This window comes from Molothrus ater, chromosome 27 (assembly GCF_012460135.2).
Source record: "Molothrus ater isolate BHLD 08-10-18 breed brown headed cowbird chromosome 27, BPBGC_Mater_1.1, whole genome shotgun sequence".
NCBI lineage: Eukaryota > Metazoa > Chordata > Aves > Passeriformes > Icteridae > Molothrus > Molothrus ater.
In genome coordinates this window covers 5915182-5983319 of record NC_050504.2, presented here as the reverse complement: position 1 = coordinate 5983319, position 68138 = coordinate 5915182, and the positions used below count along the sequence as shown (strand labels likewise).

The following is a 68138-nucleotide window of genomic DNA, read 5'->3' as shown; positions in this document are numbered from 1 at the left end:
CCTAACCCTAACCCTAACCCTAACCCTAACCCTAACCCTAACCCTAACCCTAACCCTAACCTAACCCTAACCCTAACCCCTAACCCTAACCCTAACCCAACCTAACCCTAACCCTAACCCTAACCCTAACCCTAACCCTAACCCTAACCCTAACCCTAACCCTAACCCTAACCCTAACCCTAACCCTAACCCTAACCCTAACCCTAACCCTAACCCTAACCCTAACCCTAACCCTAACCCTAACCCTAACCCTAACCCTAACCCTAACCCTAACCCTAACCCTAACCCTAACCCTAACCCTAACCCTAACCCTAACCCTAACCCTAACCCTAACCCTAACCCTAACCCTAACCCTAACCCTAACCCTAACCCTAACCCTAACCCTAACCCTAACCCTAACCCTAACCCTAACCCTAACCCTAACCCTAACCCTAACCCTAACCCTAACCCTAACCCTAACCCTAACCCTAACCCTAACCCTAACCCTAACCCTAACCCTAACCCTAACCCTAACCCTAACCCTAACCCTAACCCTAACCCTAACCCTAACCCTAACCCTAACCCTAACCCTAACCCTAACCCTAACCCTAACCCTAACCCTAACCCTAACCCTAACCCTAACCCTAACCCTAACCCTAACCCTAACCCTAACCCTAACCCTAACCCTAACCCTAACCCTAACCCTAACCCTAACCCTAACCCTAACCCTAACCCTAACCCTAACCCTAACCCTAACCCTAACCCTAACCCTAACCCTAACCCTAACCCTAACCCTAACCCTAACCCTAACCCTAACCCTAACCCTAACCCTAACCCTAACCCTAACCCTAACCCTAACCCTAACCCTAACCCTAACCCTAACCCTAACCCTAACCCTAACCCTAACCCTAACCCTAACCCTAACCCTAACCCTAACCCTAACCCTAACCCTAACCCTAACCCTAACCCTAACCCTAACCCTAACCCTAACCCTAACCCTAACCCTAACCCTAACCCTAACCCTAACCCTAACCCTAACCCTAACCCTAACCCTAACCCTAACCCTAACCCTAACCCTAACCCTAACCCTAACCCTAACCCTAACCCTAACCCTAACCCTAACCCTAACCCTAACCCTAACCCTAACCCTAACCCTAACCCTAACCCTAACCCTAACCCTAACCCTAACCCTAACCCTAACCCTAACCCTAACCCTAACCCTAACCCTAACCCTAACCCTAACCCTAACCCTAACCCTAACCCTAACCCTAACCCTAACCCTAACCCTAACCCTAACCCTAACCCTAACCCTAACCCTAACCCTAACCCTAACCCTAACCCTAACCCTAACCCTAACCCTAACCCTAACCCTAACCCTAACCCTAACCCTAACCCTAACCCTAACCCTAACCCTAACCCTAACCCTAACCCTAACCCTAACCCTAACCCTAACCCTAACCCTAACCCTAACCCTAACCCTAACCCTAACCCTAACCCTAACCCTAACCCTAACCCTAACCCTAACCCTAACCCTAACCCTAACCCTAACCCTAACCCTAACCCTAACCCTAACCCTAACCCTAACCCTAACCCTAACCCTAACCCTAACCCTAACCCTAACCCTAACCCTAACCCTAACCCTAACCCTAACCCTAACCCTAACCCTAACCCTAACCCTAACCCTAACCCTAACCCTAACCCTAACCCTAACCCTAACCCTAACCCTAACCCTAACCCTAACCCTAACCCTAACCCTAACCCTAACCCTAACCCTAACCCTAACCCTAACCCTAACCCTAACCCTAACCCTAACCCTAACCCTAACCCTAACCCTAACCCTAACCCTAACCCTAACCCTAACCCTAACCCTAACCCTAACCCTAACCCTAACCCTAACCCTAACCCTAACCCTAACCCTAACCCTAACCCTAACCCTAACCCTAACCCTAACCCTAACCCTAACCCTAACCCTAACCCTAACCCTAACCCTAACCCTAACCCTAACCCTAACCCTAACCCTAACCCTAACCCTAACCCTAACCCTAACCCTAACCCTAACCCTAACCCTAACCCTAACCCTAACCCTAACCCTAACCCTAACCCTAACCCTAACCCTAACCCTAACCCTAACCCTAACCCTAACCCTAACCCTAACCCTAACCCTAACCCTAACCCTAACCCTAACCCTAACCCTAACCCTAACCCTAACCCTAACCCTAACCCTAACCCTAACCCTAACCCTAACCCTAACCCTAACCCTAACCCTAACCCTAACCCTAACCCTAACCCTAACCCTAACCCTAACCCTAACCCTAACCCTAACCCTAACCCTAACCCTAACCCTAACCCTAACCCTAACCCTAACCCTAACCCTAACCCTAACCCTAACCCTAACCCTAACCCTAACCCTAACCCTAACCCTAACCCTAACCCTAACCCTAACCCTAACCCTAACCCTAACCCTAACCCTAACCCTAACCCTAACCCTAACCCTAACCCTAACCCTAACCCTAACCCTAACCCTAACCCTAACCCTAACCCTAACCCTAACCCTAACCCTAACCCTAACCCTAACCCTAACCCTAACCCTAACCCTAACCCTAACCCTAACCCTAACCCTAACCCTAACCCTAACCCTAACCCTAACCCTAACCCTAACCCTAACCCTAACCCTAACCCTAACCCTAACCCTAACCCTAACCCTAACCCTAACCCTAACCCTAACCCTAACCCTAACCCTAACCCTAACCCTAACCCTAACCCTAACCCTAACCCTAACCCTAACCCTAACCCTAACCCTAACCCTAACCCTAACCCTAACCCTAACCCTAACCCTAACCCTAACCCTAACCCTAACCCTAACCCTAACCCTAACCCTAACCCTAACCCTAACCCTAACCCTAACCCTAACCCTAACCCTAACCCTAACCCTAACCCTAACCCTAACCCTAACCCTAACCCTAACCCTAACCCTAACCCTAACCCTAACCCTAACCCTAACCCTAACCCTAACCCTAACCCTAACCCTAACCCTAACCCTAACCCTAACCCTAACCCTAACCCTAACCCTAACCCTAACCCTAACCCTAACCCTAACCCTAACCCTAACCCTAACCCTAACCCTAACCCTAACCCTAACCCTAACCCTAACCCTAACCCTAACCCTAACCCTAACCCTAACCCTAACCCTAACCCTAACCCTAACCCTAACCCTAACCCTAACCCTAACCCTAACCCTAACCCTAACCCTAACCCTAACCCTAACCCTAACCCTAACCCTAACCCTAACCCTAACCCTAACCCTAACCCTAACCCTAACCCTAACCCTAACCCTAACCCTAACCCTAACCCTAACCCTAACCCTAACCCTAACCCTAACCCTAACCCTAACCCTAACCCTAACCCTAACCCTAACCCTAACCCTAACCCTAACCCTAACCCTAACCCTAACCCTAACCCTAACCCTAACCCTAACCCTAACCCTAACCCTAACCCTAACCCTAACCCTAACCCTAACCCTAACCCTAACCCTAACCCTAACCCTAACCCTAACCCTAACCCTAACCCTAACCCTAACCCTAACCCTAACCCTAACCCTAACCCTAACCCTAACCCTAACCCTAACCCTAACCCTAACCCTAACCCTAACCCTAACCCTAACCCTAACCCTAACCCTAACCCTAACCCTAACCCTAACCCTAACCCTAACCCTAACCCTAACCCTAACCCTAACCCTAACCCTAACCCTAACCCTAACCCTAACCCTAACCCTAACCCTAACCCTAACCCTAACCCTAACCCTAACCCAAACCCTAACCCTAACCCTAACCCTAACCCTAACCCTAACCCTAACCCTAACCCTAACCCTAACCCTAACCCTAACCCTAACCCTAACCCTAACCCTAACCCTAACCCTAACCCTAACCCTAACCCTAACCCTAACCCTAACCCTAACCCTAACCCTAACCCTAACCCTAACCCTAACCCTAACCCTAACCCTAACCCTAACCCTAACCCTAACCCTAACCCTAACCCTAACCCTAACCCTAACCCTAACCCTAACCCTAACCCTAACCCTAACCCTAACCCTAACCCTAACCCTAACCCTAACCCTAACCCTAACCCTAACCCTAACCCTAACCCTAACCCTAACCCTAACCCTAACCCTAACCCTAACCCTAACCCTAACCCTAACCCTAACCCTAACCCTAACCCTAACCCTAACCCTAACCCTAACCCTAACCCTAACCCTAAACCCTAACCCTAACCCTAACCCTAACCCTAACCCTAACCCTAACCCTAACCCTAACCCTAACCCTAACCCTAACCCTAACCCTAACCCTAACCCTAACCCTAACCCTAACCCTAACCCTAACCCTAACCCTAACCCTAACCCTAACCCTAACCCTAACCCTAACCCTAAAACCCTAACCCTAACCCTAACCCTAACCCTAACCCTAACCCTAACCCTAACCCTAACCCTAACCCTAACCCTAACCCTAACCCTAACCCTAACCCTAACCCTAACCCTAACCCTAACCCTAACCCTAACCCTAACCCTAACCCTAACCCTAACCCTAACCCTAACCCTAACCCTAACCCTAACCCTAACCCTAACCCTAACCCTAACCCTAACCCTAACCCTAACCCTAACCCTAACCCTAACCCTAACCCTAACCCTAACCCTAACCCTAACCCTAACCCTAACCCTAACCCTAACCCTAACCCTAACCCTAACCCTAACCCTAACCCTAACCCTAACCCTAACCCTAACCCTAACCCTAACCCTAACCCTAACCCTAACCCTAACCCTAACCCTAACCCTAACCCTAACCCTAACCCTAACCCTAACCCTAACCCTAACCCTAACCCTAACCCTAACCCTAACCCTAACCCTAACCCTAACCCTAACCCTAACCCTAACCCTAACCCTAACCCTAACCCTAACCCTAACCCTAACCCTAACCCTAACCCTAACCCTAACCCTAACCCTAACCCTAACCCTAACCCTAACCCTAACCCTAACCCTAACCCTAACCCTAACCCTAACCCTAACCCTAACCCTAACCCTAACCCTAACCCTAACCCTAACCCTAACCCTAACCCTAACCCTAACCCTAACCCTAACCCTAACCCTAACCCTAACCCTAACCCTAACCCTAACCCTAACCCTAACCCTAACCCTAACCCTAACCCTAACCCTAACCCTAACCCTAACCCTAACCCTAACCCTAACCCTAACCCTAACCCTAACCCTAACCCTAACCCTAACCCTAACCCTAACCCTAACCCTAACCCTAACCCTAACCCTAACCCTAACCCTAACCCTAACCCTAACCCTAACCCTAACCCTAACCCTAACCCTAACCCTAACCCTAACCCTAACCCTAACCCTAACCCTAACCCTAACCCTAACCCTAACCCTAACCCTAACCCTAACCCTAACCCTAACCCTAACCCTAACCCTAACCCTAACCCTAACCCTAACCCTAACCCTAACCCTAACCCTAACCCTAACCCTAACCCTAACCCTAACCCTAACCCTAACCCTAACCCTAACCCTAACCCTAACCCTAACCCTAACCCTAACCCTAACCCTAACCCTAACCCTAACCCTAACCCTAACCCTAACCCTAACCCTAACCCTAACCCTAACCCTAACCCTAACCCTAACCCTAACCCTAACCCTAACCCTAACCCTAACCCTAACCCTAACCCTAACCCTAACCCTAACCCTAACCCTAACCCTAACCCTAACCCTAACCCTAACCCTAACCCTAACCCTAACCCTAACCCTAACCCTAACCCTAACCCTAACCCTAACCCTAACCCTAACCCTAACCCTAACCCTAACCCTAACCCTAACCCTAACCCTAACCCTAACCCTAACCCTAACCCTAACCCTAACCCTAACCCTAACCCTAACCCTAACCCTAACCCTAACCCTAACCCTAACCCTAACCCTAACCCTAACCCTAACCCTAACCCTAACCCTAACCCTAACCCTAACCCTAACCCTAACCCTAACCCTAACCCTAACCCTAACCCTAACCCTAACCCTAACCCTAACCCTAACCCTAACCCTAACCCTAACCCTAACCCTAACCCTAACCCTAACCCTAACCCTAACCCTAACCCTAACCCTAACCCTAACCCTAACCCTAACCCTAACCCTAACCCTAACCCTAACCCTAACCCTAACCCTAACCCTAACCCTAACCCTAACCCTAACCCTAACCCTAACCCTAACCCTAACCCTAACCCTAACCCTAACCCTAACCCTAACCCTAACCCTAACCCTAACCCTAACCCTAACCCTAACCCTAACCCTAACCCTAACCCTAACCCTAACCCTAACCCTAACCCTAACCCTAACCCTAACCCTAACCCTAACCCTAACCCTAACCCTAACCCTAACCCTAACCCTAACCCTAACCCTAACCCTAACCCTAACCCTAACCCTAACCCTAACCCTAACCCTAACCCTAACCCTAACCCTAACCCTAACCCTAACCCTAACCCTAACCCTAACCCTAACCCTAACCCTAACCCTAACCCTAACCCTAACCCTAACCCTAACCCTAACCCTAACCCTAACCCTAACCCTAACCCTAACCCTAACCCTAACCCTAACCCTAACCCTAACCCTAACCCTAACCCTAACCCTAACCCTAACCCTAACCCTAACCCTAACCCTAACCCTAACCCTAACCCTAACCCTAACCCTAACCCTAACCCTAACCCTAACCCTAACCCTAACCCTAACCCTAACCCTAACCCTAACCCTAACCCTAACCCTAACCCTAACCCTAACCCTAACCCTAACCCTAACCCTAACCCTAACCCTAACCCTAACCCTAACCCTAACCCTAACCCTAACCCTAACCCTAACCCTAACCCTAACCCTAACCCTAACCCTAACCCTAACCCTAACCCTAACCCTAACCCTAACCCTAACCCTAACCCTAACCCTAACCCTAACCCTAACCCTAACCCTAACCCTAACCCTAACCCTAACCCTAACCCTAACCCTAACCCTAACCCTAACCCTAACCCTAACCCTAACCCTAACCCTAACCCTAACCCTAACCCTAACCCTAACCCTAACCCTAACCCTAACCCTAACCCTAACCCTAACCCTAACCCTAACCCTAACCCTAACCCTAACCCTAACCCTAACCCTAACCCTAACCCTAACCCTAACCCTAACCCTAACCCTAACCCTAACCCTAACCCTAACCCTAACCCTAACCCTAACCCTAACCCTAACCCTAACCCTAACCCTAACCCTAACCCTAACCCTAACCCTAACCCTAACCCTAACCCTAACCCTAACCCTAACCCTAACCCTAACCCTAACCCTAACCCTAACCCTAACCCTAACCCTAACCCTAACCCTAACCCTAACCCTAACCCTAACCCTAACCCTAACCCTAACCCTAACCCTAACCCTAACCCTAACCCTAACCCTAACCCTAACCCTAACCCTAACCCTAACCCTAACCCTAACCCTAACCCTAACCCTAACCCTAACCCTAACCCTAACCCTAACCCTAACCCTAACCCTAACCCTAACCCTAACCCTAACCCTAACCCTAACCCTAACCCTAACCCTAACCCTAACCCTAACCCTAACCCTAACCCTAACCCTAACCCTAACCCTAACCCTAACCCTAACCCTAACCCTAACCCTAACCCTAACCCTAACCCTAACCCTAACCCTAACCCTAACCCTAACCCTAACCCTAACCCTAACCCTAACCCTAACCCTAACCCTAACCCTAACCCTAACCCTAACCCTAACCCTAACCCTAACCCTAACCCTAACCCTAACCCTAACCCTAACCCTAACCCTAACCCTAACCCTAACCCTAACCCTAACCCTAACCCTAACCCTAACCCTAACCCTAACCCTAACCCTAACCCTAACCCTAACCCTAACCCTAACCCTAACCCTAACCCTAACCCTAACCCTAACCCTAACCCTAACCCTAACCCTAACCCTAACCCTAACCCTAACCCTAACCCTAACCCTAACCCTAACCCTAACCCTAACCCTAACCCTAACCCTAACCCTAACCCTAACCCTAACCCTAACCCTAACCCTAACCCTAACCCTAACCCTAACCCTAACCCTAACCCTAACCCTAACCCTAACCCTAACCCTAACCCTAACCCTAACCCTAACCCTAACCCTAACCCTAACCCTAACCCTAACCCTAACCCTAACCCTAACCCTAACCCTAACCCTAACCCTAACCCTAACCCTAACCCTAACCCTAACCCTAACCCTAACCCTAACCCTAACCCTAACCCTAACCCTAACCCTAACCCTAACCCTAACCCTAACCCTAACCCTAACCCTAACCCTAACCCTAACCCTAACCCTAACCCTAACCCTAACCCTAACCCTAACCCTAACCCTAACCCTAACCCTAACCCTAACCCTAACCCTAACCCTAACCCTAACCCTAACCCTAACCCTAACCCTAACCCTAACCCTAACCCTAACCCTAACCCTAACCCTAACCCTAACCCTAACCCTAACCCTAACCCTAACCCTAACCCTAACCCTAACCCTAACCCTAACCCTAACCCTAACCCTAACCCTAACCCTAACCCTAACCCTAACCCTAACCCTAACCCTAACCCTAACCCTAACCCTAACCCTAACCCTAACCCTAACCCTAACCCTAACCCTAACCCTAACCCTAACCCTAACCCTAACCCTAACCCTAACCCTAACCCTAACCCTAACCCTAACCCTAACCCTAACCCTAACCCTAACCCTAACCCTAACCCTAACCCTAACCCTAACCCTAACCCTAACCCTAACCCTAACCCTAACCCTAACCCTAACCCTAACCCTAACCCTAACCCTAACCCTAACCCTAACCCTAACCCTAACCCTAACCCTAACCCTAACCCTAACCCTAACCCTAACCCTAACCCTAACCCTAACCCTAACCCTAACCCTAACCCTAACCCTAACCCTAACCCTAACCCTAACCCTAACCCTAACCCTAACCCTAACCCTAACCCTAACCCTAACCCTAACCCTAACCCTAACCCTAACCCTAACCCTAACCCTAACCCTAACCCTAACCCTAACCCTAACCCTAACCCTAACCCTAACCCTAACCCTAACCCTAACCCTAACCCTAACCCTAACCCTAACCCTAACCCTAACCCTAACCCTAACCCTAACCCTAACCCTAACCCTAACCCTAACCCTAACCCTAACCCTAACCCTAACCCTAACCCTAACCCTAACCCTAACCCTAACCCTAACCCTAACCCTAACCCTAACCCTAACCCTAACCCTAACCCTAACCCTAACCCTAACCCTAACCCTAACCCTAACCCTAACCCTAACCCTAACCCTAACCCTAACCCTAACCCTAACCCTAACCCTAACCCTAACCCTAACCCTAACCCTAACCCTAACCCTAACCCTAACCCTAACCCTAACCCTAACCCTAACCCTAACCCTAACCCTAACCCTAACCCTAACCCTAACCCTAACCCTAACCCTAACCCTAACCCTAACCCTAACCCTAACCCTAACCCTAACCCTAACCCTAACCCTAACCCTAACCCTAACCCTAACCCTAACCCTAACCCTAACCCTAACCCTAACCCTAACCCTAACCCTAACCCTAACCCTAACCCTAACCCTAACCCTAACCCTAACCCTAACCCTAACCCTAACCCTAACCCTAACCCTAACCCTAACCCTAACCCTAACCCTAACCCTAACCCTAACCCTAACCCTAACCCTAACCCTAACCCTAACCCTAACCCTAACCCTAACCCTAACCCTAACCCTAACCCTAACCCTAACCCTAACCCTAACCCTAACCCTAACCCTAACCCTAACCCTAACCCTAACCCTAACCCTAACCCTAACCCTAACCCTAACCCTAACCCTAACCCTAACCCTAACCCTAACCCTAACCCTAACCCTAACCCTAACCCTAACCCTAACCCTAACCCTAACCCTAACCCTAACCCTAACCCTAACCCTAACCCTAACCCTAACCCTAACCCTAACCCTAACCCTAACCCTAACCCTAACCCTAACCCTAACCCTAACCCTAACCCTAACCCTAACCCTAACCCTAACCCTAACCCTAACCCTAACCCTAACCCTAACCCTAACCCTAACCCTAACCCTAACCCTAACCCTAACCCTAACCCTAACCCTAACCCTAACCCTAACCCTAACCCTAACCCTAACCCTAACCCTAACCCTAACCCTAACCCTAACCCTAACCCTAACCCTAACCCTAACCCTAACCCTAACCCTAACCCTAACCCTAACCCTAACCCTAACCCTAACCCTAACCCTAACCCTAACCCTAACCCTAACCCTAACCCTAACCCTAACCCTAACCCTAACCCTAACCCTAACCCTAACCCTAACCCTAACCCTAACCCTAACCCTAACCCTAACCCTAACCCTAACCCTAACCCTAACCCTAACCCTAACCCTAACCCTAACCCTAACCCTAACCCTAACCCTAACCCTAACCCTAACCCTAACCCTAACCCTAACCCTAACCCTAACCCTAACCCTAACCCTAACCCTAACCCTAACCCTAACCCTAACCCTAACCCTAACCCTAACCCTAACCCTAACCCTAACCCTAACCCTAACCCTAACCCTAACCCTAACCCTAACCCTAACCCTAACCCTAACCCTAACCCTAACCCTAACCCTAACCCTAACCCTAACCCTAACCCTAACCCTAACCCTAACCCTAACCCTAACCCTAACCCTAACCCTAACCCTAACCCTAACCCTAACCCTAACCCTAACCCTAACCCTAACCCTAACCCTAACCCTAACCCTAACCCTAACCCTAACCCTAACCCTAACCCTAACCCTAACCCTAACCCTAACCCTAACCCTAACCCTAACCCTAACCCTAACCCTAACCCTAACCCTAACCCTAACCCTAACCCTAACCCTAACCCTAACCCTAACCCTAACCCTAACCCTAACCCTAACCCTAACCCTAACCCTAACCCTAGAAAATGGCGGCTGCCGTGACGTTGTGATGGCTCATCAAGATGGCGGCGCCCATACGGTCACGTGGTACAGAACCAAGATGGCCGCGCCCATAGAGTCATGTGACCCTCGATCCAAGATGGCTGCCCCCATGGTGTCATGTGACTCAGGTCCAAGATGGCCGCCCTTGTGATGTCATCCAAGATGGCGGCCCCCATAGTGTCACGTGGTATGGCACCAAGATGGCGGCGCCCATGCGGTCATGTGACCGGGAACCAAGATGGCGGCACCCACTAGGTCACGTGACCATGGAACCAAGATGGCGGCACCCATGGAGTCATGTGATCTGTGGCCAAGATGGCGGCGGTCACGTGATCGGAGAGACCAAGATGGCGGACTTTGTGATGTCATTCAAGATGGTGGCCTCCTAGTGGTCACGTGGTGCCGTACAAGATGGCGGCGCCCAGGGGGTCACGTGGTGCGGGAAGCAAGATGGCGGTGTGTGCTCTGTGATGTCATTTACGGCAAAATGGCGGCCGCGGGGGTGACGTCATTTACGGCAACAAGATGGCGGCCGCGAGGGGGGGGTCACGTGGTGTGGGGGACAAGATGGCGGCCGCGAGGGGGGTCACGTGGTACCGGAAGCAAGATGGCGGCCATGCCGGGTGACGTCATTTGGGACAAAATGGCGGCTGCCCGGACCGGGATTTTTTTCTCGGTTTTGGGGGGGTTTTGCGGGGTTTTTGTGGGTCGCCCGGGGTCGGAATGGCGTTCCGGTTCGCGGAGGGCCGGCGGCGGCGCGCGCGGGGGTCTGGGGGGTGTGGGGTGGGTGGTGCTGTTTCGATCGGGCGTCTGGTGTGGACGCCTGTGCATTGGGGTCCTTTTTAGGGCGGGTCGCGCTGATGACGTCATCGGGGGCGTGCCGGGGGTGCAGTGTGGCGCTGGAAACGGCAGGGGGCGCTGTGCATGCAGTACCGATAAGCAGACGGCAGGTGGCGCTGTGAGTGCAGTACCGGTCAGCAAGCACCAGGTGGCGCTGTGCATGCAGTACCGGCCGGCAAACACCAGGTGGCGCTGTGAGTGCAGTACTCGCGAGCAAACGGCAGGGGGGGCTGTGAGTGCACTGTCTGTGGGTGGGTGGGTGGCTGGCATGGGGTGGGGACTAGTGATTAGTATTGATGGCTGACAGGTGGGATCCCTATATAGTGTATATAGTAAAAAGAAGAAAAACTATATGTCCGGTGCAGCAGTAGGAAATTTCAGGCTCCCGGGGAGTAAATGGTTTTTTTAATTTTTTTTTTTTCCTTTTACTCCCCGGGAGCCTGAAAGTTTCTACTGCTGCTTTTTTAAACTAAAGCTAGAAAGGAAAACAGAGTTAGAAAGAGAAGGAGAGAGAAAAGAGAGAGGAGCAGAGAGAAAAAAGAGAGGGAGAGAGAAAACAGAGAGAAGCAGAGAGAAAAGAGAGAAAGTGAGACAGAAAAGAGAGAGAAGCAGAGAGAAAAAAGAGAGGGAGAGAGAGAAGCAGAGAGAAAAGAGAGAGAAAAGAGAGAGGAGCAGAGAGAAAAAAGAGAGGGAGAGAGAAAACAGAGAAGCAGAGAGAAAAGAGAGAAAGGGAGAGAGAAAACAGAGAGAAGCAGAGAGAAAAAAGAGAGGGAGAGAGAAAAAAGAGAGGGAGAGAGAAAAGAAAGAGAAGCAGAGAGAAAAGAGAGACAAGGAGAGAGAAAAAAGAGAAGAAAGGCAGAGAAGCAGAGAGAAAAGAGAGAAAGCAAGAGAGAAAAGAGAGAAAGCAGAGGGAAAAGAGATAGAGGCACAAAAGAGAGAGAGAGAAGCAAGGAGAAAAGACAGAAACAAAGAAAAAAGGGAGAGAGAAAAGAGTTGGAAAACAGAGGGACAGAAGAAAAGACCGAGAGAGAAGAGGACAGAACAAGGACAAAGACAGAAAGAAGAGAAGAGGAGAGAACAGAGACAGAGCAGACAGCGTGAGACAGAGAGAGGGAGAAGAGACAGGAAAAGACAGAAGAAAATAAAACAGGAGGACAGAGTGAGACAGGAAAAGGAGGGTGGGAGAACTGAAGAAGGACAGGAGTTAAAGGGAAAAGTGGTTAGGATTAGGGTGAAAGTGAAAACTGAGGAGTGGGGTGAAAAAGGAAAAGACTGAGAGCAAAAAACACAAACCGAGGAAAAGGAGAACACGGAGAGAAAGAGAAGTGAGAAGACTGAGATTGACAGTTACAAACAAAACAGAAACAAATGGTTAGAGATAGATGGAGGTTAAGTTAGAAATAGAACAGTAAAGTGAGGAGCAAAAGGAAGAAAGACAGTGGAAAGAAATGACAAAACCATACCAAAAAAAAAGACAGGAGCCACAGTGGGGGAAGGAAGGGCAGGGGGTATCTTTATTAAGGGTGACTCAACTTTATTAAAGGAATGTTTTTATTCATACATCAGCAAAATACATGGAAACAGTGTATACAAATGCAAGTGCAGATACAATCCAAAGACGAACTGGTAAAAGTCTAGTTTACATACAGAGCAATACAGGGCAATGCAGCAGCTAAAGCAAATGCAATACAGCAAAATAATACAGCAGTTAATGCAAATGCAATACAGAGCAATACAAGACATATTAACACAAGATGATAACCTTGCTCTATTTTCATTACAGGCTGATTTATTGTTACAGGACACCAAAGCAACAAAAGCACACAGAAAACAACACTCAGCTACCATTAACACCCCCTTCACATTACACACAAACTCACCATCGCTGCCATCACAACTGCTAAATTACACCCCAGCAATCATTGCTCCCCGGGAACGTGGTTCCCGGAAGCCTCAAAAAATATCCTCCTGCCTGACGAAAACCCCGGTCCGTGGATGGTCCGCGGCCAAACTTTGGCGATGAACGTCGCCTCGCTGACCAACCGGGACCGGGGAAAAAAAAACCCAGCCGGGGGGAAAAAAAAAAAAACCCCCCGGCTGGGGATTTTTTATTCTAAATTTAAAAATGAGTTGAAAAACCTGAAAAGCAAAAGTCATACAAGGTTACAACTCTAGAACCCTTCAACACACACACACACTTCCTTCAGCTTACACACAAACCCACGCTAAATCACACCTCGACTGCTCTGCTAACCCTCGGCACGCGCTCACGCCCCTCCTCGGGAACGTGGTTCCCGGGAGCCTCCAAAAAATCCTCCTGCCTGACGAAAACCCCGGTCCCTGGAGGGTCCGCGCCCAAACTTTGGCGATGAACGTCGCCTCGCTGACCAACCGGGACCGGGGAAAAAAAACCCAGCCGGGGGGAAAAAAAAAAAAAACCCCCGGCTGGGGATTTTTTATTCTAAATTTAAAAATGAGTTGAAAAACCTGAAAAGCAAAAGTCATACAAGGTTACAACCCTAGAACCCTTCAACACACACACACACTTCCTTCAGCTTACACACAAACCCACGCTAAATCTCACCTCGACTGCTCTGCTAACCCTCGGCACGCGCTCACGCCCCTCCTCGGGAACGTGGTTCCCGGGAGCCTCCAAAAAATCCTCCTGCCTGACGAAAACCCCGGTCCCTGGAGGGTCCGCGCCCAAACTTTGGCGATGAACGTCGCCTCGCTGACCGACCGGGACCGGGGAAAAAAAAACCCAGCCGGGGGGGAAAAAAAAAAACCCCCCGGCTGGGGATTTTTTATTCTAAATTTAAAAATGAGTTGAAAAACCTGAAAAGCAAAAGTCACACACACAAGGTTAAATCCAGTCACCATGCGCTCACACACACAGACAGACACGTGCTGTCACTCACGCTCTTCCCGCTTACGGGCTTGGTGTGGCCCTTACTCGAGACGCTGAAGAACGCGGTTCCACGCTTCTTCTGGCTGCCGCTCCTTGACGTCAAATGGTAGATTCGGGGGAAATCGGTAGCCTCGGGGACCTGTGAGACGACAGGAAGTGGTCAATAACTGGCTATCTGACAGCTAGGACTTGTCCCTGCTCTGACCAATAAATTTTCTACCCAAAACCCCATTAAAGACAAATGAACAGTAAAGTTTTTATAACTCTTCTACCTAACTGTGACTACATGCCAGGGCAGGGCACCTCCAAGCATAAGTGGTACAGTGTAAGTACATACAGTATAAGCCAACATAGGTACACGCAGCGTAAGTACATACAGTACAAGTACATACAGTATAAACCAGCATAGGCACACACAATATAAGTACATACAGTATAAGCCAACATAGGTACACACAGCGTAAGTACATACAGTACAAGTACATACAGTATAAACCAGCATAGGCACACACAATATAAGTACATACAGTATATGCCAACGTAGGTACATGCAATGTAAGCCAGGACTTGAGATAGCTCTCTGGAAGATTAATTCTTGAGACCTATACCCCTTGGGAGGATGGAACCTATAAACTCCTGCAGTCACGTGAGGAGGGTGTAAGACGCTCCCTCGGGAAGTCCAAGAGAATGGCGTGGAAAAAAAGGCACTACCAAAGCCGGTAGTGAGAAGGAAGACGGATGAGAACATCTTGTCCCTTTGAGACATTCCTGTCTCAAAGAGTAAAAATGTAAAGATGCTGGAATAAGGGATATCCGGAAAGGAACGTGACTAGAATATGGCCTACGTGGCACGGAATAGTGCCGATAAAGCGTCGAGACGTAACAAGGGCCTATAACATGGAAGACGACACACACGGACTACATAACACGGACACGGACAACATAACATAGACACAGATGACATAACACAGAGATGAGTGGCAACTGCCTGGCACTGTCCCCTTAGGGACCAGAGATTCCTAGTGCAAGGTGAGCCAGAGGCGGATGATGCCAAAGGAAAGGAAGCCCTAGGACGAGAGCACGTGATGATGAAACGGAACTCGACAAAAGAAGTTACTGCCACAGCAGTTAAGAGGATGCTCGAGAGGCTCGGCGAGCCTAGAGAAGGAAGCCGACTGCCGGGTGATCGTGGCCGTAGCTCCGGACGTGAAGGCGAGCTCCTCGGGGGAAAGATCCCTGACGATGTCGAGTCGAGGGAGGCAGACGACGCAAAGTACGCGAAGATGTGGAGACGGGTCGGAACTGCCCTGCCCGGCAAAGGCTCTGGCGAGGCTGAGGGGAAACCCTCTCCCTTTACTTCCAGAGAGCCCACCCCGCTACAGACCTCTCCGCTAAGCTGACATCAAATTGCCTCCTGTGATAGTAAAGGCTATTCCCCTTCTCCCAACCACTGGCCCCGACACTTAGCTTTTGGAAGAGGAGTGGACAAAATCCATCCTCGGTCGGACGTGGACGTTGAGATGGTCTCCGTGTGTGCCTCGGTGCTGCCGTTTCCAAGCTTGGGCTACGAGCCTCCTCAGGGTACCTAAGGCAAAACAGAAAACCTGACTATTGCCCTCAAAAACAGTAATCCCCGGGACTCCTCTGCACCGCTGCCCCGGCTCACCTCAAATCTTGATTTGACTCCAAAGGGTGCCCGGAAGATACCTGCAAAGAGAAAAGGGACACGCTTAGCATGCTGCTGTATAACGCTCACCTATGGGTCAGCCTGCCTAAACTCCGACTCACCTGCCCTCCTCTGTTCCTTGGCGTGCCTAGGGCAGCAACAGCACCTGCAAAGAAACAAAGCAGAAAAGCATGCTGACATACTGTGAAAACACAACCTCCCAAATCTGACAAGGATGCCACACTGATACCTTAAGCTCTCACCCACCTGGCATAGGCATGCTCGGCCAGGAGAGATGGCAAGAGGACAACCTAAAATAAAAAAAACAAGAGGAGATGCTTAGAGCTGCACCAAAACTGAGACCTCAGCCATAACAACTGCTTCTGAACGCTATTCAATGCTCACCTCGCCCACTCGGCCTTGACTGCTGCTCTCGGCCTTGACTTCCTAAAAAGAGAGACAACGAACAATGCTGTAACGGCCACCATTTATGCTTCCTCTGCAGAGAAAAACAGTGACTGACCTGCTCGGGGCAATCCCCTCACCCGGGATGGGGGCTCTGCCCTGGATTTTGTCCTTCTGCAGCTAAAAGAAAGTTAGGACAAAAGTCAAAGGGCTGCAGGATAACTTAAGAGCTCCAGATATCTTGTGTCCATCTACAAATCCCACCTAGAGTCCAACTACACCCCACATTACAAACTTCAAGTCCACAGGACTTCTCCTATTGCACCAGGCTATGCGGCAGGGCAGAGCAGCTCCGGCACAAATGTGTGCAGACACCCGTGACACGGGACAGACGGGACGTGACAGACAACGGGGACACAACACGGACAGAAATCCCCTGGCAAGGAAAATGGCTGCGAGGACTGAGAGAATGCAAAAGGAGATGACCGAGGAGAGACTGATGGTGAGCTGATGAGGCTCAGAGAAACCTGGAGGAAGAAGATGCTAACCGAATGATTTATTCCAAGAACTGCAAAGATGGATGCCCAAGAATCCTACGGCCAGAAGCCTCTACCTGCCCTCACGTTCTTTCAAGTCCTAGTCCGCCATAATGGATCCTGGCGGGGCACAGCTGTCCATACAGCTCAGAACAAGACCTGAAAAGACATCCGACCGGATGCTTCTAAAGAGACAAGAGAGTCTGATGCCTGTCTGAGCTCCTGAGGCAAAAGTTCTATGGCCTGGCTGCCAGGCCGAGGAATGCAGAGATCGCAGATGCTAACAATGATGCCAGGGTTTCTGACAGGCCCCTCCAAGACCTAAGGTAAAGGACATGACATATGCAAACAACACATAAAACACAAAAGACAAGTGACACGATACACACCGGGACTGCTCTGCCCTGCGCACCTCAGCACTGTGATCAAAAGTCAGGCTTTGCTTTTATGGGGCCTAAGGGGCCGCTTCATGGACACCCCCATCTCCAAAGGAGACTCAAAAATCCCTCCTGGTGGGTCCCTACCCTGCGCCCCGCTTTCATCCCCTCTGTGGGCTGTAGCCCTCTACTTATCTCTTGGACATCTGGGAATGCAGGTCCGTGTCAGGTGCAAAAGAAGGCAGCCTCAACATCTGGGAAGTTCCTGCTGGCACTGTTGTTCAACAACTCCCTCTTGTTTCTTAGTCAGCTACATGAAAGAAATGCAAATATTAATGCATGATCAATGCAGCACACTGGCCAAAACCCAACAATTCTGCCACTCACCGTTCTCCTAAGAATGCCCGGCTCCTGGGGCCGCACTCCGAGGCTGATGAAAAAACAGGAACGGATGCTTAGAGTTGCAGCGGAAAGTGAGACTTGAGCAATAACAACTGCTTCTGTACCCTACTCAATGCTCACCTTGCCCACCTCACCTTGACTGCTGATATCCAGCTTTACTTCCTAAAAAGAAAAAGAACAGAGCTGTAACAGAGTCACACTTTACACTCCCCCTGCAGAGACAAATGGTGACTGACCTGCTCGGGGGAACCTCCTCACCCGGCATGGGTGGATGGATTTTGCCCTGGATTTTATCCTTCTGCGTCTGAAAGAAAGTGAGCACAAAAGTCAAAGGGCTGCGGGATAACTTCACAGCTCCAAACATCCTCTGTCTATTTAGGAATATCATCTAGAGTCTGGCAGCACCCCACAAACTGCAAGTCCCTGGGACTTGTCCTGTTGCAGCAGGCTATGCGGCAGGGCAGGGCAGAGCGGCTCCGGCACAAATATGTGCGGACACCCGTGACACGGAACGTGACAAACAGGGGGACAAACAACACAACACATCAGGCTTGTGGTGAGGGTCTCGAGGGGAAAAGGCAAAAGGGACCCCAAAGACACACTAGGTAACACAGTACACCGGACAACACTATGTGGACCGGAACTGTTCTGCGCTGCCCGCCTGAAAGCTGCCATCAAAAGTAGAGCCTCTCCCTCTAGCTGTCCTAAGAGGCCCCTTGGAGAAGATTACTTTTCCCTCTGCTAATTTTTAAATCTGTCCCAGGAACTCCCAACCCAGTACTCTCCCATCATCCCATCTCCAGGCCGTGGCCCTGACTTATCTTTCGGATGATCGGTGATGTGGATCCACATGGCACCTGAAATGAGTCTGCCTTGGAGGGCCCCGTGATGGCCTGTTAGCCTCTCGGTCAGCTACAATAAAGAAAACCAAAACCAAAGTATGAGTACAGAGTTATGTGGGCCAAATCCCAGCGAGTCAGCTACTTGCCCTCTCCTGAGTGTGCCTGGCTCCTTCAGGCTCCAGCTTCATCCTGATTCTAAGGCTGTGCCCGTTATTATGAGTGGCACCTGGGTAAGAGAAAGGCAAAGTTAAATGGCATTCCTGTGAGTGCAGTGGATGACCTTGTGTGCTGCAAGACGTGTGAATGCCTCTGCTCGGCTTCTAAAAGGCCTGGGGTGGGGGGCTCAAATAAACCCCCTTTCTCACCCTGCTGCCTTCAAAACCACCCCCCCAACAATAACTCCTAACCGGATACCCGCTCACCCTCCCTCTCCTAGTCACAATCCTCAACTCACCTGAAGCCTCAATCTCAAACATCATCTTGGATACTGGGCAGATTCCCAGATTCCTCTTGTGACATGATGAATCTGCTGAAAAAAGCATTGTAGTTGACACAACCTGGAGCCTCTGGAAGCTGTGCTCTTCCTAAAAAAAATACAAAACAAAATAAGAACAAAACAGGAAATTACAAATGCACTTTACCACCCCTAAACACAAAACCCAAAACTGTGAACTTAAATACTCCCTGTATTCTATGCTGTTTTCTTCACAGTATCTTCAAAGCCTCTGTTGCTTTAGATGCCCGGAAACACCTACTGAAAACAAGCTGAGATAAGCTGAAAGAGCCTCTTACCTGAAATGAGAAGGGAGCTCTTATCCTAGGACATCCCAGAGAGGGAATGAACCCCCTCAGCAAAAGCTGGGGTTAATATACCCCTGATGGTGCCCGCCTCTCGTTCCCATGGCACCCAGGAAAAGGGAGGGGGCTGATCCCACTGGGCATAAAAGCCCTCAGAGAAGCTACAGCTGTTTGGCTCCTCTGACTCAAATTCAAGGGGAGCAAAGGGCTTGTTATAGAAGAAAACTCTTCTGAAAAATAACAGCGCTTTGTTTTTTGCAACAACTACTCGGAGTAAAAGGGCAGAAAACTGGTAAGAAATATAACTTTCTGTTTAGGCAGCATAACTAGATAAATTGGCTAATTTGCTGTGACCTTACATAATTATTCCTTAGTGGCTATTAAGTACTACTTCATGTGTGACTGAGCCCGGTGGAGAAGAATGCTTATGATATGAATCGTCTAAGTCTCCTTGGGACCTCTAATTAGGCCTATCTACATTATAAGTAAAAATAAGAAAAATAAAAGCTTCCCAGGCAGTGTAAGGGTTAAGTGCATGCCAGGCTCACCCTGCTCTGAGATACTTGGTCCTATGGCACAGAAAGAAGGGCCCTGAAATGTAGTTTTAAACCCTTAAAATGCTGAAAAAGGCAGAACTTCCTTCCATTGCACCCCTTAAACAGAGGAAATGGGGCAGCTACCTCTACTGAAACTAATACAATGGCAAATAAATAGCTTCTGCCCTTTAATTTACTCTCCTTAAGTACTGGGAAAAGAAGGGTTTTTCTCACTTTAAATCTCTCCAGTGATGAAAAAAAGAGGGATTTTTCCCTCAGTTCAAATTCTTATGGAGGGATAGCTGGGCTTCTCCCTCAATTTAGGCCTCAGGACAACAAAAAGGGGGCGGCTACCCTTAATTCAAACCCATAAGAAACATTGTCAAGGTTTTCCCCTTCTACTTAAACTGGAAAATAATCGAAAATGAGGACTCCCTGTCAATTAAAACCCCTAACAGCATAGAAAAGGCAGGGATTCTTTCAACTGAGACCATTAAAATTGCAGGGGAAGCAGAGTCCCTCCCAGTTTGAACACAAAAAAATAAAGGAAAAGGAAGCTTTTTCCCTTTTTTCTAAAACCTTTTTCTCCTAATAACTCCTCTCCTTTCTGGGAGTGCTGTGGAGGGTCTGGGGGCTCTGGGGAGGGACTGGCACAGTAAAAGGGGAAAGTTGAAAGCTCTCTCCTGGAACCCCAAATGCTGCCTGGCCTGCTCAGATGCTGCCCCTTGGCAAAAGGGCTCTTCCCTTGGCATTTTCTCAAAGTGATGCTCCGTGCCCAGGTGGGTCTGGCTGCTCCCTAGTCCATGCTGGATGCTCCGACCGTAGTTCCTGGAGGGACCCTTGGGATGCCCCTATTAGCCCCTCTGGAGTAGCAGCTCCCTGTGCGGGTGTGCCTGGGTAACCCTCTGAAAGCAGCTGGGCACACGGGGGGCTGCTAGACCTTGGAGTGGGCTTGAGGTGAAGAAAGGTCCTGTGAGGAGTTCCTTCCCCTGCACAGACCTTCGTCTGCCCCTTAAACCATGGGGTGCCAGACTTTCCTTTCTAAGGAAATTAACGGTCTTTCCTCTCTGTGTGCCCGTGGCCGAAACTGCGATTCGGCCTCCAAAACCGCAGAGAACGATTTCTCACGGACCGCGGCTGCCGACGCCAAGAACTCTTGCCGCCCTTGGAGTGCCGCGTGCCTCCTGCGAACGGACGTCGACGCGCAGCGGGGGTGAGTTTGGCTTTACGGGGAAGAGGGCCGGCGCAGGATTTCTCCGGGAGCAAAGCTGCCCCCGCCGAGAACTCGGGCTGCCTGGCAGCGCCGAGCTCCTCCTGCAAACTGGCATCGGGAGACGCAGGGGGTGAGATTTCTGTGCAGAAGTTCTCCCAGACCAAAGCTGACAGCATCTAACCCTAACCACAACAACTTAGCTGGGTCTAAAACTTACAACCTTCGGACTGGCAGCGTGGGACCCGACCTGCTGTGCCGCCGCTGGCCCCTTGCTAAAGCATTCCACTGCAGTCCTAAAACTCTGCCTTTTCTGAGGGTGTTTTCTCTGACCCTGACCATAATCCTCCAAATATGCTAAAGACTCATAAAATGGCTTTGAAAAAGCCCCAACAATACCCTAAGTAGTCCGAGAAAAGTCCCTTCCAAAATCTCCCAAATACCTTTAAAAGTCCTGGAAAAAAAGCCTCACAAAGACATGCTCAGTCTCTGAACTCTACCTCTCGCTGTCTAGCCCACAGATGTCGTCCCTACCTTTTTGCAGTGGGTCTGTTGTCCTCTGAGGGTTCTGTCATTGTCCTGCTGTGTGAGGGTTGCGGTCTGGTCTCGCTGTTAGGGTTGCTGTGTTGTGCTGCTGTTGGGGGAAAAGGCTGTTTTCAGGGGGGCTGCTTCGGCTGAGGTTAGGGCTGGGGTGAGGGGTGGTACAGCTGTACCGTGCACCCCTGATCTCCAGTGGACTGTCCAGCCCTCAAGCCCTGTCCCTTTACCCCTCAACTGGTCCCTCTGCCCCCCAGCCCTCAGCTCCTGTGTGTCACCCTTGACCCCTCTCCTTTGCCCCTCAGCCCCCAGCTTCTCTGTGTCACCCTACAGCTGCCCCTGCCACCCTCAGCATCTCTGTGTGTCACCCGCTGTCCCCTCTCCCTCTTCCTCCCTCAGCTCCCAGCCTCTGTCACCCTCAAGCCCCCACAGTGCCCCTCAAGCTGCCCCTCAGCCTCCATGTGTTGTGCCATGAAAAGACCCTAAAAAAACCTAAAAATTCCCTGAAAACCTCCTGATCTTCAAAATGTCCTAAAAACTCCATGAAAACCTAAAAACAGCCTCAGAATGCTGTTAGAATACACTGGAAATATCTTACTTTTAAAAAACCCCTAAAAATCCCCAAAGAACCTTTAGAAATTCCTAAATATACCCCTAATAGTCCAAAAAGAGCTCAAAAAATACCCCAAAAATCCTTAAAATGCCCTGATAAGACCCTAAAAAAGCCTAAAAATTTCCTCAAAAACCCTAAAAATACCCTAGCCCTAAAAAGTTCTCCACATACCCTCAATAGTCCTAAAAAACCCCCAAGAACACCCAAATCCCCCCCCAAACAATTCTTAAAAGTACTAAGAAAGCCCTTAAAATACCCTAACAAAATCTTTTAAAAGCCCTGAAAAAGCCCTAAAAGTATCCTAAACATTACCAGAAAATTCCTGGAAAACTCCTCCAAAAAAGCCCTAAAACATCCTTTTAAAGCCATGAGAAAAACCCTTAAAAAAACCCTAAAAAACTGCTCAGCCCCCAACTCCTATCTGTCACTCTCTAGACCACAAACATCATTGCTACCTTTTCATTACGGTTGCTGCCTGCAGCTGCTGGGAGAGTTCTGGGGCTGTCCCAGCGTTGGGGTTACTGCCTTGTGCTGCTGTTGGGGAAAACTGGGGTCCTAGGGGTGCTCTTTAGGGTGACCTTGGGGTTGGGTTGAGGGCTGCTGCACCTGTACCCTGACCCTACCTGGTACCCTGTGTCCTTTGTACCCCTAACCCTCGGTGTGAGCTCTCCATCTGTCAAGCCTCCCCCTCCTTGCCCCTCAGCCCGCAATGTCTGCGTGCCACCCCGAGACCTCTGACATTGTCCCTTGGCCCCCTGGCCTCCACCGTGCACTCTCCACCTGGTTAGGGGTGGTGTGAGGGCTGGTTCACCTGTCACGCTCAAGCAGCCCCCACTTTGCCCCTCAAGGCATCTGCTCCCTCTCACCCTTTTCTTGTCACCCTCAAGCTCCCCGCTCTCAGCCTCTCAGCATCTCTGTGCCACCCTGGAGCCCCCCAGTTGCTCCTAAAGCCCCCTTCTGCCTCTCAGCTCCCCCCATCCTCTGTGTCACCCTCCAGCCCCCTCCCCTCAGCCCGCAGCCCCTTGTGACACCCTGCAGCCCACAGACGTTGTCCCTGCCTGTCTCGCCTGGGTGTTGTCCTGCTGCGAGAGCTGCGCCGTCCTCCAAGGGTTCGGGCTTCTGCGTGCTGCTGGAGGGGACTCACGGGTGGGCGGTGGGTGAAGTAACGGATGGAGCGGGAAGTGTGGTGAGACGGGTTAAGGGCGGAGTGAGGGATGGAGCAAGGGCGGGCTGGAAAATAGAGTAGGGTTAGGAGCGGAGAAGGGGACGCAGCAGTAGGGGGCTGAGGTGAGGAGGTGAGTGTTAGGAGGAGGCGTAACTCCGTAACTCCAAGACCGAGTCTGCAGCCAACAAGAACTCTGAGTGACCTGGGAGCAGTGAACGTCTTTGGCAAACTGATGTAAGGAAACTGGGGTGATGAGTTTTGTTTCCCGTGGAAAAGGGGTGGCATTTGTGTCCGTGGGCCTGCACCCTGCCCAGGACCTTTGATCTCGAGTGGGCTGCCACCTCCTAAAATTCCAAACATCGCACGTGAGACAGGGGGTTGCAAATTTTACTTGGGGTAGAAACTGGATTTAGCTGAAGTCTGCTGGTGAAACTTGTGTAGTCTGTTAATCGGTGTGCTTACAAAAAGGCCTGCAGAGAGAAAAAAGGAAGTTCAAGGATTCTGTGGGAAAAAGAGAATCTGGGTTACGACCGAGTGCGCAGCCTCGTCCCTGTGTGAGTAAAAGTTTGAGGTTTTGCCGGCAGCATCGCCGAGTGCTGAGGGGTCCCCTGGTCAATAGGGCAACTCGGGAGGGTTTGCTTCAGGCTTTGCTTGTGAAAGGTGTGAGAAAAGCAAGCAGCTCTGAAGCAGATGAGCCCCCTCTTGCCTGTTGAAGTGTTGGATAAATCAAAGATAAACCTCAAGGTCCCTTCCCACCCAAACCATTCCGTGATTCTTTGCCCTGGAGGCAAGGGTGCACCTGTCACCGCATTTCTCTTCACAGAGAAAAGCAAGGCACAATTCTTCCCAAGAATATTTCTGGGATTCACGTTCTCTGAACCTCAGAGGAAGTAAAATCAATTCTTATCTCATTTACTGTGCCTGTGTTTGTGCCGAAGTAGAATGCAGCGTGGAGATTGTTTACCCAAAGTGATGGTGTTTTGTTTCCTTGGCCTGTCAGGGCCAAGTGTGTGTGCGTGTCGGGTCTGTTGGGTGACGGTCATGAGTTGTGTGCAGGGTTGAGTACTTGGCAGATTCGGTTTAGTTGTAATGTAATATAGTATAATAAAGCAATTAATTAGCCTTCTGATAAGGCAGAATGCAGATTGGAAATATTTGCACATATGATATTAAAGGACATGTGAACCACCTTTCTGTGAGACAAAGACACAAGACTCGGCCCATCCCTAACTTAGGACACAGCTAAAAAATAATAGATAAAATAATTTTTAACCTATTTTTGAAGAACTCTCTAAAACTAATGGCAGATGATATAGCTATTTTATCTGGCAAGCTTCCGTGCAAAATTTCCTGCTGATGCTGCCTCGGACGGATGGAGATTTGGGAGGAGGGGGAAGAACAAAGTGCCACGGGGCTTTATTGGATGAGCCTTGAAAGGTTTCTGCAAGCTTCTATTGCAAGGTTGATGAACTTTGTGTTTGTTAACGGCAGTTTTGCTCAGTGTTTTAACCCTGCTTTATCTCCTGTGGTCCAGATGACACATTCGCACATCTTTAGAAAATTCAGTGGGATGCTCTTCAAACAACATGTGACTTTGCACCAGTGAGGGCAGAAACTTGATGGTTTTACCTCAATCTATAGTTTTTCAATATTGCTATAGAAAGTGCTTTTCTGTGAAATGTCTACTTTGGTTAGATCATGCAAATTTAGTGCTGGCTGCTACTTCCATAAGATGAAGAGTAAGAATAACTCAGGAATGTTTCATCATTTGTCTCTGCACTGGTCAGAAATGGTAATTTGAGCTCAAATCTGTAGAAATTTAGCAAAAGAAGTTGGACACTCAGAGGATAAAAATAGAAAAAAATGCATTGGAAGGATTTTTCCTGCTAGTGAGTGAGTTTCTACCTGTAGGAGCATCGGGGGGTAGCACGGTCGGGACGGATGGAGATGAGAAGTCATATTGCTATAAGCTGGGTGATATGGGGTAACCTTTAAATGAGGGCCATCTTCTCCTAAGAAATGAAAGAAGTAACAGGTATCCATAGTTAATGAGCCTAGGATTTCTAGCTCTTGAAGGTCAGATTTATCAGCTTTAGAATTATCAATATAAGTTTGGTGTTTCCGGCTGGGAGTTGGAGATACGTGATGATCATCATATGGCCAACATTTATCAGGAGTAACATTATCAAGACCCTTTGGGAAAGGTACTCCAACTAGACAGGTTGAAAAAGGTTTGTCAGGGCTTGTGTCAGATAGACGGATGGTATCGGAGCCTGCAGACCTGGCTAAAGCAACCCAGACATTAGTCTTTGGTTGATTTACAGGTAAAGCTTCTGTTTGTGCTGCCTGTGCGACTGCTTGCGCTGTTTGAGCTGTAAGAGCCCTTTCAATTTTTTCTCCTAGAGTTTTTCCAAGTTCATTTGCCTGGATAATTGCCACTTGCTGTGGACTCCCAATTTTGTTACAGGCATCTATCATTTCAGGCACTGTGGGTTTTTCTTTTCCTAGGGCTTTGATAACTCTTTTACATTGTGCATTGCCATTATTTTCAATAATGTCCCGTATCATTATTGGGCGAGCTATATCATCGCCGCATTGTCTTTCTGCTCCTTGCGTTACCCGCCCCACAAATGTGGTAAATGGTTCAGACAAGTCTTGCCTAATCATATTATAGGCTTTTTCAAAACTTCTTGCAGGCTGAATTTGCAAAAAGACTCTGCGAGCCATCTTTTTAATGTCATCTAACGCTGTTTTGGGTAAATTCACTCGATTATCACTCTGATCATCAGGAGGGTCACCAGTCAGCTTAGACATGACAAGGGTACGAAGGTCTGCATCGGTACTTTGTCTATAAGTGGCTAGTACCCCTGTAAGCAGTCTTTTCCATTTGAGTTCCCATAGCATATATTGTGAGTCTGTGAGAATTATACTAGCAAGATTTTTACAGTCATTTGGGGTGAGTGTACGTCCTTCCAGGACTATCCTTTTCAGCAGTTGCTTAAAATATGGGGAGCAGATACAACCGTCCCTTATTGCTTTTCGCAATTCTTTTATCTAATGAGGTGGGATAGCCACCCATGTTCTAGGACAAGCGGCTTGCTCGCTGAATGGCACAGGCATAGCTAGAGGATTTAGACTTTCTTCTTTGCAAATCTGGCCTCTGACTTCATCCTAGTCTGTTAGTTGAAAATTATGAAAAGATTTTTGTGAGTTTTCTAATTTGGGATTAATGCTGATGAATTTTCAGCGTTTAGTGTCTCTTTTTGGGTCAGAAATCTGTCCCAAACACTGGGGGGACTCTGGAGCTGTTTGGGAACAGTTCTTTTTCGAAATTCTTTTGTATTGGATCAAAGGGTTGGCATTTGCAGGGTAAAGACCCTGGAAATAATTTGGCAGATCAGGAAGCTAAGGATGCAGCAGAAAATGGAGCTGAAAGAGTTAATATTAACTCCAAATGAGGAAAAATTGGAAATTCCAAAGTTTAGGGAAGAAAAAAAAAAAAAAAGGCGAATTAAAACAAGATAGGTGGCGAAAAAGATAAATGGGGGAAATAGAAACATCTTGATGGAAGACAGATAATAAAATGCTTACTAGGGAATAGCAGAGGACATGTATCAAAACGCCCAGTGGGATACTCAGGCTTTGTGTGATCATTTTTTTAAAGGAACTATGGATGCATTGCGATTTTTGGAGTAGAAAAACAAGTAACTGAAAGATGTATAATTTGCCAAAGGATAAATAAAAGGGTGGTGAGAAAAACAACATGAGAAGGTCGTGAGTTAACTCGTCGACCATTTCAAAGTATCCAAGCAGAAGTTTGCTTTGGTAAACTCTGGATTTATTTGTAAAAACCGTTTAATCCAGGAAAAAAAAAAGGATATACCACATGCTGGGCAGGAGGGAGATTGTAAGAAAATAACATTTTTAAAGGCAATAAAAGAAAAACGGTGAAAGTATAAGGCTGGGAACGAAATATTACCTCATCCATTCCTGTTTGTTCCTCCACTCGTTCGCGGCTGCCCCAGCCCCTGTGCCGGCTCCGGCACAGTCCGTCTGTCCCGGTCCGTCTGTCCCGGTCCGTCTGTCCCGGTCCGTCTGTCCCGGTCCGTCTGTCCCGGTCCCGGCCGCCTGGCCCGTGGCCGCTCCGCTGGCCGTGCCGGCGGAAGGGGCGGGGGGTCCGTCCTGCCGTGTGCACCGTGGGTACCGCGCTGACCGCACCGAGGGGGGGTCCCGTCTGTCCCATCCCCGGCTGCCCTGACTCTGCTCGGCTCCCGCCGCTGCAGCCGGGGTCAGTCCCGGCTTTGTCTCTGCCGGATCAGCTGCCGTGAGCCACGTGGGGCCGATCCACGCTGCAGCTCGGTCTGCACCGGAACAGCCCCTGGGGCGGTCCCGGCTGCAGACCCCGCCTTTGGAGGACCGAGACCCTGAGCTGTGCCGAGTTCCGCCGTCCCGCCCTGAGCTCCGTTCCCTTGGTAACCACAGCTACAGGCTGCTCGGGGGAGCTCTCTAAAGGAATCACCTTATCAAAACACTAAAAGTTCAGGTAAAAGAAAGCCCTCTCCTGATTCTTCCTAAAAATACGGGAGAAAAGCTATAGAAGATAAAAATCCAAAAAGAATGGGATAAAGGGATTAGTCTATTTCCATTAAAAGAGGCTCCCATAGGAGGGGGCGGACCAGGGTTTGTAAATGCTCCTTTGACTTCGTCTGAGGTCTGAAATTTTAAGAAATAAATAAAAGGGATATTTGGAGGATCCCGTAGGCATAGCTGAACAATTAGACCAATTTTTAGGTTCAAACATTTATACTTCAGAAGAGATGTGGTCTGTAATGAAAATAATATTTTTCTCAGGAAGAAAGGCAATTAATCAGAGCAGCTGAAATAAAAGCTTAGGAAAAAAGATAATCTACGGGGACCCCCAGAGAAGACAAAATGCCAACTGTACCTCCTGAGTGGGGTAAAAATAACGAGGAGGGGAGTAAACACATGAATAATTATTGTAATTACATAATCAAAGGAATAAATGCGACAGCATATCAAAGGCGAAATGCAGGGAAAAAAAAAAAGGGTTTTTAAGGGACAGCTTTTCGAGGGGAAAGAAGAAACTGCAACTAAATGGATAAACAAACTTAAGAGAAATAGGAAAATGGTCCTAAGTAAGCAGAAGATCTGAAAATCTTTAAAGAGATGGGCACAGAGGAGGAATAGGGAGGTCATAAGCTCTAATTTTCTGGGGGGAACAAATACCATCTGGAGCCTGTGATAACTTTAAAAGTGGGTCCCCAAGAAGAAGAATTGGAATTTGTAATAGACACAGGGGCAGAGAGAACCTGCCTGTTAAATATTCCAAAAAGTTATAGTGTGAGCAAACATATAGTGAAAGTAACAGGGGCAAAGAGAGAAAGTTTTATATTTCTGGTCATTAAAGATGTAGTAATTGAGGGAAGAAACTAGAATTTGGATGGGAGATGTCTTATTGGTCCCAGGGGCAGGTAGCAATTTATTGGGAAGAGTCTTACAAGTGCAATTAAGAATAGGAGTTATATCAGAAAATGGGAAAATGACAGCTAGAGTTTTAAAATTATTTAAAAGAGGATGAATTAAAAAAAAACAACAAAGAAGTTTGAGGTGGGGAAGGAAATAGGGGAAGATTAAATATCGACCCCATAAGGGTTACAATTGAGAGAGAAGATTGTCCCGTACATGTACGTCAGTATCCTGGATCTTTAGAAGGACGGGAAGGTTTGAAGCCGGTAATAGAAGGACTAATAAAAGATGGGGCATTAGAACCTTGTATGTCTCCTCATAATATCCCTATTCCCCCAATAAAGTCTGATGGGAGTTATAGACTAGTACAAGATTTAAGGGAGGTTAGTAAAAGAACTCAGACTCACTACCCAGTGGTAAAATATCTTAGACACTTAATAAATAGAAGTAGCTAGAAAACCAACCATGAGAAAATTGCTAGAATTTTATTCATTCTCCCTCCCTCTTCAAAGAGAGAGATCAGAAAATTACCTAGATTATTGAAATATTATAGATTGAGGGGTACACACAAGTAGCAAAATTTGTGTATGAAAAAAACGGACAGAAGGAGATTATATAAAACAGACCAAAGAAGATATTGTTAAATTAAAAGAGTTAAGCTAAAACTAGCCTAAGTACCAGCTTTAAGCTTACCTTTGTTAGAAAAGTCATTTATCATTTATACATAAATACAGAAAATGGAGTACCTCATAAAATTTTAATTCAAGGCTAAGGAAGAATAAAAAAATATCTATTAGCTCATATATCAAAGATGTTGGACTCAGTAAGCCACAGCTAGCCAGTAGGTATTTAACAGCTACTGCAATCCTAGTAAAAGAAAGTTGTAAGCTTACTTTTGGAAGTAATTTAGTTAGGTTCAGTTCATACTGTCTGAAGTGTGTTGAATCAAAAAAAACAGGTAAGAAGAGAAGAAAGAGAGAAGTTGAAGTAGGGAGGTGGTTAGCAAACTCTGAGATGTTAGAATGTGAAGTGATGACATCTTGGTGCTAGAAGAGAGCAGAAGTGTGAATGCAGGGTTTTTGCATGAAAAGCAGGGAAGTGTCTTAACACACGGTTGTTAGGAGGTTATTCAATGCCGAACTGAGGTCCAGAAAGGGTTTAGCAGAACGGGCCCTCCTTGAAGGGAAAAGAGGAGAAGTTGACTAGAGAAAGGAAAAGAATGTCAGGAGCACCTGGGGACGCCAGGTTTGGGGTTGTCAAGGTTGGGAGGTGTCTGGCTGCTCCCTACGAGCGGCGGGGTCTCGGAGGCTGCGGCAGGGACCGATCCATGGAGGTGACCCGGCGGCGGTGCTGGCAGCAGAGGACACGGGTTTGCCGGCCAGGAGCAGGCTGGCGCCGTGGTGGAACTGCCGGGGGGGCTCCCAGGCTGCCGGGGTCCCGAGTCGAGGATGGCAGTGTCAGCCCCGGTAAGTAGGCCGAGAGAGAGAAGGAAAGAGAAAGAGAAGAAGAGAGAGAGAGGGCAAAAGGGACCCAAGACTGCCCCCAGGGTCCCCATGCCCCTGGCTGCTCTCCCCTGCTCCGGCCCTGCAGCGAAGTGGCAGCACAGCATTGACAGCAAGGCCGTGAAAAGAGCGGGAGGGGGGCTAGCACTAAAAGATAAAATCAAAGCAGAGATTGCTGACTCTCCAAACCTCACAAAGTGGTTTGTTTTTCTTAAGTAAAAAGGTTTTTGGTTTTTTCTTTTGTGTGTTTTGTTTGCTGTTAAAAAGAAGTTTGTTGTTTTTTTTTTTCCTGAAGAATGGGTTTGTAAGGCTAAAACAATTAAATGCTGCCCAAAAAGTAAAAAGCAATAGATGTGATACATCTCATGTTAAAATTGGTCTAGCTTTTCTTATTTAACTAACTGTAACTCACAAAAAGAAGAATTTGCCTCTGCAGCTATTAGCACAGCTGGATAGAAGAAGAAGAAGATGCTGCTGTGGAAAAAGCTTTTAGCTAAACCCAGAAAGTTTGGAAGAAGAGTGAATGGTAAAAGTTAATGCAGTATTATCTTTCTTTTATTACTATGCTATTAAGAAGTCCTTTCCAGGTACTACTGAAGCAACAATCAGAATCACAGAAAGAGGGTGAATTCATGCCAGCAGAATCAAAGGACTTGTGAAGAAACCTGAGGAATGGACTATCACATTTAAACCAGGTGATACCGACCTGACTTTCCAATGGGGACTGAGTGGTAATAGTTTCAAAAAAGGCAAATGATCCAAGAAATGTACAAAGAACAACACAGAATTAAGAATTAAGACAACGCTTATACCACTGGTTTCAAGCACTGCCTGGTTTTATTCTGGTCTTGCCTGAATAAAACATCTCCTTAGGGGAGGAATACTCCAGATAGAAGGATCAAGACTGTTTTTGTGTTCTGACCTTAGCCTGAGAATTGTACAGGGGAGAAGGGGAATTACCATTTCCATCAGTAAACTTTATTTGATTCATTCCAAGACTGGACATGCTAGCTGGGTTATAAGTAAATGCTTGAATTGTGAGAATAATTAGTATTGTAGTTCACAACATTTATGCTCTTATTGCAAAAAGTGTTAAAGTAATAGCTTTGTGGATGGGAATTACTAGTGCCTGGTGAATGAGAGATACCTGAAGAACGGTAAGAGTCCACAGTTAAAGGGTGTCCAAACCAATTTGCCTGGAAATTATTTAAGAGAAAGTGAGAAGGAAATAGAGGGCACGACCAGATTGGCCTCTGTTTTTTGCCACCGAGAAGATCAAATACACCTGCTGTGGGTTGCAACCTCACAGGCCTGGGAGGTGGGAGTATAAGGCATACTGGACCTCTGTTATTCCTGTTTCTGGCACTCATTTGTTCTCTTTTCCCTTTCGGGATACCAGCAAGATCGTGTCACAAATGCTGCAGAAAGCATCACGTGGAAAGAAACCAAAGTTCCTCTTTAATTACACACACCTATGTCAACAGCCACTGTTATAACCCATCCAAATTAAGAACCTGTAGGCAAAATGGAGTAAATTATTGGATTACAAGAAACTTAGGAAAAAGTGGTAATAGATTTGGAATTGAATGTCCAAATGGAGAGAGAGGGATTTGTTTTACATTTAATCTTGACGGTTCGAGATTTGGTAAAAAAACAAATAATAAACAAAAAGGTAAAACCAGCACAGCAACTTAACTCTGTATTGACCCCAAATTATCTATTGAGTCGTATTACAAGACTCCAAGCAGTTATAGAAATGATAGCAAATGGAGCTGCCCAGGCATTGGAGTTAATATAAAGTCAGCTAAGCCAAACAAAAACTGTAGGTTATCAGAATAGGTTGGCTTTACACTATTTATTGGCCAAAGAAGGGGGTGTTTGTGGAAAGTTTAATATATCAAATTGTTGAAAATTGATGAGCACAGAAAAGTCATTCTAGAAAAAGCAAAAGAAATCAAAGAAGAAAAAAATATATATGCATATAATAACCAAGGTACCGGTCCAAAAATTAGAAAACAATGTTAAAACCTAGCTGGTAGGGTAATGTATTAGAAGAAATTAAGATCTTTCATTTTATGTGTTGCAACTATTTTTATATTTCTTCCTTGTGTAATCCCCTGTTTTATTTTGCCCGCATAGTCCAGAAGATGCAAGTAGATAAGAAATATTGCTCAAGCCAAAGGATTTACAAAGAATAAGAGTGGGGATTGTGGCAAATGCAGGTATTTTATGATTGGCTTTTTTGAAATATTAAAATGAATATTATATGTGTTGTGTTAGAAAGTAATGCTGTATTAATTCTCTTAAGTAGTGTGTTAAATATAGTTTTAGGTTATAAAAACTGTTAAAATAGAAACGATGCTATGTAAGATACTTTTTTTAAAGAAAGGACTTGCAGCGAGATAGCGGCCACAGGACACCTGGATCTTTCAGAGAAAAAGAATTTATATATATTGCCCTCTTATCAGAAGAAACAAACTTCTTCCTGCCTCCAAGGCGCTGTTAGGATTAGAAGGAAGAAGTGGATGATGAGCAGACAGAATCCTGTGTTTGAATGGAATTTATGCACCATGTATGAAGTGTATGACTCTGCAACAGGCTATTGCTTTTAAGGGTTAATCCTTTGTTAACAGGGGTCCTTTTTCGGGCTCCTGCTGCCCAGAAAAAGGTACCCGGACATCCGTAACTCTTTGTTTTTGTTGTCTCATATTGTCCTAATTCAAATTGTCCAAATTATTATTACTCTAATTGTATGACTATTTTTATAACCATTTTATTACTATTAAACTTTCAAAAATTTTAAAAGCAAGTGATTGAGGTTTTTCACACCAGTCTGTTAGTTGAAAATTATCAAAAGATTTTTGTGAGTTTTCTAATTTTGGCATTAATGCTGGCGAATTTTCAGGGTTTACTGTCTAATTTTGGGTCGAGAAATCTGTCCCAAACACTGAGGGGACTCTGGAGCTATTTGGGAACAGTTCTTTTTCGAAATTCTTTTGTGTTGGGACCAAAGGGGTGGCATTTGCAGGAGCAAAATAATTCTCTGTCTGTCCTGTATTTATTAAAGCAGCTGTCATATTCCAACCTCCTCTTCGTCGCACGGTTTGTGTGCATGGATGTGGCTGTGCAGACGAATCGTGACACAAAGTAGTCCCACTGGGTGCTAGGAGTGTGGAAGGCGAAAACGCAGAGGCACACCAGGTATCGGTTGCTCAGGGTTACGTGCTGGAGAGGGATCTCTCGGGGCCCGGCAGAGGGAGAGACGCGGAAGGATACACGCAAGGTGCTGCAGTTTTCGCCTGCTGTGGTGCCGTGTATAGACGCAGTGGCGGCAGAAGTGGCGTGACAGGGCACAGGGATGCTGCCTGTGGCTGGACAGCGGCACGCAGCGGCTCGGAACCGAGACCGGGCTGTGCCAAAGCTGCGGCAAACGCAGTGGGGGGTGGCGGCGGGGCCGTGGAGATAGAACTGCACATGCGTGCGGCTGATCCCGGAAGCAGTGCTGTGGTTCAATGAGTCGGCGCGGAGTGATATCGCTGGTGCGGGGCTTGTAGCAACTGCGCATGCATGGGTTCTGTCACTAGGGCGGCGTGGGCAGTCATCATGGCGGCGGGCAGGCCGGGGGAACGGGAACAGGGCCGCGGCTGCGGCCATGGAAGGGAACACCGGGACGTCTGTGGTTGCAGGAGGCGGCGGAGCCGCGCCATCCTGCAGCTCTGAAGCGGGAGGGTACGGTGGGGAAGGCGCGGCTCGGCCCACCATGCAGAGGCGGCGGCAGGAGAGGGGAAGCGACCACGGGCGGCGCTGACGGGAGGCTGGGCTGGAGCGCCGCGGCGCCAGCACGGGGTGCCTTGGGTGGCTGGGGCGCCCCGTAAGACAGTCATTAAAACACCCTAAAAATTATTTTTAAAGCCCTGAAAAAGCCCTATAGGTATCCTAAACATTTCCAGAGAATTCCTAAACAACTCCTGCAAAAAAACCCCTAAAATATCCCTGAAAAATCACCTGAAAGACCCTAAAAAACTGTTTAACCCCTACCTGTAACACTGTGGCCTCCAAACATCATCTCTACCTATTAATCGGGGTAACTGCAAGACCCTCAAACACCACCACAATCACCAGCTTGAGTTGGTCTGGGCAGACCAAATAAAATAAAATAAAAAGCTTTATAAATAGAGAAATTAAAAATAAAAATTAAATAAAAATTAAATTAAAAAAATAAAATAAATGCTTTAAAAATGGGAAAATAAAAAAAAAGCAAATTAAAAAAATAAAAAGCTTTAAAAACAGAAAAATTAAAACTAAAAATTAAAAAAAAAATTTAAAAAATAAAAGAAATGCTTTAAAAATAGAAAAATTCAAACTAAAAATGAAATAAAAATGAAATTTAAAAAATAAAAAAAATGCTTTAAAAATAAAAAAATCAAAACCAAAAAATTAAATAAAAAATAAAATTAAAAAAATAAATGCTTTAAAAATAAATCAAAACTAAAAATAAATAAAAAATAAAATTAAAAAATAAAATTAAATAAAATAAATGTTTAAAAATGAAAAAATGCTTTAAAAATAGAAAGATCAAAGATAAAAATTAAATAAAAAATAATAAAAAAATGTTTTAAAAATAAAAAAATCAAAACTAAAATTTAAATAAAAAGGAAAATTAAAAAAATAAAATAAATGCTTTAAAAATAGAAAAAGCAAAAAATAAAAATGAAATAAAAAAATAAAAATAAAATAAATAGTTCAAAAATAAAAAATTAAAACTAAAAATGAAATAAAAAATAAAATTAAAAAATAAAATAAATGTTTAAAAATAAAAAAAATTAAAACTGAAAATTAAAAAAAATTTAAAAAGCTTTAAAAATAGAAAGATCAAAAATAAAAATTAAATTAAAACAACATTAAAAAATGCTTTAAAAATAAAAAAATCAAAACTAAAAATTAAATAAAAAATAAAAGTAAAAAAATAAAATAAATGCTTTAAAAATAGAAAAAGCAAAAAATAAAAATGAAATAAAATATAATATTTGAAAAATAAAATAAGTAGTTCAAAAATAAAAAATTAAAACTAAAAATGAAATAAAAAATTAAATAAAAAAATTTTAAAAAGCTTTAAAAATAGAAAGATCAAAAATAAAAATTAAATAAAAAATTTAAAAAAGCTTTAAAAATAAAAAATAAAAACTAAAAATTAAATAAATAATATTTTTTTAAAAAGCATTAAAAATCGAAAAAGCAAAAAATAAAAATGAAATAAAAAATAAAATTAAAAAAAAATAAATGATTTAAAAATAAAAAAATTAAAACAAAAAATTAAATAAAAATTAAATTAAAAAATAAAAAAAGCTTTAAAAATCGAAAAAGCAAAAAATAAAAATGAAATAAAAAATAAAATTAAAAAAATAAAATAAATGCTTTAAAAATAAAAAAATTAAAACAAAAAATGAAATAAAGAATAAAATTAAAAAATAACATAAAAAGCTTTAAAAATAGAAAAATCAAAAATAAAAATTAAATAAAAAGTAAAAAATAAAATAAATGCTTTAAAAATAAAAAAATCAAAACTAAAAATTAAATAAAAACTAAAAAAAATAAAATAAATGCTTTAAAAATAGATAAAGCAAAAATAGATATGAAATAAAAAATAAAATTTAAAATATAAAATAAATAGTTTATAAATAAAAAATGAAAACTAAAAAATAAAAAATAAATTAAAAAAATGCTTTAAAAAAATATTAATTAAAAAAAATTTAAAATAAAATAAAAAGCTTTAAAAATAGATAAATCAAAAATAAAATTGAATAAAAAATAATAAAAAAAAGCTTTAAAAATCAAAAACTCAAAAGTAAAAATTAAGAAAAAAATAAAAATAAAAAAATTTAAAATATGCTTTAGAAATATAAAAATTAAAACTAAAAATTAAATAAAAAGGAAAATTTAAAAATAAAATAAATGCTTTAAAATAGAAAAAGTAAAACTAAAGAAAAGATATAAAAAGCTTTAAAAATCGGAAAATTAAAAAATAATAAATAAAAATTAAATTTAAAAAATAGAATTAATTAAAAATAATTAAAAAAACAAAATAAAATCCGTAAAGTGCTGTAAAGTACTGTAAAAGTTCCATAAAAGGCCGTGTCGTAAAGCGCGACTGTCGAAAAAAAGCACCTTTTACGACAGTCGCGCTTTACGGCACCTTTTGCGACAGTTTTACGACAGTCGCGCTTTACGACACCTTTTACGACAATCGCCCTTTACGGCACGTTTTACGACAGTCGCGCTTTACGGCACCTTTTACGACAGTTTTGCGACAGTCGCGCTTTACGACACCTTTTACGACAGTCGCGCTTTACGGCACCTTTTACGACAGTTTTGTGACAGTCGCGCTTTACGGCACCTTTTACGACGGTTTTGCGACAGTCGCGCTTTACAGCACCTTTTACGACAGTCGCGCTTTACGGCACCTTTTACGACACTTTTACGACAGTCGCGCTTTACGGCACCTTTTACGACAGTTTCACGACAGTCGCGCTTTACGGCACCTTTTACGACAGTCGCGCTTTACGGCACCTTTTACGACAGTTTCACGACAGTCGCGCTTTACGACACTTTTACGACGTTTTATGGAAATTTTACGGCACTTTACAGCACTTTAGAATTTTTATTTTGTTTTTCATGTATTTTTAATTAATTTTATTTTATTAATTTTGGGGGTTTTTTAATTTTTCTATTTTTAAAGCTTTTTATTTTATTTTTTTAATTTTTTTATTTGTTTTTATTTTTAATTTTCCTATTTTTAAAGCTTTTCATTTTATTTTTAAAATATTTTTAAATTTAATTTTTAAATTTAATTTTTCTTTTTTTAAAGCATTTATTTTTTTAATTTTGTTTTTTATTTAATTTTTATTTTTCTATTTTTAAGGCTTTGTATTTTTTTAATTTTATTTTTTGTTTATTTTTATTTTTAAACCTTTTTATTTTTTAAATTTTTTTTTATTTTTAAAGCATTTATTTTATTTTTAAATATTTATATTTATTTTTAATTTTTCTATTATTAAAGGTTTTTATTTTTTAAATTTTATTTTTAATTTTTTAAATTTTTCTCTTTTTAAACTATTTTTTAAAAATTTTTTTTATTTTTAATTTTTCTATTTTTAAAACTTTTTATTTTTTTAATTTTTATTTCATTTTTATATTTCATTTTTTTATTTTTAAAGCATTTATTATATTTTTTAATTTTGTTTTTTATTGATTGTTTATTTTTCTATTTTAAAAGCATTTATTTGATTTGTAAATTTTTTTATTTAATTTTTAATTTTTCTATTTTTAAAGCCTTTTTAAAATTTTTTAAATTCGTTTTTATTTTTAATTTTTCTGTTTTAAAAGCTTTTTATTTTATTAATTTTTTATTTAATTTTTATATTTAATTTTATTATTTTTAAAGAAGTTATATTTTTTGATCTTGTTTTTTATTGAATGTTTATTTTTAATTTTTCTATTTTTAAAGCTTTTTATTATTTTAATTTTATTTTTAATTTTTTTATTTTTAAGTTTTCTATTTTTAAAGCATTTATTTTTTTAATTTTGTTTTTTATTTTTCTATTTTTTTTTTCTATTTTTAAAGCATTTATGTTTTAATTTTGTTTTTTATTTAATTTTTATTTTTTAAATTTTTTAATTTCAAAGTTTTTGAATTTTTACATTTTATTTTTTATTTATTTTTATTCTTAATTTTTTTATTTTTAAAGCATTTATTTTTTTAATTTTATTTTTATTTAATTTTTATTTTTAATTTTTCTATTTTCAAAGCTTTTTTATTGTTTAATTTTATTTTTTATTTAATTTTTAGTTTTAATTTTATATTTTGAAACCTTTTTTTTATTTTTTAATTTAATTTTTTATTTCTATTTTTAATTTTTCTATTTTAAACCTTTTAGTTTTATTAAATTTTTATTTAATTTTTATATTTAATTTTTCTGTTTTTAAAGCATTTATTATATTTTTTAATTTTGTTTTGTATTAAATTTTTATTTCTAATTTTTCTATTTTTAAAGCATTTGTTTTATTTATTTTATTTTTTTTTTTTAATTTTTCTATTTTTAAAGCATTTTTTAAATTTTATTTTTATTTAATTTTTATTTTTAATTTTTCTCTTTTTAAAGCATTTTATTTTTTTAATTTTCTTTTTATTTTTTATTTCTAATTTTTCTATTTTTAAAGCATTTATTTTTTAATTTTGTTTTTTATTTAATTTTTTTTTTAATTTTTCTATTTTTAAAGCTTTTTATTTTATTTTATTTGGTGCTGCCCAGACCAATTTAAGCTGGTGATTGTGGTGGTGTTTGAGGGTCTTGCATTACAGCACTACATTTTATGGAACTTGTACAGCACTTTACAGCACTTTACAGTTTGGGTTTTTTTATTATTTATTTTTAATTAATTTTGTTGGTTTTTTTTTTTTTTAATTTTTCTATTTTTAAAGCATTTTATTACATTTTATTTGGTGCTGCCCAAACCGGCTGTAGTGCATTTTTATACTTTGTAATACTTTGAAGTAATTTTTCCCAAATGGTTTATCCCAAACTGTACCCCCCTCCCTTTACCTGTGTTATCCCTCTCCTGGGATGAGATCATCCCCAAACCCCCACCCTGGCTCTCTGTCAATCACTCAGCCTCCCATCCCCCCCATGCAGAAGTTTCAGTCCAAGTCCTCGAGTGATTAGCCAGAGGCTAGGGGTCAGCCCCCCAAGCCTTGCCCCATACGCTGTCCTATATGTCTATCCCCCAGCATCCATCCCTTAGGGTCACTTAATGGTTGGTAGGATGTTATCTACTTTCGGTTTCCACCTCCCTTTAAATGTAACCTTGGCACAGCTCCCGGGGCTCTGGGCAGGAGCCCCCTGAGGTGCAGGAGCTCCTATGGGGGTCCTAATAAAACCTTGGATTAACCCCTGCTAAGAGTCGGCCCTTTATCTTCTACCGCTGTCTCTGGTGTCTCTTCTGCTGCAAAGGCGACCAGCCCAGGTGCCCTCAGTACCCTCAGGGCACAGAGAGTGTCTGCCCCCAGCCCAGGTGCCCTCAGGGCACAGAGAGTGTCTCCCCCCAGCCCAGGTGCCCTCAGCACCCTCGGGCCACACACAGTGTCTCCCCGCTGTTGGCCGTGTCGGGGCTGCCCCCTGGTGTCTGCCAACTCGGGACCGGCCGAGGGTTCCTGAGGGGCTCGCACAAACACGCTCGGCCGCTGATTGTGGTGGTGTTTGAGGGTCCTCCAGGACAAGGGAGGAGATGAGAATCTTGACTCCACCTTTCAGAAGGCTGAAATATTATTTTATGATCTCTATTATATTAAAAGAAAATGAGATATTAGAACTACACTAAAAGAGCAAGGAGACATCAGAAAGCTGGAAAGGAATGAATAATAAAAACCTGGGACTGCTCACAGCCCCGACACCGCTGGACCATGATTGGTCATCAAGTAGAAACAATGCACAGGAGACCAACCCAAGATGCCCCTGTTGCTAAACCATCTCCAGCCCACACTCCACAGCCAGCAGATTGTTATTGGTTCCATTTCTGTTCTGAGGCTTCTCAGGAGAAAAAACCCAGCAAAAGGATTTTCATCAAACACATCAGTGCCAGGTGATGGCACAGGCAGCATCAGCTGGCAGAGGTCACTGTGTCATCCCTGCCAGCCCAGGTGTCACAGCAAGGAGGAGAGAGTTCACCCTGTGCTCACACTGCAATACAGAGCAATACAAACACAACACACACATTAACACAAGATTATAACCTTTTTCTATTTTCATTACTTGTGGATTTATTGTTACAGGACACCCAAAACAACAAAAGCACACAAAAAACAGCACTCATCTACCATTAACACCCCCTTCAAATGACACACAAACTCACCATCCCTCTGATCACAACTGCTAAATTACACCCCAGCAATCATTGGTCCTCGGGAACATGGTTCCCTGGAGCCTCCAAAAATTCCTCCTGCCTGAAGAAATACCCGGTCCCTGGAGGGTCTGTGCCCAAACTTTGGCGATGAACGTCGCCTCGCAGACCGACCGGGACCCGGGAAAAAAAACCCAGCCGGGGGGAAAAAAAAAAAGAAAAAAAAAACAGCCGGGGGGGGTGGGGGGGCTAAACCCGGCTGGGGATTTTTTACTCTAAATTTACAAATGAGTTGAAAAACCTGAAAAGCAAGTCACACACACAAGGTTAAATCCAGTCACAGCATGCGCTCACACACGCAGAGATGAGCAGACGCCGACAGACAGACACGTGCTCTCACACACGCTCACGCACTCCTCCCATTTAATCTTTCCCTGTGGCTCTTACTCGAGACGCTGAAGAACGTGCTTCCACGCTTCTTCTGGCTGCCGCTCCTCGACCTCAAATGGTAGATTCTGGGGAAATCAGTAGCCTCAGGGACCTGTGAGACGACAGGAAGCGGTCAACGAGTGGCTGACAGCTAGGACTTGTCCCCGCTCTGACCGATAAATTTTCTACCCTAAACCCCACTAAAGACAGATGAACAGTAAAGTTTTTATAACTCTGCTACCTAACTGTGACTACATGCCAGGGCAGGGCAGCTCCGACCATAAGTGGTACAACATGAGTACACACAATAAAAGCAGACGCATACAGTGCAAGTGTGCATGGAGCGTAAGTCCATACAATATAAGCCAGCATAGGTACACACAATGTAAGTACATACAGTGTAAGCCAACACAGGTACACACAATGTAAGTACATACAGTATAAGTACATACAGTATAAACCAGCATAGGTACAAACAATGTAAGTACATACAGTATAAGCCAGGACTTGAGATAGCTCTCTGGAAGATTAATTCTTGAGCCCTGTACCCTTTGAGAAGATGGAACCTATAGAACTCCTGCAGTCACGTGAGGAGGGTGTAAGACGCTCCCTCGGGAAGTCCAAGAGAATGGCGTGGAAAAAAAGGCACTACCAAAGCTGGTAGTGAGAAGGAAGACGGATGAGAACATCTTGTCCCTTTGAGACATTCCTGTCTCAAAGAGTAAAAATGTAAAGATGCCGGAATAAGGGATATCCGGAAAGGAACGTGAGTAGAATATGGCCTACGTGGCACGGAATAGTGCCGATAAAGCGTTGAGACATAACAAAGGCCTATGACACGTAAGACGATGGACACGGATGACATAACACGGACACGGACGACATAACATGGACACGGACGACATAACACAGAGACAAGTGACAACTGCCTGGCACTGTCCCCGTAGGGACCCGAGATTCCTAGTGCAAGGTGAGCCAGAGGCTGATGATGCCAAAGGAAAGGAAGCCCTAGGACGAGAGCACGTGATGATGAAATGTAACTCGTCAAAAGAAGTTAGTGCCAAAGCAGTTAAGAGGATGCTCGAGAGGGGCGGCGAGCCTAGAGAAGGAAGCGGACTGACGGGTGACCGTGGCCGTAGCTCCGGACCTGAAGGCGAGCTCCTCAGGGGAAAGATCTGTGACGACGTCGGGCTGAGGGAGGCGGACGACGCAAAGTTCCCGAGAATGTGGAGATGGGTCGGAACTGCCCTGCCCGGCAAAGGCTCTGGCGAGGCTGAGGGGAAACCCTCTCCCCTTTACTTCCAGAGAGCCCGTCCCGCTACAGAGCTCGCAACTAAGCTGACATCTGATTGCCTCCTGTGATAGTAAAGGCTATTCCCCTTCTCCCAACCGCTGGCCCCGACACTTAGCTTTTGGAAGATGAGAGGACAAAATCCATCCTCGGTCAGACGTGGACGTTGAGATGCTCTCCGTGTGTGCCTCAGTGCTGCCGTTTCCAAGCTTGGGCTACGAGCCTCCTCAGGGTACCTAAGGCAAAACAGAAAACCTGACTATTGCCCTCAAAAACAGTAATCCCCGGGACTCCTCTGCACCACTGCCCCAGCTCACCTCAAATCTTGATTTGGCTCCGGAGGATGCCCGGAAGATACCTGCAAAGAGAAAAGGGACACGCTTAGCATGCTGCTGTGTAACGCTCACCTAGGAGTCAGCCTGCCTAAACGCCGACTCACCTGCCCTCCTCTGTTCCTTGGCGTGCCTAGGGCAGCGACAGCACCTGCAAAGAAACAAATCGGAAAAGCATGCTGAGATACTGTGAAAACACAACCTCCCTAATCTGACAAGGATGCCACACCGATACCTTAAGCTGCACATACCTGGCATAGGCGTGCTCGGCCAGGAGAGATGGCAAGTGGACCACCTAAAATAAAAAAACAAGAGGAGATGCTTAGAGCTGCACCAAAACTGAGACCTCAGCAATAACAACTGCTTCTGTACGCTATTCAATGCTCACCTTGCCCACTCGGCCTTGACTGCTGCTCTCGGCCTTGACCTCCTAAAAAGAGAGAGAAAGAACAATGCTGTAATGGCCACCATTTATGCTTCCTCTGCAGAAACAAACATGGACTCACATGCTCGGGGCACTTCCCACACCCGGGATGGGGGGCTCTGCCCTGGATTTTATCCTTCTGCATCTGAAAGAAAGTCAGGACAAAAGTCAAACTGTTGCAGGGTAACTTAATAGCTCCAGATATCTTGTGTCCAACTACACCCCACATTACAAACTTCAAGTCCCTGGGGCTTCTCCTGTTGCACCGGGCTATGCGGCAGGGCAGAGCAGCTCCGGCACAAATGTGTGTGCAGACACCCGTGACACGGGACAGACAGGACGTGACAGACAACGGGGACACGACACGGACAGAAATCTCCTGGCAAGGAAAATGGCTGCGAGGACTGAGAGAATGCAAAAGGAGATGACCGAGGAGAGACCGATGGTGAGCTGATGAGGCTCAGAGAAACCTGGAGGAAGAAGATGCTAACCGAATGATTTATTCCAAGAACTGCAAAGATGGATGCCCGAGAATCCTACGGCCAGAAGCCTCTACCTGCCCTCACCTTCTCACAAGTCCTAGTCCGCCATAATGGATCCTGGCAGGGCAGAGCTGTCCATACAGCTCAGAACAAGACCTAAAGAGACATCTGACCGGATGCTTCTAAAGAGACAAGAGAGTTTGATGCCTGTCTGAGCTCCTGAGGCGAAAGTTCTATGGCCTGGGTGCCAGGCCGAGGAATGCAGAGATCACAGATGCTAACAATGATGCCAGGGTTTCTGACAGGCCCCTCCAAGACCTAAGGTAAAGGACATGACATATCCAAACAACACATAAAACACAAAAGACAAGTGACACGATACACACCGGGACTGCTCTGCGCTGCTCACCTCAGCACTGTGATCCAAAGCCAGGCTTTGCTTTTATGGGGCCTAAGGGGCTGCTTCATGGACAGCCCCATCTGCAAAGGAGACTCAAAAACCCCTCCCAGTAATTCCCAAACCAGCACCCTGCTTTCATCCCCTCTGTGGGTCGTAGCCCTCTACTTATCTCTCGCACTCCTGGGGATGCCGGTCTCGGGTGCGAAGAAAGGCCACCTCGTCAGCCGGGAAGGTCCTGCTGGCACCGGGCTGGTGTCTCTTAGACAGCTGTATTAAAGAAAACCAAACATCAGTGCCCAATGTTGGCAGCCCCGCGACCAAAACCCCACAAGTCTGCTACTCACCATTCTCCTAAGAACACTCAGCTGCTCGGGTCGCACGCGTCGGGCACGCTCGGAGACCGAGGCCGTCGTCACAGGGGGTGCCTGGGCTAAGAGGAGATGAGGTGATTTGGCATGGCTGAAACCTGAGGGGACCCTCGCTCCTCCTCCCTACTTCCCCGACTCACCGCAGCTCCTCGGCGGCTCCTGACCCGGAACTCAGGGCTGGCGAGAGCGGCAAACCCGGTCCATCGGCTGCTGGGGATGGGAGCTTGGCGTGCTCCGAGCGGATGGCCTAAGGCACAAAAACGAGAATGGAGACTGAGACGTGCCCCAGGAATTGAGAGCTCAGCAACAAGAAATGCTACTGATCCACCTTGCTCTCCTGAACTTGATTTCTGGGATCCAGCTATACTTCCTAAAAATAAAGACAAAAAAAAAAGCTGTAACAGGGCCACACTTAACACTCCCACTGCAGAAACAAATGGTGACTGACCTGCTTGTGGGAACCCCCTCACCCAGGATGGGGGGCTCTGCCACGGGTGCAATGCATCTGCACCTGAAAGAAAGTGAGAACATATGTCAAACACCTGCAGGATAACTCAAAACCTGCAAACACCTTAGGTCAATCTAGGAATGTCATCTAGAGTCCAACTACACCCCACATTACACATTTCAACTTCCCAGGACTTGTCCTATTACACCAGGCTATGCGGCAGGGCAGAGCAGCTCCGGCACAAATGTGTGCACACACCCGTGACACGGGACAGACAGGACGTGACAGACAACAGAGACACAACACGGACAGAAATCTCTGGGCAAGAAGGATGACTGCAAGGAGCACAAGGACAGAAAATTAGATGACTGAGGTAAGAGGGATGGTGAGCTGACGAGGCTCAGAGAAACCTTTAGGAAGAAGATGCTAACCGAATGATTTATTCCAAAAACTGCAAAGATGGATGCCCGAGAATCCTACGGCCAGAAGCCTCTACCTGCCCTCACCTTCTCACAAGTCCTAGTCCGCCATAATGGATCCTGGCGGGCACAGCTGCCCATACAGCTCAGAACAAGACCTGAAAAGACATCTGACCGGATGCTTCTAAAGAGACAAGAGAGTCTGATGCCTGTCTGAGCTCCTGAGTCCAAAGTTCTATGGCCTGGGTGCCAGGCCGAGGAATGCAGAGATCACAGATGCTAACAATGATGCCAGGGTTTCTGACAGGCCCCTCCAAGGCCTAAGGTAAAAGACATGACATATCCAAACACACATAATACACAAAAGACAAGTGACACAATACACACCGGGACTGCTCTGCCCTGCTCACCTCAGCACTGTGATCCAAAGTCAGGCTTTGCTTTTATGGGGCCTAAGGGGCCGCTTCATGGACACCTCCATCTCCAAAGGAGACTCAAAAATCCCTCCCGGTGGGTCCCTACCGTGCGCCCTGCTTTCATCCCCTCTGTGGGTTAAAGCCCTCTACTTATCTCTCAGACATCTGGGGATGCAGGTCCGTGTCATTTGCAAAAAAAGGCAGCCTCAACATCTGGGAAGTTCCTGCTGGCACTGTTGTTCAACAACTCCCTCTTGTTTCTTAGTCAGCTACATGAAAGAAATGCAAATATCAATGCATGATCTCTGCAGCACAGTGGCCAAAACCCAACAATTCTGCGACTCACCGTTCTCCTAAGAATGCCCGGCTCCTGGGGCCGCACCCTTCGGCCGCGCTCCGAGGCTGATGCCATGGTCACGGGGTAAGCCTGGGTTAAAAGGAGACGAGGTGATTTGGCATTGCTGAAACCTGAGCGGACCCTCGCTCCTCCTCCCTACTTCCCCGACTCACCGCAACTCCTTGGCAGGTGCCCAAGGCTACCCTGGTGACGCCTTTAAATAGAAGAGTTCAGGGTTTCATCACCAGATCCTGTAATGCGTCCACAGGGCTCGCACGTGCAGGGAACCCGGTGCATCGGCCGGCTGGTGACGGGGGCTTGGCAGGCTCCAAGTGGATTGCCTAAAGCATAAAAAAGAGAATGGAAGCTTAGACTTGCCCCAGGAATTGAGAGCTCAGCAACAAGAAATGCTACTGATCACCTTGCTCTCCTGAACTTGACTGCTGGGATCCAGATTTACTTCCTAAAAAGAAAGACAAAAAACAGAGCTGTAACAGGGTCACCCTTGACACTCCCCCTGCACAGACAAATGGTGACTGACCTGCTTGTGGGAACCCCCTCACCCAGGATGGGGGGCTCTGCCATGGATGCAATGCATCTGCACCTGAAAGAGAGTGAGAACATATGTCAAACACCTGCAGGATAACTCAAAACCTGCAAACACCTTAGGTCAATCTAGGAATGTCATCTAGAGTCCAACTACACCCCACATTACACATTTCAACTTCCCAGGACTTGTCCTATTACACCAGGCTATGCGGCAGGGCAGAGCAGCTCCGGCACAAATGTGTGCACACACCCGTGACACGGGACAGACAGGACGTGACAGACAACGGGGACACAACACAGACAGAAATCTCGAGACAAGAACCATGACTGCAAGGAGCACAAGGACAGAAAATTAGATGACTGAGGTAAGATGGATGGCGAGCTGACGAGGCTCAGAGAAACCTGGAGGAAGAAGATGCTAACCGAATGATTTATTCCAAAAACTGCAAAGATGGATGCCCGAGAATCCTACAGCCAGAAGCCTCTACCTGCCCTCACCTTCTCACAAGTCCTAGCCCGACATAATGGATCCTGGCGGGCACAGCTGCCCATACAGCTCAGAACAAGACCTGAAAAGACATCTGACCGGATGCTTCTAAAGAGACAAGAGAGTTTGATGCCTGTCTGAGCTCCTGAGTCCAAAGTTCCATGGCCTGGGTGCCAGGCCGAGGAATGCAGAGATCGCAGATGCTAACAATGATGCCAGGGTTTCTGACAGGCCCCTCCAAGACCTAAGGTAAAGGACATGACATATCCAAACACACATAATACACAAAAGACAAGTGACACGATACACACCAGGACTGCTCTGCCCTGCGCACCTCAGCACTGTGATCCAAAGCTAGGCTTTGCTTTTATTGGGCCTAAGGGGCCGCTTCATGGACACCCCCCCATCTCCAAAGGGGACTCAAAAACCCCTCCCAGTAATTCCCAAACCAGCCCCCCGCTTTCATCCCCTCTGTGGGTCATGGCCCTCTACTTATCTCTCGCACATCTGGGGATGCCGGTCTCAGGTGCGAAGAAAGGCCACCTCGTCACCCGGGAAGGTCCTGCTGGCACCGGGCTGGTGTCTCTCAGACAGCTGTATTAAAGAAAACCAAACATCAGTGCCTGATCTTGGCAGCCCCTCAGCCAAAACCCCACAAGTCTGCTACTCACCGTGCTCCTAAGAACGCTCAGCTCCATCGCCGAGTCCCGTGATTCTTCCGCAGGGCTCGGGAGAGCGGCGCGCCCGGCGTGTCGGCCGGTCGGTGACTGGGGCTCGGCGTACTCCGAGTGGATTGCCTAAAGTGCAGAAACAGGAACGGATGCTTAGAGTTGCACTGGAAAGCGAGACTGGAGCATTAACAACTGCTTCTGTACCCTACTCAATGCTCACCTTGCCCACCTCATCTTGACTGCCGATATCCAGCTTTACTTCCTAAAAAGAAAAAGAACAGAGCTGTAACAGAGTCACACTTTACACTCTCCCTGCAGAGACAAATGGTGACTGACCTGCCCGGGGGAACCGCCTCACTCGGGATGGGTGGATGGATTTTGCCCTGGATTTTATCCTTCTGCATCTGAAAGAAAGCGAGGACAAAAGTCAAAGGGCTGCAGGATAACTTCACAGCTCCAAACATCTTCTGTCTATCTAGGAATATCATCTAGAGTCTGGCAACACCCCACAAACTGCAACTTCCTGGGACTTGTCCTGTTGCAGCAGGCTATGCGGCAGGGCAGGGCAGAGCGGCTCCGGCACAAATATGTGCGGACACCCGTGACATGGAACGTGACAAACAGGGGGACGACAAACACGACACGTTATGCTTGTGGTGAGGGTCTCGAGGGGAAAAGGCAAAAGGGACCCCAAAGACACACTAGGTAACACGGTACACTGGACAACACGACGTGGACCGGAACTGCTCTGCACTGCCCGCCTGAAAGCTGCCGTCAAAATTAGAGCCTCTCCCTCTAGCTCTCCTAAGAGGCCCCTTGGAGGAGATTGCTTTTCCCACTGCTAATTTTTAAATCTGTCCCAGGAACTCCCAACCCGCTGCTCTCCCATTGTCCCATCTCCAGGCCGTGGCCCTGACTTATCTTTTGGATGATCCGTGATGAGGATCCACATGGCACCTGAAATGAGTCTGCCTCAGAGGGCCCCGTGATGGCCTGTTAGCCTCTCGGTCAGCTACAATAAAGAAAACCAAAACCAAAGTATGAGTACAGAGTTATGTGGGCCAAATCCCAGCGAGTCAGCTACTTGCCCTCTCCTGAGTGTGCCTGGCTCCTTCAGGCTTCAGCTTCATCCTGATTCCAAGGCTGCGGCCGTTATTGTGAGTGACACCTGGGTTAGAGAAAGGCAAAGTTAAATGGCATTCCTGTGAGTGCAGTGGGTGACCTTGTGTGCTGTAAGATGTGTGAATGCCTCTGCTCGGCTTCTAAAAGGCCTGGGGTGGGGGGCTCAAATAAACACCCTTTCTCACCCTGCTGCCTTCAAAACCACCCCCCCAACAATAACTCCTAACCAGATACCCGCTCACCCTCCCTCTCCTAGTCACAATCCTCAAATCACCTGAAGCCTTAATCTCAAACATCATCTTGGACACTGGGCAGATTCCCAGATTCCTCTTGTGACATGATGAATCTGCTGAAAAAAGCATTGTAGTTGACACAACCTGGAGCCTCTGGAAGCTGTACTCTTCCTAAAAAAAATACAAAACAAAATAAGAACAAAACAGGAAATTACAAATGCACTTTACCACCCCTAAACACAAAACCAAAAACTGTGAACTTAAATACTCCCTGTATTCTATGCTGTTTTCTTCACAGTATCTTCAAAGCCTCTGTTGCTTTAGATGCCCAGAAACACCTGCTGAAAACAAGCTGAGATAAGCTGAAAGAGCCTCTTACCTGAAATGAGAGTGAAATGAGAGGAGAGCTCTGATCCCAGCACATCCCAGAGAGGGAATGAAGGCCCTGAGCAAAGGCTGGGGTTAATATACCCCTGATGGTGCCCGCCTCTCGTTCCCATGGCACCCAGGAAAAGGGAGGGGGGTGAATCCCACCCGGTATGAAAGCCCTCAGAGCAGTTGCAGCTGTTTGGCTCCTCTGACTCAAATTCAAGGGGAGCAAAGGGCTTGTTATAGAAGAAAACTCTTCTGAAAAATAACAGTGCTTTGTTTTTTGCAACAACTACTTGGAGTAAATGGGCAGGAAACTGGTAAGAAATAAAACTTTCTGTTTAGGCAGCATAACTAGATAAATTGGCTAATTTACTGTGACCTTACATAATTATTCCTTAGTGGCTATTAAGTAGTACTTCATGTGTGACTGAGCCCGGTGGAGAAGAATGCTTATGATATGAATCGTCTAAGTCTCCTTGGGACCTCTAATTAGGCCTATCTACATTATAAGTAAAAATAAGAAAAATAAAAGCTTCCCAGGCAGTGTAAGGGTTAAGTGCATGCCAGGCTCACCCTGCTCTGAGATACTTGGTCCTATGGCACAGAAAGAAGGGCCCTGAAATGTATTTTTAAACCCTTAAAATGCTGAAAAAAGCAGAGCTTCCTTCCAGTGAACCCCTTAAAAAGAGGAAATGGGGCAGTTACCTCTACTGAAAATAATACAATAGCAAATAAATAGCTTCTGCCCTTTAATTTACTCTCCTTAATTATTGGGAAAAGAAGGGTTTTCTTCTCACTTTAAATCTCTCCAGTGATGAAAAAAAGAGGGATTTTTCCCTCAGTTCAAATTCTTATGGAGGGATAGCTGGGCTTCTCCCTCAATTTAGGCCTCAGGACAACAAAAAGGGGGCGGCTACCCTTAATTCAAACCCATAAGAAACATTGTCAAGGTTTTCCCCTTCTACTTAAACTGGGGAATAATCGAAAATGAGGACTCCCTGTCAATTAACACCCCTAACAGCATAGAAAAGGCAGGGATTCTTTCAACTGAGACCACTAAAATTGCAGGGGAAGCAGAGTCCCTCCCAGTTTGAACACAAAAAATAAAGGAAAAGGAAGCTTTTTCCCTTTTTTCTAAACCCTTTTTCTCCTAATAACCCCTCTCCTTTCTGGGAGTGCTGTGGAGGGTCTGGGGGCTCTGGGGAGGGACTGGCACAGTAAAAGGGGAAAGTTGAAAGCCCTCTCCTGGAACCCCACATGCTGCCTGGCCTGCTCAGATGCTGCCCCTTGGCAAAAGGGCTCTTCCCTTGGCGTTTTCTCAAAGGGGACTGAGTGGTAATAGTTTCAAAAAAGGCAAATGATCCAAGAAATGTACAAAGAACAACACAGAATTAAGAATTAAGACAACGCTTGTACCACTGATTTCAAACACTGCCTGGTTTTATTCTGGTCTTGCCTGAATAAAACATCTCCTTAGGGGAGGAATACTCCAGATAGAAGGATCAAGACTGTTTTTGTGTTCTGACCGTAGCCTGAGAATTGTACAGGGGAGAAGGGGAATTACCATTTCCATCAGTAAACTTTATTTGATTCATTCCAAGACTGGACATGCTAGCTGGGTTATAAGTAAATGCTTGAATTGTGAGAATAATTAGTATTGTAGTTCACAACATTTATGCTCTTATTGCAAAAAGTGTTAAAGTAATAACTTAGTTTTGTGGATGGGAATTACTAGTGCCTGGTGAATGAGAGATACCTGAAGAACGGTAAGAGTCCACAGCTAAAGGGTGTCCAAACCAATTTGCCTGGAAATTATTTAAGAGAAAGTGAGAAGGAAATAGAGGGCACGACCAGATTGGCCTCTGTTTTTTGCCACCGAGAAGATCAAATACGCCTGCTGTGGGTTGCAACCTCACAGGCCTGGGAGGTGGGAGTATAAGGCATACTGGACCTCTGTTAGTCCTGTTTCTGGCACTCATTTGTTCTCTTTTCCCTTTCGGGATACCAGCAAGATCGTGTCACAAATGCTGCAGAAAGCATCACGTGGAAAGAAACCAAAGTTCCTCTTTAATTACACACACCTATGTCAACAGCCACTGTTATAACCCATCCAAATTAAGAACCTGTAGGCAAAATGGAGTAAATTATTGGATTACAAGAAACTTAGGAAAAAGTGGTAATAGATTTGGAATTGAATGTCCAAAAGGAGAGAGAGGGATTTGTTTTACATTTAATCTGGACGGTTCGAGATTTGGTAAAAAAACAAATAATAAACGAAAAGGTGAAACCAGCACAGCAACTTAACTCTGTATTGACTCCAAATTATCTATTGAGTCGTATTACAAGACTCCAAGCAGTTATAGAAATGATAGCAAATGGAGCTGCCCAGGCATTGGAGTTAATATAAAGTCAGCTAAGCCAAACAAAAACTGTAGGGTATCAGAATAGGTTGGCTTTACACTATTTATTGGCCAAAGAAGGGGGTGTTTGTGGAAAGTTTAATATATCAAATTGTTGAAAATTGATGAGCACAGAAAAGTCATTCTAGAAAAAGCAAAAGAAATCAAAGAAGAAAAAAATATATATGCATATAATAACCGAGGTACCGGTCCAAAAATTAGAAAACAATGTTAAAACCTAGCTGGTAGAGTAATGTATTAGAAGAAATTAAGATCTTTCATTTTATGTGTTGCAACTATTTTTATATTTCTTCCTTGTGTAATCCCCTGTTTTATTTTGCCCGCATAGTCCAGAAGATGCAAGTAGATAAGAAATATTGCTCAAGCCAAAGGATTTACAAAGAATAAGAGTGGGGATTGTGACAAATGCAGGTATTTTATATTGGCTTTTTTGAAATATTAAAATGAATATTATATGTGTTGTGTTAGAAAGGAATGCTGTATTAATTCTCTTAAGTAGTGTGTTAAATACAGTTTTAGGTTATAAAAACTGTTAAAATAGAAACGATGCTATGTAAAATACTTTTTTTAAAGAAAGGACTTGCAGCGAGATAGCGGCCACAGGACACCTGGATCTTTCAGAGAAAAAGAATTTATATATATTGCCCTCTTATCAGAAGAAACAAACTTCTTCCTGCCTCCAAGGCGCTGTTAGGATTAGAAGGAAGAAGTGGATGATGACCAGACAGAATCCTGTGTTTGAATGGAATTTATGCACCATGTATGAAGTGTATGACTCTGCAACAGGCTATTGCTTTTAAGGGTTAATCCTTTGTTAACAGGGGTCCTTTTTCAGGCTCGTGCTGCCCAGAAAAAGGTACCCAGACGTCCGTAACTCTTTGTTTTTGTTGTCTCATATTGTCCTAATTCAAATTGTCCAAATTATTATTACTCTAATTGTATGACTATTTTTATAACCATTTTATTACTATTAAACTTTCAAAAATTTTAAAAGCAAGTGATTGAGGTTTTTCACACCAGTCTGTTAGGTGAAAATTATCAAAATATTTTTGTGAGTTTTCTAATTTTGGCATTAATGCTGGCAAATTTTCAGGGTTTACTGTCTATTTGTGGGTCGAGAAATCTGTCCCAAACACTGAGGGGACTCTGGAGCTATTTGGGAACAGTTCTTTTTCGAAATTCTTTTGTGTTGGGATCAAAGGGGTGGCATTTGCAGGAGCAAAATAATTCTCTGTCTGTCCTGTATTTATTAAAGCAGCTGTCATATTCCAACCTCCTCCTCCTCCTCCTCCTCCTCGCACGGTTTGTGTGCATGGATGTGGCTGTGCAGATGAATCGTGACACAAAGTAGTCCCACTGGGTGCTAGGAGTGTGGAAGGCGAAAACGCAGAGGCACACCAGGTATCGGTTGCTCAGGGTTACGCGCTGCAGAGGGATCTCTCGGTGCCCAGCAGAGGGAGACACGCGGAAGGATACACGCAAGGCGCTACAGTTTTCGCCTGCTGTGGTGCCGTGTATAGACGCAGTGGCGGCAGAAGTGGCGTGACAGGGCACAGGGATGCCGGCTGTGGCTGGACAGCGGCACGCAGCGGCTCGGAACCGGGACCGGGCTGTACCAAAGCTGCGGCAAACGCAGTGGGGGGTGGCGGCGGGGCCGTGGAGATAGAACTGCGCATGCGTGCGGCTGATCCCGGAAGCAGCGCTGTGGTTTGATGAGTCGGCGCGGAGTGATATCGCTGGTGCGGGGGTTGTAGCAACGGCGCATGCATGGGTTCCATCACTCCGGCGGCGTGGGCAGTCATCATGGCAGCGGGCAGGCCGGGGGGTGCGGGAGGCGGCGGAGCTGGGGGAACGGGAACGGGGCCGTGGCTGCGGCCGTGGAAGGGAACGCCGGGACGTCCGTGGTTGCAGGAGGCGGCAGAGGCGCGCCATCCAGCAGCTCTGAAGCGGGAGGGTGCGGTGGGGAAGGCGCGGCTCGGCCCGCCATGCTGCGGCGGCAGCAGGAGAGGAGAAGCGACCACGGGCGGCGCTGACGGGAGGCTGGGCTGGAGCGCCGCAGCGCCAGCACGGGGTGCCTTGGGTGGCTGGGGCGCCCCGTAAGACAGTCATTAAAACACCCTAAAAATTATTGAAAAAGCCCTGAAAAAGCCCTAAAGGTATCCTAAACATTTCCAGAGAATTCCTAAAAAACTCCTGCAAAAAAAACCCGTAAAAATATCCTGAAAAATCACCTGAAAGACCCTAAAAAACTGTTTAACCCCTACCTGTAACACTGTGGCCTCCAAACATCATCTCTACCTATTAATCGGGGTAACTGCAAGACCCTCAAACACCACCACAATCACCAGCTTGAGTTGGTCTGGGCAGCACCAAATAAAATAAAATAAAAAGCTTTATAAATAGAGAAATTAAAAATAAAAATTAAATAAAAAATAAAAAAAATAAAATAAATGCTTTACAAATGGGAAAATAAAAAAAAAGAAAATTAAAAAAATAAAAAGCTTTAAAAACAGAAAAATTAAAACTAAGAATTAAAAAAAAATTTAAAAAATAAAAGAAATGCTTTAAAAATAGAAAAATTAAAACTAAAAATGAAATAAAAATGAAATTTAAAAAAATAAAAGAAATGCTTTAAAAATAAAAAAATCAAAACTAAAAAATTAAATAAAAAATAAAATTAAAAAAATAAATGCTTTAAAAATAAATCAAAACTAAAAATAAATAATAAATAAAATTAAAAAATAAAATTAAATAAAATAAATGTTTAAAAATAAAAAAATTAAAACTAAAAATTAAATAAAAAATAAAAAGAAGCTTTAAAAATAGAAAGATCAAAAATAAAAATTAAAAAAAATAAAATAAATGCTTTAAAAATAGAAAAAGCAAAAAATAAAAATGAAATAAAAAATAAAATAAATAGTTCAAATATAAAAAATTAAAACTAAAAATGAAATAAAAAATAAAATTAAAAAATAAAATAAATGTTTAAAAATAAAAAAAATTAAAACTGAAAATTAAAAAAAATTTAAAAAGCTTTAAAAATAGAAAGATCAAAAATAAAAATTAAATTAAAACAACATTAAAAATGCTTTAAAAATAAAAAAATCAAAACTAAATATTAAATAAAAAATAAAAGTAAAAAAATAAAATAAATGCTTTAAAAATAGAAAAAGCAAAAAATAAAAATGAAATAAAATATAATATTTGAAAAATAAAATAAATAGTTCAAAAATAAAAAATTAAAACTAAAAATGAAATAAAAAATTAAATAAAAAAATTTTAAAAAGCTTTAAAAATAGAAAGATCAAAAATAAAAATTAAATAAAAAATTAAAAAAAGCTTTAAAAATAAAAAAATAAAAACTAAAAATTAAATAAATAATAATTTTTTTAAAAGGATTAAAAATCGAAGAAGCAAAAAATAAAAATGAAATAAAAAATAAAATTAAAAAAATAAAATAAATGATTTAAAAATAAAAAAATTAAACCAAAAAATTAAATAAAAATAAAATTAAAAAATAAAAAAAGCTTTAAAAATCGAAAAAGCAAAAAATAAAAATGAAATAAAAAATAAAATTAAAAAAATAAAATAAATGATTTAAAAATAAAAAAATTAAACCAAAAAATTAAATAAAAATAAAATTAAAAAATAAAAAAGCTTTAAAAATAGAAAAAGCAAAAAATAAAAATGAAATAAAAAATAAAATTAAAAAAATAAAATAAATAGTTTTTAAATAAAAAATGAAAACTAAAAAATAAAAAATAAATTTAAAAAAATAAATGCTTTAAAAAAAAAAAACAAAAAAATTAAATTAAAAAAAATTTAAATAAAATAAAAAGCTTTAAAAATAGATAAATCAAAAATAAAATTAAATAAAAAATAATAAAAAAAGCTTTAAAAATCAAAAACTCAAAAGTAAAAATTAAGAAAAAATAAAAATAAAAAATTTAAAATATGCTTTAGAAATATAAAAATTAACACTAAAAATTAAATAAAAAGGAAAATTTAAAAATAAAATAAATGCTTTAAAATAGAAAAATTAAAACTAAAAAAAAGTTCAAAAAAAGCTTTAAAAATCGGAAAATTAAAAATATATTAAATAAAAATTAAATTTAAAAAATAGAATTAATTAAAAATAATTAAAAAAACAAAATAAAATCCGTAAAGTGCTGTAAAGTACTGTAAAAGTTCCATAAAAGGCCGTGTCGTAAAGCGCGACTGTCGAAAAAAAAGCACCTTTTACGACAGTCGCGCTTTACGGCACCTTTTGCGACAGTTTTACGACAGTCGCGCTTTACGGCACCTTTTACGACAGTCGCCCTTTACGGCACGTTTTACGACAGTCGCGCTTTACGGCACCCTTTACGACAGTTTTGCGACAGTCGCGCTTTACGGCACCTTTTACGACAGTTTTGCGACAGTCGCGCTTTACGGCACCTTTTACGACAGTTTTGCGACAGTCGCGCTTTACGGCACCTTTTACGACAGTCGCGCTTTACGGCACCTTTTACGACGGTTTTGCGACAGTCGCGCTTTACGACACCTTTTACGACAGTTTTACGACAGTCGCGCTTTACGGCACCTTTTACGACAGTTTTACGACAGTCGCGCTTTACGGCACCTTTTACGACAGTTTCACGACAGTCGCGCTTTACGACACCTTTTACGACAGTTTTACGACAGTCGCGCTTTACGGCGCTTTTACGACGTTTTATGGAAATTTTACGGCACTTTACAGCACTTTAGAATTTTTATTTTGTTTTTCATGTATTTTTAATTAATTTTATTTTATTAATTTTGGGGGTTTTTAAATTTTTCTATTTTTAAAGCTTTTTATTTTATTTTTTTAATTTTTTTATTTGTTTTTATTTTTAATTTTCCTATTTTTAAAGCTTTTCATTTTATTTTTAAAATATTTTTAAATTTAATTTTTAAATTTAAATCTTCTTTTATTAAAGCATTTATTTTTTTAATTTTGTTTTTTATTTAATTTTTATTTTTCTATTTTTAAGGCTTTGTATTTTTTTAATTTTATTTTTTGTTTATTTTTATTTTTAAACCTTTTTATTTTTTAAATTTTTTTTTTATTTTTAAAGCATTTATTTTATTTTTAAATATTTATATTTATTTTTAATTTTTCTATTATTAAAGGTTTTTATTTTTTAAATTTTATTTTTAATTTTTTAAATTTTTCTCTTTTTAAACTATTTTTTAAAAATGTTTTTATTTTTATTTTTAATTTTTCTATTTTTAAAACTTTTTATTTTTTTAATTTTTATTTCATTTTTATATTTCATTTTTTTATTTTTAAAGCATTTATTATATTTTTTAATTTTGTTTTTTATTGATTGTTTATTTTTCTATTTTAAAAGCATTTATTTGATTTGTAAATTTTTTTATTTAATTTTTAATTTTTCTATTTTTAAAGCCTTTTTAAAATTTTTTAAATTCGTTTTTATTTTTAATTTTTCTGTTTTAAAAGCTTTTTATTTTATTAATTTTTTATTTCATTTTTATATTTAATTTTATTATTTTTAAAGCAGTTATATTTTTTAATCTTGTTTTTTACTGAATGTTTATTTTTAATTTTTCTATTTTTAAACCTTTTTATTTTTTTATTTTTAAGTTTTCTATTTTTAAAGCATTTTTTTAATTTTGTTTTTTATTTTTCTATTTTTAATTTTTGTATTATTAAAGCATTTATTTTTTAATTTTGTTTTTTTTCTAATTTTTATATTTTTTTTCTATTTTTAAAGCATTTATGTTTTAATTTTGTTTTTTATTTTTTATTTTTTAAATTTTTTATTTTCAAAGTTTTTGAATTTTTAAATTTTATTTTTTATTTTTTTAATTCTTAATTTTTTTATTTTTACAGTATTTATTTTTTAATTTTATTTTTTATTTAATTTTTATTTTTAATTTTATATTTTGAAACCTTTTTTTTATTTTTTAATTTAATTTTTTATTTCTATTTTTAATTTTTCTATTTTTAAACCTTTTAGTTTTATTAATTTTTAATTTAATTTTTATATTTAATTTTTCTATTTTTAAAGCATTTATTATATTTTTAATTTTGTTTTGTATTAAATTTTTATTTTTAATTTTTCTATTTTTAAAGTATTTATTTTATTTATTTAATTTTATTTTTATTTAATTGTTATTTTTAATTTTCCTATTTTTAAAGCATTTTTTAAATTTTATTTTTTATTTAATTTTTATTTTTAATTTTTCTCTTTTTAAAGCATTTAATTTTTTAAATTTTCGTTTTATTTTTTATTTCTAATTTTTCTATTTTTAAAGCATTTATTTTTTAAATTTTGGTTTTTTTAAATTTTTTTTAAATTTTTCTATTTTTAAAGCTTTTTATTTTATTTTATTTGGTGCTGCCCAGACCAATTTAAGCTGGTGATTGTGGTGGTGTTTGAGGGTCTTGCATTACAGCACTACATTTTATGGAACTTGTACAGCACTTTACAGCACTTTACAGTTTGGTTTTTTTTATTATTTATTTTTAATTAATTTTGTTATTTTATTTTTTTTTTAATTTTTCTATTTTTAAAGCATTTTATTACATTTTATTTGGTGCTGCCCAAACCGGCTGTAGTGCATTTTTATACTTTGTAATACTTTGAAGTAATTTTTCCCAAATGGTTTATCCCAAACTGTACCCCCCTCCCTTTACCTGTGTTATCCCTCTCCCGGGATGAGATCATCCCCAAACCCCCACCCTGGCTCTCTGTCAATCACTCAGCCTCCCATCCCCCCCATGCAGAAGTTTCAGTCCAAGTCCTCGAGTGATTAGCCAGAGGCTAGGGGTCAGCCCCCCAAGCCTTGCCCCATACGCTGTCCTATATGTCTATCCCCCAGCATCCATCCCTTAGGGTCACTTAATGGTTGGTAGGATGTTATCTACTTTCAGTTTCCACCTCCCTTTAAATGTAACCTTGGCACATCTCCCGGGGCTCTGGGCAGGAGCCCCCTGAGGTGCAGGACCTCCTTTGGGGATCCTAATAAAACCTTGGATTAACCCCTGCTAAGAGTCAGCCCTTTATCTTCTACCGCTGTCTCTGGTGTCTCTTCTGCTGCAAAGGCGACCAGGCCAGGTGCCCTCAGCACCCTCAGGGCACAGAGAGTGTCTGCCCCCAGCCCAGGTGCCCTCAGTACCCTCGGGGCACAGAGAGTGTCTCCCCCCAGCCCAGGTGCCCTCAGTACCCTCGGGCCACACACAGTGTCTCCCGCTGTTGGCCGTGTCGGGGCTGCCCCCCCGGTGTCTGCCCACTTGGGACCGGCCGAGGGTTACTGAGAGGCTCGCACAAACCTGCTTGGCCGCTGATTGTGGTGGTGTTTGAGGGTCCCCAGGACAAGGGAGGAGATGAGAATCTTGACTCCCCCTTTCAGAAGGCTGAAATATTATTTTATGATCTCTATTATATTAAAAGAAAATGAGATATTAGAACTACACTAAAAGAGCAAGGAGACATCAGAAAGCTGGAAAGGAATGAATAATAAAAACCTGGGACTGATCACAGCCCCGACACCGCTGGACCATGATTGGTCATCAAGTAGAAACAATGCACAGGAGACCAACCCAAGATGCCCCTGTTGCTAAACCATCTCCAGCCCACACTCCACAGCCAGCAGATTGTTATTGGTTCCATTTCTGTTCTGAGGCTTCTCAGGAGAAAAAACCCAGCAAAAGGATTTTCATCAAACACATCAGTGCCAGGTGATGGCACAGGCAGCATCAGCTGGCAGAGGTCACTGTGTCATCCCTGCCAGCCCAGGTGTCACAGCAAGGAGGAGAGAGTTCACCCTGTGCTCACACTGCAATACAGAGCAATACAAACACAACACACACATTAACACAAGATTATAACCTTTTTCTATTTTCATTACTTGTGGATTTATTGTTACAGGACACCCAAAACAACAAAAGCACACAAAAAACAGCACTCATCTACCATTAACACCCCCTTCAAATGACACACAAACTCACCATCCCTCTGATCACAACTGCTAAATTACACCCCAGCAATCATTGGTCCTCGGGAACATGGTTCCCTGGAGCCTCCAAAAATTCCTCCTGCCTGAAGAAATACCCGGTCCCTGGAGGGTCTGTGCCCAAACTTTGGCGATGAACGTCGCCTCGCAGACCGACCGGGACCCGGGAAAAAAAACCCAGCCGGGGGGAAAAAAAAAAAGAAAAAAAAAACAGCCGGGGGGGGTGGGGGGGCTAAACCCGGCTGGGGATTTTTTACTCTAAATTTACAAATGAGTTGAAAAACCTGAAAAGCAAGTCACACACACAAGGTTAAATCCAGTCACAGCATGCGCTCACACACGCAGAGATGAGCAGACGCCGACAGACAGACACGTGCTCTCACACACGCTCACGCACTCCTCCCATTTAATCTTTCCCTGTGGCTCTTACTCGAGACGCTGAAGAACGTGCTTCCACGCTTCTTCTGGCTGCCGCTCCTCGACCTCAAATGGTAGATTCTGGGGAAATCAGTAGCCTCAGGGACCTGTGAGATGACAGGAAGCGGTCAACGAGTGGCTGACAGCTAGGACTTGTCCCCGCTCTGACCGATAAATTTTCTACCCTAAACCCCACTAAAGACAGATGAACAGTAAAGTTTTTATAACTGTTCTACCTAACTGTGACTACATGCCAGGGCAGGGCAGCTCCGACCATAAGTGGTACAACATGAGTACACACAATAAAAGCAGACGCATACAGTGCAAGTGTGCATGGAGTGTAAGTCCATACAATATAAGCCAGCATAGGTACACACAATGTAAGTACATACAGTGTAAGCAAGCCAACATAGGTAAACGCAATGTAAGTACATACAGTATAAGTACATACAGTATAAACCAGCATAGGTACAAACAATGTAAGTACATACAGTATAAGCCAGGACTTGAGATAGCTCTCTGGAAGATTAATTCTTGAACCCTGTACCCTTTGAGAAGATGGAACCTATAGAACTCCTGCAGTCACGTGAGGAGGGTGTAAGACGCTCCCTCGGGAAGTCCAAGAGAATGGCGTGGAAAAAAAGGCACTACCAAAGCTGGTAGTGAGAAGGAAGACGGATGAGAACATCTTGTCCCTTTGAGACATTCCTGTCTCAAAGAGTAAAAATGTAAAGATGCCGGAATAAGGGATATCCAGGAAGGAACGTGAGTAGAATATGGCCTACGTGGCACGGAATAGTGCCGATAAAGCGTCGAGACGTAACAAGGGCCTATAACATGGAAGACGACAGACACGGACGACATAACACGGACACGGACGACATAACACGGACACGGACGACATAACACGGACACGGACGACATAACACGGACACGGACGACAACTGCCTGGCACTGTCCCCATAGGGACCCGAGATTCCTAGTGCAAGGTGAGCCAGAGGCGGATGATGCCAAAGGAAAGGAAGCCCTAGGACGAGAGCACGTGATGATGAAATGTAACTCGTCAAAAGAAGTTAGTGCCAAAGCAGTTAAGAGGATGCTCGAGAGGGGCGGCGAGCCTAGAGAAGGAAGCGGACTGCTGGGTGACCGTGGCCCTAGCTTCGGACCTGAAGGCGAGCTCCTCGGGGGAAAGATCCGTGACGACGTCGAGTCGAGGGAGGCGGACGACGCAAAGTTCCCGAGAATGTGGAGATGGGTCAGAACTGCCCTGCCCGGCAAAGGCTCTGGCGAGGCTGAGGGGAAACCCTCTCCCTTTACTTCCAGAGAGCCCACCCCGCTACAGACCTGTCCCCTAAGCTGACATCTGATTGCCTCCTGTGATAGTAAAGGCTATTCCCCTTCTCCCAGCCACTGGCCCCGACACTTAGCTTTTGGAAGATGAGAGGACAAAATCCATCCTCGGTCAGACGTGGACGTTGAGATGCTCTCCGTGTGTGCTTCGGTGCTGCCGTTTCCAAGCTTGGGCTACGAGCCTCCTCAGGGTACCTAAGGCAAAACAGAAAACCTGACTATTGCCCTCAAAAACAGTAATCCCCGGGACTCCTCCGCATCTCTGCCCCGGCTCACCTCAAATCTTGATTTGACTCCAAAGGGTGCCCGGAAGATACCTGCAAAGAGAAAAGGGACACGCTTAGCGTGCTGCTGTGTAACGCTCACCTAGGAGTCAGCCTGCCTAAACGCCAACTCACCTGCCCTCCTCTGTTCCTTGGCGTGCCTAGGGCAGCGACAGCACCTGCAAAGAAACAAAGCAGAAAAGCATGCTGACATACTGTGAAAACACAACCTCCCAAATCTGACAAGGATGCCACACCGATACCTTAAGCTGCACATACCTGGCATAGGCGTGCTCGGCCAGGAGAGATGGCAAGTGGACCACCTAAAATAAAAAAACAAGAGGAGATGCTTAGAGCTGCACCAAAACTGAGACCTCAGCCATAACAACTGCTTCTGTACGCTATTCAATGCTCACCTTGCCCACTCGGCCTTGACTGCTGCTCTCGGCCTTGACCTCCTAAAAAGAGAGAGAAAGAACAATGCTGTAACGGCCACCATTTATGCTTCCTCTGCAGAAACAAACATGGACTCACATGCTCGGGGCAATCCCCACACCCGGGATGGGGGGCTCTGCCCTGGATTTTATCCTTCTGCATCTGAAAGAAAGTCAGGACAAAAGTCAAACTGTTGCAGGGTAACTTAATAGCTCCAGATATCTTGTGTCCAACTACACCCCACATTATAAACTTCAAGTCCCGGGACTTCTCCTGTTGCACCAGGCTATGCGGCAGGGCAGAGCAGCTCCGGCACAAATGTGTGCAGACACCCGTGACACAGGACAGGACGTGACAGACAACGGGGACACAACACGGACAGAAATCTCCTGGCAAGGAAAATGGCTGCGAGGACTGAGAGAATGCAAAAGGAAATGACCGAGGGGAGACCGATGGTGAGCTGATGAGGCTCAGAGAAACCTGGAGGAAGAAGATGCTAACCGAATGATTTATTCCAAGAACTGCAAAGATGGATGCCCGAGAATCCTACGGCCAGAAGCCTCTACCTGCCCTCACCTTCTCACAAGTCCTAGTCTGCCATAATGGATCCTGGCGGGGCACAGCTGTCCATACAGCTCAGAACAAGACCTGAAAAGACATCTGACCGGATGCTTCTAAAGAGACAAGAGAGTCTGATGCCTGTCTGAGATCCCGAGTCCAAAGTTCTAAGGCCTGGGTGCCAGGCCGAGGAATGCAGAGATCGCAGATGCTAACAATGATGCCAGGGTTTCTGACAGGCCCCTCCAAGGCCTAAGGTAAAAGACATGACATATCCAAACACACATAATACACAAAAGACAAGTGACACGATACACACCGGGACTGCTCTGCCCTGCTCACCTCAGCACTGTGATCAAAAGTCAGGCTTTGCTTTTATGGGGCCTAAGGGTGTGCACTTCATGGACACCCCCATCTGCAAAGGAGACTCAAAAACCCCTCACGGTGGGTCCCTACCGTGCGCCCCGCTTAGATCCCCTCTGTGGGTTGTAGCCCTCTACTTATCTCTCGGACATCTGGGGATGCAGGTCCGTGTCAGGTGCAACAGAAGGAAGCCTCAATATCTGGGAAGTTCCTGCTGGCACTGTTCAACAACTCCCTCTTGTTTCTCAGTCAGCTATGTGAAAGAAATCCAAATATCAGTGCATGATCTCTGCAGCACACTGGCCAAAACCCAACAATTCTGCCACTCACCGTTCTGCTAAGAATGCCCGGCTCCTGGGGCCGCACCCTTCGGCCGGGCTCCGAGGCTGATGCCATTGTCACGGGATAAGCCTGGGTTAAAGGAGACGAGGTCATGTGGCATTGCTGAAACCTGAGCGGACCCTCGCTCCTCCTTCCTGCTTCCCCTACTCACCGCAACTCCTTGGCAGGTGCCCAAGGCCACCCGGATGGCACCTTTTAATAGAAAAGTTCTGGGCTTCATCACCAGGTCCTGTAACGCGTCCACAGGGCTTGCACATGCAGGGAACCCGGTGCATCGGCCGGCTGGTGACGGGGGCTCGGCAGGCTCCGAGTGGATTGCCTAAAGCACAAAAAAGAGAATGGAAGCTTAGAGCTGCACCAGAAAACTGAGACTGGAGCAATAACAGCTACTTCTCTCCACTGCTCACCTTGACTGCTGGTATCCAGATTTACTTCCTAAAAAGAAAGACAAAGAAAAGAGCTGTAACAGAGTCAACACATACACTTCTGCTGCAGAGACAAATGGTGCCTCACCTGCTTGGGGGAAACCCCTCACCCGGGATGGGGCCTTCTGGCACACATTTAATCCATCTGAATCTGAAAAAAATGTCAGGACAAGAGTCAAGCTGTTGCAGGATAACTTAAGAACTCCAGATATCTTGTGCCCATCTACAAATCCCACCTAGAGTCCAACTACACCCCACATTACAAACTTCAAGTCCCGGGACTTCTCCTATTGCACCAGGCTATGCGGCAGGGCAGAGCAGCTCCGGCACAAATGTGTGTGCACACACCCGTGACACGGGACAGACAGGACGTGACAGACAACAGGAACACAACACGGACAGAAATCTCCTGGCAAGGAAAATGGCTGCGAGGACAGAGAATGCAAAAGGAAATGACCGAGGAGAGACTGATGGTGAGCTGATGAGGCTCAGAGAAACCTGGAGGAAGAAGATGCTAACCGAATGATTTATTCCAAGAACTGCAAAGATGGATGCCCGAGAATCCTACGGCCAGAAGCCTCTACCTGCCCTCACGTTCTCACAAATCCAAGTCCGCCATAATGGATCCTGGCGGGGCACAGCTGTCCATACAGCTCAGAACAAGACCTGAAAAGACAGCTGACCGGATGCTTCTAAAGAGACAAGAGAGTCTGATGCCTGTCTGAGCTCCTGAGTCCAAAGTTCTATGGCCTGGGTGCCAGGCCGAGGAATGCAGAGATCACAGATGCTAACAATGATGCCAGGGTTTCTGACAGGCCCCTCCAAGGCCTAAGGTAAAAGACATGACATATCCAAACACACATAATACACAAAAGACAAGTGACACGATACACACCGGGACTGCTCTGCCCTGCTCACCTCAGCACTGTGATCAAAAGTCAGGCTTTGCTTTTATGGGGCCTAAGGGGCCGCTTCATGGACACCCCCATCTGCAAAGGAGACTCAAAAACCCCTCCCGGTGGGTCCCTACCGTGCGCCCTGCTTTCATCCCCTCTGTGGGTTGTAGCCCTCTACTTATCTCTCGGACATCTGGGGATGCAGGTCCGTGTCATTTGCAAAAGAAGGCAGCCTCAACATCTGGGAAGTTCCTGCTGGCACTGTTGTTCAACAACTCCCTCTTGTTTCTCAGTCAGCTATGTGAAAGAAATCCAAATATCAATGCATGATCTCGGCAGCACACTGGCCAAAACCCAACAATTCTGCGACTCACCGTTCTCCTAAGAATGCCCGGCTCCTGGGGCCGCACCCTTCGGCCGCGCTCCGAGGCTGATGCCATTGTCACGGGATAAGCCTGGGTTAAAGGAGACGAGGTGATTTGGCATTGCTGAAACCTGAGCGGACCCTCGCTCCTCTTCCCTACTTCTCCGACTCACCGCAACTCCATGGCAGGTGCCCAAGGCTACCCTGGTGACACCTTTAAATAGAAGAGTTCAGGGTTTCATCACCAGATCCTGTAATGCGTCCACAGGGCTCGCACGTGCAGGGATCCCGGTGCATCGGCCGGCTGGTGACGGGGGCTTGGCAGGCTCCAAGTGGATTGCCTAAAGCATAAAAAAGAGAATGGAAGCTTAGACTTGCCCCAGGAATTGAGAGCTCAGCAACAAGAAATGCTACTGATCACCTTGCTCTCCTGAACTTGACTGCTGGGATCCAGATTTACTTCCTAAAAAGAAAGACAAAAAACAGTGCTGTAACAGGGTCACCCTTGACACTCCCCCTGCACAGACAAATGGTGACTGACCTGCTTGTGGGAACCCCCTCACCCAGGATGGGGGGCTCTGCCATGGATGCAATGCATCTGCACCTGAAAGAGAGTTAGAACATATGTCAAACACCTGCAGGATAACTCAAAACCTGCAAACACCTTAGGTCAATCTAGGAATGGCATCTAGAGTCCAACTGCACCCCACATTACAAATTTCAACTCCCCAGGGCTTTTCCTATTACACCAGGCTATGCGGCAGGGCAGAGCAGCTCCAGCACAAATGTGTGCACAAACCCGTGACACGGGACAGACAGGACGTGACAGACAACGGGGACACAACATGGACAGAAATCTCGAGACAAGAACCATGACTGCAAGGAGCACAAGGACAGAAAATTAGATGACTGAGGTAAGATGGATGGCGAGCTGATGAGGCTCAGAGAAACCTGGAGGAAGAAGATGCTAACCGAATGATTTATTCCGAGAACTGCAAAGATGGCTGCCCGAGAATCCTACGGCCAGAAGCCTCTACCTGCCCTCACGTTCTTTCAAGTCCTCGTCTGCCATAATGGATCCTGGCGGGGCACAGCTGTCCATACAGCTCAGAACAAGACCTGAAGAGACATCTGACCGGATGCTTCTAAAGAGACAAGAGAGTCTGATGCCTGTCTGAGCTCCTGAGTCCAAAGTTCCATGGCCTGGGTGCCAGGCCGAGGAATGCAGAGATCGCAGATGCTAACAATGATGCCAGGGTTTCTGACAGGCCCCTCCAAGGCCTAAGGTAAAGGACATGACATATCCAAACACACATAATACACAAAAGACAAGTGACACGATACACACCGGGACTGCTCTGCCCTGCTCACCTCAGCACTGTGATCCAAAGCTAGGCTTTGCTTTTATGGGGCCTAAGGGGCCGCTTCATGGACACCCCCCCATCTCCAAAGGGGACTCAAAAACCCCTCCCGGTGGGTCCCTACCGTGCGCCCTGCTTTCATCCCCTCTGTGGGTTGTAGCCCTCTACTTATCTCTCGGACATCTGGGGATGCAGGTCCGTGTCATTTGCAAAAGAAGGCAGCCTCAACATCTGGGAAGTTCCTGCTGGCACTGTTGTTCAACAACTCCCTCTTGTTTCTCAGTCAGCTATGTGAAAGAAATCCAAATATCAATGCATGATCTCGGCAGCACACTGGCCAAAACCCAACAATTCTGCGACTCACCGTTCTCCTAAGAATGCCCGGCTCCTGGGGCCGCACCCTTCGGCCGCGCTCCGAGGCTGATGCCATTGTCACGGGATAAGCCTGGGTTAAAGGAGACGAGGTGATTTGGCATTGCTGAAACCTGAGCGGACCCTCGCTCCTCCTCCCTACTTCTCCGACTCACCGCAACTCCATGGCAGGTGCCCAAGGCTACCCTGGTGACGCCTTTAAATAGAAGAGTTCAGGGTTTCATCACCAGATCCTGTAATGCGTCCACAGGGCTTGCACATGCAGGGATCCCGGTGCATCGGCCGGCTGGTGACGGGGGCTTGGCAGGCTCCAAGTGGATTGCCTAAAGCATAAAAAAGAGAATGGAAGCTTAGACTTGCCCCAGGAATTGAGAGCTCAGCAACAAGAAATGCTACTGATCACCTTGCTCTCCTGAACTTGACTGCTGGGATCCAGATTTACTTCCTAAAAAGAAAGACAAAAAACAGTGCTGTAACAGGGTCACCCTTGACACTCCCCCTGCACAGACAAATGGTGACTGACCTGCTTGTGGGAACCCCCTCACCCAGGATGGGGGGCTCTGCCATGGATGCAATGCATCTGCACCTGAAAGAGAGTTAGAACATATGTCAAACACCTGCAGGATAACTCAAAACCTGCAAACACCTTAGGTCAATCTAGGAATGGCATCTAGAGTCCAACTGCACCCCACATTACAAATTTCAACTCCCCAGGGCTTTTCCTATTACACCAGGCTATGCGGCAGGGCAGAGCAGCTCCAGCACAAATGTGTGCACACACCCGTGACACGGGACAGACACGACGTGACAGACAACGGGGACACAACACGGACAGAAATCTCGAGACAAGAACCATGACTGCAAGGAGCACAAGGACAGAAAATTAGATGACTGAGGTAAGATGGATGGCGAGCTGATGAGGCTCAGAGAAACCTGGAGGAAGAAGATGCTAACCGAATGATTTATTCCGAGAACTGCAAAGATGGCTGCCCGAGAATCCTACGGCCAGAAGCCTCTACCTGCCCTCACGTTCTTTCA

The 68138-nt window shown here is 44.7% G+C and overlaps 1 protein-coding gene and 3 long non-coding RNA genes across 10 annotated transcripts; all 4 read right to left on the bottom strand.

Annotated features, from left to right (window-relative positions):
* Positions 1-13362: 13362 nt before the first annotated feature.
* On the bottom strand, positions 13363-19587 carry LOC129046955 (uncharacterized). The gene is made up of 10 exons (XR_008508864.1): positions 19466-19587; positions 18406-19237; positions 18290-18331; positions 18155-18197; positions 16973-18077; positions 16855-16896; positions 16717-16760; positions 16572-16615; positions 16450-16490; positions 13363-16368 (listed from the first exon to the last, which is right to left on the bottom strand). It is a non-coding gene; the product is annotated as an uncharacterized LOC129046955 (long non-coding RNA).
* A 26699-nt stretch (positions 19588-46286) lies between these two features.
* Positions 46287-47148, bottom strand: LOC129046951 (uncharacterized). Its single transcript, XR_008508861.1, has 3 exons — positions 46641-47148; positions 46521-46562; positions 46287-46440 (listed from the first exon to the last, which is right to left on the bottom strand). It is a non-coding gene; the product is annotated as an uncharacterized LOC129046951 (long non-coding RNA).
* Positions 47149-47650: 502 nt separating this feature from the next.
* LOC118696810 (uncharacterized) lies at positions 47651-48070 on the bottom strand. The gene is made up of 3 exons (XR_004981687.2): positions 48027-48070; positions 47807-47932; positions 47651-47729 (listed from the first exon to the last, which is right to left on the bottom strand). It is a non-coding gene; the product is annotated as an uncharacterized LOC118696810 (long non-coding RNA).
* Positions 48071-50952: 2882 nt separating this feature from the next.
* Positions 50953-66763, bottom strand: LOC118696813 (uncharacterized). Of its 7 annotated transcripts, XM_054517453.1 has the most exons (12): positions 65909-66763; positions 65789-65830; positions 65541-65708; positions 65378-65458; positions 65138-65300; positions 62519-62581; positions 62401-62442; positions 62264-62307; positions 62120-62163; positions 61800-61916; positions 60385-60478; positions 59346-59777 (listed from the first exon to the last, which is right to left on the bottom strand). In XM_054517453.1, the coding sequence occupies exons 5-10, from the start codon at positions 65153-65155 to the stop codon at positions 61834-61836; spliced, it is 294 nt and encodes a 97-aa protein (XP_054373428.1). In that variant the 5' UTR covers positions 65156-65300; positions 65378-65458; positions 65541-65708; positions 65789-65830; positions 65909-66763; the 3' UTR covers positions 59346-59777; positions 60385-60478; positions 61800-61833. The 7 variants fall into 7 exon arrangements, with proteins under 7 accessions (XP_036254575.2, XP_054373428.1, XP_054373425.1 ...); XM_054517450.1 differs by lacking the exons at positions 65138-65300; positions 65378-65458; positions 65541-65708; positions 65789-65830; positions 65909-66763 and adding exons at positions 61998-62038; positions 63671-63751; positions 63834-63985 and having other exon boundaries at positions 62519-63593; XM_054517451.1 differs by lacking the exons at positions 59346-59777; positions 65138-65300; positions 65378-65458; ... (1 more) ...; positions 65789-65830; positions 65909-66763 and adding exons at positions 61998-62038; positions 63671-63751; positions 63834-63985 and having other exon boundaries at positions 59832-60478; positions 62519-63593.
* Positions 66764-68138: the final 1375 nt, after the last annotated feature.

Coding starts and splice junctions, on each gene's coding strand:
- LOC118696813 (XM_036398682.2), bottom strand. CDS start 54,062: ATGACTGTCTTACGGGGCGCCCCAGCCACCCAAGGCACCCCGTGCTGG.